At 40.9% G+C, this 72,089-nt stretch overlaps 1 protein-coding gene across 1 annotated transcript; it reads left to right on the top strand.

Moving 5' to 3' along the window:
- Positions 1-35,487: 35,487 nt before the first annotated feature.
- On the top strand, positions 35,488-71,175 carry LOC137503317 (hemolymph lipopolysaccharide-binding protein-like). The gene is made up of 6 exons (XM_068230868.1): positions 35,488-35,640; positions 42,277-42,402; positions 56,373-56,505; positions 61,975-62,154; positions 66,140-66,364; positions 70,982-71,175. Exons 1-6 carry the CDS (start codon positions 35,488-35,490, stop codon positions 71,173-71,175), a joined length of 1,011 nt encoding a protein of 336 aa, XP_068086969.1.
- The last annotated feature ends 914 nt before the right edge of the window (positions 71,176-72,089 follow it).

Raw genomic sequence — 72,089 nt, 5'->3', positions numbered from 1 at the left:
GCTGGCCCAGTTCTAATAAAAAAAATGCGTGAAATCGAACAAGACCAGACTGCCTAGCTACCAAGGCTGTCTACATAGACATGATACCTGATCTCACCACAACATTTCTCTCTGCACTTGATCAACTTAGTTCTCATACAGGTCAACCCCTGAACATTTACAGCAATAATGGAACAAACTTCTATGGAGCAGCTACCGAAATCAAGGCCTTCCTGAAAATCAACCCTCAGAAAACCAACTCTTCGCACAACTGCAGACATGGGACTTACGTGGCATTTCATCCCTCCTGCAACACCACACTTTGGTGGAATCTGAGAAGCAGCTGTCAAGAGTCTGATTTAACGCCCCAGACAAGTGATGGATTCTTATCGCTTCACCAACAAAGAATGTACCATTCTTGAAACACATACATCCTCTCACCAAAGCTAAGGTAAGAAGTGTCAAAAGATTCATCATTTACAAGAAATATAACCTTCGTTTAAATTAATCTTTGATATCGTAGATAGACCCATTCAAGCTGACACCTTCTTACACCTCTCTGGGTTCCACAGACAATCTCAAAACGAAGGAGGCTGTGCTCCCAATTCCTTACAGCCTACTCAAGGAAACATTACACAAAACCTTACAATTTCTGGCATCTCTTAGGCACAACCTACAATTTACAATTCCTTTACACAGGGGTATCTAGTACCCATACTACTGGGCCTTCATGGAAAAGAACAATAGGTTATATTACTGGCCCAGACTCAAAATGTATACAGTCATAAACTTGCACTCCTTGAAAACCAAGTTTTGAAAACCTACTTGGGCTTGGGGCCCGATGATGCAGAGACAAATTCTACACAACTAAGGTGATGCGAAAGAGAAATTAATGAGTGATTTACAGGAGAAAACAGTTACAAAATCGTACTTACCTCAAGATAAACTGAAAGGGAATTTGAGAGGGAAACACACTCTCTATCCCCAATTTACAGTTTAAGTCTGTATGAAATTTAACATTAGCAGAATGAATGTTTACATTTTTGAAAACAGCTGTGAGTTTGTGGAGACAGCTACAGATATAGAATACTGGTGGCCAATACCTGGGCTGACGTTCTGCCTGCCATAGAATTAGGCACCCCACCTCCTGTCTTAACACACATACTCAGATTTTTGACAAGAATAAGACAAGGTAACTAGAAAAGGCCGCGGCTTTTATACCCAAGGGGAGGGTTCAAGAAGGCTCTGAGCTAAATCCAACCACACCCTCCCGTTTTATTTGATACTCAAAAAGTTACAAGAAGCTTACGATTGGCTGAAAAATAAATACAGAATATTTGTGATTGGCCAGACTTCAAAGCTGGCAGGATGAGAAGGAAGTGTTGCAAAAACATTGTAGTATCAAAATAAATGAAAGTCAATTTAATTGAGAAAACTTATAATCCCAAAACTTCATTAAATCATTAATTATTCCACCTTGCACCAGAGTGCATGACCTCAGCTTTTTGCAGGGACGTCTATGGAGAAAAATACAAACTTTTTGATGTGCACCAAAACAAAACAAAGAAATCCAGTGAGTTTAGGAAACTTTAAAATAACATATTACTGAGTTATTCAGTAGTGACATCTTCCGATCAATGTCCCAACTTTATGCATTAGCAGTTTCAAGTTTTGTTCGATAGATAGTGTTCCCTAAGGCGCTTCTTTTAAATGTGCGGGGTTGAGGTGCACCTCCCGGTACAAATATTATAAATCACAATGGACTAGTACATCACAGACCACATTAGGCAGAAAAATTTTTCACTTGCCAACAGATGGCTACAATGTGTGTAGTATACAAGCAAACACACACAGTAAACAAGCATATCACCTGCAACTTGTATCAACAAATTACTGTATTGTTTAGAAAACAAAAATGAATATAATCAATAAGATAACAAAGGTGTTTCATTTGGAAACAACTAGTAAAATATCCTGTAACAGTAACAAAAGAATGTATCTTTCAGCTACTTTGTGTTCAAAACTAATTAACAAATTCAAAAGTATTAGTAGGAATGATACCAGCTAACAAATGACATAGAGTAGAGGTCTTTGGAATAATCCTAACTGCTGCACAATTCATAACGCAAGATTGTGGAACAACTTGAAGGAAAAGTGAAAACTAGGTATGTAAACAACCATCTCATAAAAAGTATATTATCAGGACTATTCATGTGCACTAAAGAGATGGATCAAACCCCAGTATGTGTTGAGCCACTTTCTAACCTTTTCCATTATCAGACGATGGTTTATCAAATTATGTACATTACCTCAAGAGAGTTTTCCTGCGATGACTCTGGCTCGGTTAACTCTGATTTAACTTCTTCTTTCAGAGCTATCACTTCTGATACATGTTCAAAATTTTCCTGTGGAAAATAAGATATATTAGGTATGCTCATAACACACATCTACAAATACAGTCACTAACAAATGAGCATGTTAATTCATTAATTTCCAATGTTACAGTTACTTTCAGAATTTCACTAATGTTTAAGGAAGATTTCTACCAGCAGAGGACTGTTATAACCAAAGGCTGTACTGAGAATGGTGTTACTATTCTTGTTCACTCCTTATGTCAGAGGAAGGATGAGACTGAGAACAAAATATAAAATGCGAAACATTATCTAGCCATACCAGAAGATATAATACCAGAGATGGAATTGGGGCTATCTCACACAGAATTTTCGAAGGAAGCAGACATAGGCATAAACACTAAGTTGTATGAACTGTTTTCATATGTTCAATCATATCAATCAAATCATAAAAGTTGTCTGAACCAATTAGAAGCGTTACATTTCTAAATGATTTTTTGTTCTCAGCATAGAGTTTGTTTATAGACAGATCAAAATTACTTGAAATAATGGAATCACATTATCTACTATGGATTTGCTGAGATCACAGGGGCTACATAAAACATTAATACAGTTCTGTTTCAAACAGATTTCAATGCTTCCAAGCGTAAAATAAAAAACATAAACATGAAAGAAGCTGACATATCACAGACATATAATAGTGAAAGATGTGATGTAGCCCAAAGACAAAGCAGCTAGACGTGAAATATTTTACTACTATAAGCATGTTATGTAGTGTTCTGTGAGGAGCTGAGTAAATGAGCACACCGTCAGTGGAGAATCAGCAGTGCTGGAGTGTATATCTGCAGTTTCAGACGATCTTTTATGATCTACTAAGAGACATTTAAATTTCACTCTTGGATTCATAAAACCTTGTCAGCATTAAAGGGGGGAGGGACTGTGATTAAAATCTTATGTTCTAATGTAAGTTAAGTAACTAATAAAAGTGAATTAATGTTACAAGTTCTAGAATATACCAACTTAACACATTCAATACAGAAGAGAAGAGTAGCTGAACTAAGGAATGGATGAAAAGGATGCACAAAAAAGACAGGGAAATAATGACAAAGAGGAAAGAAAAAATTCTGTTTAATGTGCCTTAAGTCCTTAAAGTGTCAGAGCCCACTAAGAAGGGGCATATAAAAGAAATAATTTTCAGAAATCATACATTCTAGTGCCCTTGGACATGGTTCTCTATATAACATAGAATCTGATCTGTATTTGAGGAATAAAATGAGCTAATCACTATCCTGTCTTTCTAGAAGAATTTAACATCTGAGCAAAATACTTATTTTGAGAGAACGTACATTCAGACTTTGAGCTATTTCATCCCTCGTATGTCATAGGCAAATCTGCTCGTTCCTTAGAACACATAATATCTTCCAGCACATTGTGGATGTGAGGGTAACCCAGAATAATCACACCTGTGTTGATATTTTGTTTAGCAGGTTGGTGCATCCAGGTTCAAAAACCCTAATGAAAGATTTGTGATTTAACTTCTACACTAATTATGGTAGAAGTAGTAATTGTAGACATGTGGTGCTAATGCTGGTGCAGAAGTGTAGGAGGATGTTAGGTTTTTAAAAGTACGATCGGCCAGCCATCCTCTATTATAATCAGAGGGGAAAAATAAAAAAGGTGCAACCCCTAAACCAAAGTAATTTTGATACTGACAGTAAAATGTACAGACTAATCCAACCCCAACCTTAAGTTCCGAAGAGTTGGCAGCTTTGTGTAGTGCATTGTGGTGTGTTCCCAGACAAATAAACAAACCGAGTTATACTATGCATAGATGCTCATTCAGCAATTGGTGACTGCTGGTGTTAATACTGAGGTAGCACACAGAAAATTATGCCCCTGCCAAACTTATTCAGCTATTAAGGGTTAATTTCTGACCTCTATAAAGTTATCTGGAATGAGACTTACAAGTGATGCAGTTGTTTTTCCTTCAAGCCAGGCCGGTTCCTCTTTGATCTTTGCTTCCAGGTCCATTTTGCACTGCAAACTGAAGTAGTTAGAAGGTACTGGGATGGTTGATTACTTCTACTGACCTTGCACTGGAACATAGGCCAGAAAAAGATATAACCTTATTGATGTCATTAATACTTATGGTGTTTGTCAACAGACTGAGCAACAACCTTGTCATTTTATATGACCATCAATATTATGATCATACCAAAAAAATCCTAAATTTTACATGACTGTTGTTATTGTGATCATACCTATAGAACCTCAAAATTTTCTATGACTGATACTTCGATCAAAGCTAAGGACGTGCAGCTTTACATGATTTCTAAAACAGTGATCACTTCCATAGGAAATATAATTCAACTTATCTGTCGATATCAAAATCATAGTAATAGGACCCCTAGTATTACATGACACCTTACATCATATTAATAGCTATCTAACATACAGTTTTATATGGAACTGAAACCGCAACAAGATGACCTTTCTTGAAAATTCAGTGACTGTACGCTTTGCATATCACTCCGATCACCCGGGTCCATATACTGGAATCTTCCTACCACTTTTATCTTTTGTAATCAGCTTCAAAACTAACTGAACAAGTTCACAATTCTTTCAGGTGTGTTCTGTCAAAATTTTCCTTCCCAGGATCAAATTCTCTTAAATCATTCTCCTCTCATTAAGCTTATTCACTATCTCTTTATTTGAGACATGTTCTATCATTTAAAGATAAAAATGTGGTGTCGTGTCTTTGTGCCTATCAGAGTGTGAAACTGACCTCCAATATTCATAAACATTTACATATTTTTACGGCTGATGATGACCTGGACTAAGGTCGAAACCGGTCCCATTTAAATAGGAATGTGATTACTGCATTTCTTTCTTTTAAGTATTGAATAGGTTGAACCTCCGTTTCAATTATTTAATTTTTAACATGTTCTATCAGTCTGATCTTCAAGAACTTCTGATAACATGGCATTTAAAAGGCTTCAACTTTTTTTCTTGGCACCAGTTATTATCTGTTTCACTTCCATACGGTGTCATACTCCTTACTCAGTGTAAACATAATTTTAAAAGTTTTCAATCTGTTGAACCAAAGAATGTGATGGAGAACAGATGCGAATTTAGGCTGGATTCAGTGATGATATTTATCGATATTGAGAAGGCATATGTCAGTGTAGCATGGCAAGTGGTCTCGGATGCATTGATAAAAAAGAAGGCAGGGAGAGGTGAAGAACCAATTATAAAAGCCATGAACGAAAAGTGAGTAAGTAGTACAAATACTACGATAGGACAAACTAACTGGTTCAAAGTAGAAAAAGGACTTCAAAAAGGATCTGTTTTATCCCCTCCAATCTTCATTACAATCATGGATGAAATCCACAAGAGTATACAACAAAAGTGGGAACCAAGGAGGCAAAGGCCTCACTCTTTGCAGATGAGGCAGTAATATGTGGAGAAAATGAAATGGAAGCACAAGAACGAGATAATGCAAGGTATCAGGAGATGGAGGAATATGGAATGAAAATAAGTGAGGAAAAAAGTACGATAGTACTGGTGACGAGAGGTAATAGAGAAGGAAAAGGGAATATTGAAGTAAATGGAAGACCATTAGAAGTTGTGGAAAGCTTCAAGTATTCAGGGAGAATAATTGAAGAAGATGGGAAAATAAATTAAGAAATTGGACAGAGACTTGAACAAGCCAATGAGTTTTACCAATGTGTGAGATGAATAGTCTGTAACTGGGACGTCCAAGAGAATGCAAGAAAATTTTGCACCCAATGTATTACACACCAATTTTGACATATGCATCAGGCACATGGACAACAAAAAAAAACATGATGAACGCAGAATGCAAGAGACCAAGATGAAATTCCTTACAGAAATAATAGGGAGGGCATAAAGGGATAAAGTCAGAAACATAGAAATGAGGGAGTGACTTGGATTCCCTGAAATGAAAGGAATGATAGAGACCCATAAGCTGAAATGGTATGGACACATGATGAGAATGGAAGAGGATAGCGTTCCACAGTAAGTATTTACAGAGAAAGTCATAGGAGAAAGACATCAGGGTATGCCCAGAAAGGGGTGAATGGGTACGGTAACGAGAATACAGAGAAGATTGGAGTAAAAGTAGAAAAAATATTCGAGGAAGGAAAGAAGTGGTGGGGAAAGAAAAACTGAGGAGGTTCTTGATTCACATTTCTACCCAGAAGACTGGAAATGGAAAATTAAGAAAATTCTGTTGAAATGAAGATAAAAACTTATACAAGACTGCTATCGGCTCATTTCTTCAAACAATGCAACCAACCTTTACTTAAGCTCCTTTTCTTTATTTTTCTATGCCTGTCATGTCTAATGACACAACCGAGTGGTATTTACAAGAGTGCCCCTTGTAGGGATTTCCATGTCAAACAAGTGGTTTAAATGTTTAGCAGTTTTTACTGTTCCCACGCGGCACTAAAATTGTCTATGTTGAATACCTCGAGTAGTGCCTCAGAGAATTCATTTCACTCAATAGCAGTGTTCGCTAGTCACTTTGTCATATTTTACTGTAAATGTACACATACTGCACTAACAATGAATACTAAAATTTCTCCTACAGGTTATACAAGCTTCGTTCTTGTGGCTAATAGAGTTGATTCTTATGCATTGCCAGGGAACAGATTTCTATGTAAACACATATCTATTCAGGTAGCTATGATCAACTGTATTTTGTATATTTCACTGGAGGGGACAATACTGAAGAGTGCCGTGTTTATTTGTTCTGGCCATCATAAGTTATTCTAATAATATATTACTGAATTTACTTTCAAGCAACTACCTTTTACAGTTTCCACAGCCAGAATTTATTCCTGAAGATTGTTCTTCCATTCCTGCTAGCAGTTTAATGTTGCGCTAACAACTCCAAGGGAAAGGGATAAGATTACGTATGCAGCAGCATTAATTAAGCTTAATTAATGATAAAATGGGGAAACCACGGAAACGCTTTTCAGGACGGCAGATCCTAGGATTCGACCCCATGCAAACTCACCGTCACTCACCCCTGAAAATCTCTTACATACCAATAAATCAGAGAGGAAGCCAACTGTTACCTAAATCATCACGAATAAATACCGGATATAGCTGTTGTGGCGTAATGATGTGATACACAAGAATCTCCATAACACTGATATAACAAGATACAGATATCCCAAATGGAAACCTCTCAAGATCTTGAACCCTACTACCACATGTTGCGGCATACAGAGTAAAGAACAACTCAACATTCACAGTGTCACTATAAAATTGTACACAAAGGTAAATAACACAGCAAAACAATAATTAAAATTACACCCTACATATCGCAATTTCTTTCTGAAACTACCATCCGCATTTCATCTGGATTGCTCTTCAGAAAAAAATCCTCATTCCACTAAATTTAGATACACGATATACTGCCACTACCAGGGTACGAAATCAGAAAGAAGCAGTGGGGGGGGGGAGAACGAACATAGGGGCTTAACTACTAATTTTTTTTTAGGCAGTACCTGGTGGGGGGGTTATAAAATTCCCCTGTATTTTTTTTACCCTCTCCATCCAGAACAATGTGAATTTGAGATCTTTTTGTTTGAAGTTTGCTGTTATAACAGGAATGATAAACATTAGAACGTTATTCCAATCAGCCGAGAAGTTTATGAGAGACTCGCTGTCTTAAGAAAGGCCAGACGAGGAGCGAGTTTCCATGGTTTATTGCTTTTTCAATGGAACCTTCCTCTACTGGCGCTAAGTGTTGACTGAACAAATTTGTCAGTATGTACCCTGCTCAAGTGAATATTGTCCTATTGATAGCTATAGGAAACACTCCCACTCCAAGAAGTACAGAAGTGTTGTAAACTCGAGCTACTTATAGCAATGAAAAGGGAGGATGGACTAGCCAGCGTGAAACATCAACAGTAGGCTACAGGTGCGGACTTGCCACTGCTGCGTTGTATTATTGCTCAAGGTCTGGCAGACATTTGAATAATTCCTGATGTTTTTATGAATATATGCCCAGCAAAAATCATAAATTTCAGTAATAAATTATGGCTTCTACATTTTCCTGTTTATTTTATAATGAAAGGAACCCCCCCGGTTAATTTTACTGGGGGGGGGGAATCCCCTCCCCCCCCCCGGCGATTTCGCACCCTGGCTCCTACAAACAACTTCCAGGCACTTGCACCGCAAAGGCTGGGAGTTTTCTAAAAAGCAAGCTTGTTATGTGCGTATTCAATTTTTATGCTTAATTAAAAATAATATTTAAGGAAATGAATAACATTAAATATTAAAAATATGTAGATTGCTGAAACTGAGAAAGATTAGTATTAAATTCTAAAACCGGTATTCTCAATTGAAATCTATACATTTAGCAAAATTGAATTATTGAGTTTGAACATTACCGACAATATGTTAGAGGTCGTGGACACAAGGTAAAATGATAGAAATCACAATTCCTCAATCAAGAAAATCCGTAACTCACTTAACGGAATTAGCTGTACAATTGGCTAATACGCGCCTTACAAAAAAAACATACCATCCGCTTCGAAACAAAACCTGGTATTTGAATGTTGTTTAATCACTTAAAACGAACTCTTGAAGAACAAATTTGATAAGTAACAGTGAGTAAAACAGGCTGAATTTAGGAAAGGATGTATTACTAGCGACAACTGCAGAGTATGCGACACTTCTTCTCTTGAAATAGAATGGGCTTGTTATATCACCCAGATCCAATAATTGTAGTAAATCACACTGTAACACTCATGTATACCAAAATACACAACTGTGGGGAGAGTTGTAGTATCCGCAATGTCTACAACTGTAGTGGTGGGACACTTACTGGAGAGAGCACTGGCAGCACTGGGTGCAATGTTATGCTATGTTTGGCTCAAAGAGGATGTATAAGAGAGGAATCTCTCCGGGTGAAAAAAAAAAAAAAACACGAAAGCAAGTCCATAGGTCTTAACGTACCGTGGACAGCCATGGAAGGAGGGATCAACTGACTGAACTTTACGATCCAATTCTTCGTACACTAACGGAAGTAAAATCTTACGGTTTTTATACATATATACATGCATTATCTTTATAATCCGCTATGCCTTTCAGCGTTCAATCTACAAGCCTCTGTGAGTTTACCAAAACGGCACGTCGCGAGAATCCTCTATTTGCAACTAGTGCCGTGGTCACATTTAGTTCTATACCTCATATCTTTAAATCGTTAGAAACTGAGTAAACCCACTGTCATCGTGGTCTCCCTCTACTCCTCGTACCCCCCATAATATAGACTACTATTCTCCTAGGTAACCTATCCTCCTCCATTCGTCGCACATATCCCCACCACCGAAATTGATTTACGCGTACAGCTTCATCCATCGAGTTCATTCCTAACTTAGCCTTCATCTGCTTGTTCCGAGTAGGCTACTCTCCTGCCATTGTTCCCACCTATTTGTAAAATCAATAGCTCTCGCTACTTTCAGGTCTGTTACTTCTGACTCACGAATAAGATATCCTGAGTCCACCTGGCTTCCGCTCTCGTGAAGCGAAGATGGTCTGGAAACACACCGATGTAAAGACAGTTTCGTCCGGGAGCTGACTTCCTTCTTACAGAACACTCTTTATCGCAACTGCCAGCTCACTGCATTAGCTTTAATACACCAAATACAGTGGAGACGATTCGCGACACTCTGCGAGATATCGAGGGACAGCGATTTGAAATCTCTCTAGCGGGGTGACCTGAGAGTTACTGAATATGTCATAAGAGCACGTGTACTTGTTTGTGAAGTTTTTGGAGTTATGTATGCGTTTGCATTAAGTTGACATAAGTAAATAGTAGCGTGTGTCATTCCTTTATATCCCCTCCCAATATGAGTGGAAAGATATCTGCAGTGTTTTGCTGCAATAACTAAGAAGTACAGAAGGATTCGCGGTCTTTCTTCCGCTTCCCTCTTGACAAGAAAATGTAAGTAAATATTGCGTTTGCATATATATTCTTCCAGTCACAAAGAGATTTGTATAGTACTTCCTAAACTTGTGACCAGCGCGACCCACATTTTGAATTGGCTAAAATAATATAATAAGCTTATTTTATTGTATAGCGCAGCAGTTGACCTTCTATACCGATGTGTTGTAGTAGGTGTGATCTGTGGGTTTGATTTAATTCAGGAAAATACATATGTTTGTAGCTAGTTATGTTCCAAGTTACGGTACCCCATTTGGAATGCCGTAATGCGTTGTCAAGCACTGAAGAAAATATGGGTTATTTAGGAAATGTACACATTTTGTTGAAACAATATCATGATGCAAATTTGCTTTACCCTAAAGAACAGGCATTGTGGCAAGTATTGCTTATAGGGAAATTTGAATGTTTTTCAGGCTAAATTTATAGATTTTCTTTCTGTTAGTAGGCTTCAAGTTAAAAGGAAAATTGTCCGGCTCTTAAATGTAAATTAATTCAATCATGTGTGTAAGCAATGTGCCGATATTTTTGTTGACAAGCGTTTTAATGTGATCATACTATGCCTTTAAATGAGAAAAAAGACAAATCTAGCCGTGAACGTTCAGGCAGGAATGCTAAAGCTAAAAAAGTAATGCACAAATGAAAGATCAAGCCCTTTGACAGCAGTCCTTTTCTCATCTTGATTATATGTCTAATTTCAGTCTTTAAATAATAACCTATTAAATAATTCTTCAATTGCTTTAGCAACTTTGAAGTTAATATCTTAGTAACACTTTCTTTCAGGATGTAATTTATTTGTCTATTTCCGTATATATATTTCCATTGATATTTGAATTTAGCTCGAATTTTCAGGTCACGCCACTAGGAGCGCCCACTTGCGACTCGTCTCCCATTTAAACGAGGCTAAATCCGGAAGTGTCGCGTATTGCCTCTGCTGTATTTGACTACATCTTCATTCAATCTCACTTACTATATTACCATCCTGGGGGAATAATAATAACAATAAGTTAATTTATTAATTTGACCACCTAATCAATACAATAAGTATTGTCTTTGATTATTTACATTGACATGTAATCCTGGGAGAGCACATAACAAAAATACTTAAACTTATCTACCTTTTCCAGGTTTGTATCACCAATCTGACGTTCAGTTCTGTTGACTTGCTTACCTACTGACATCAATTTAATCTTGGAGGGGCTAATTGTTATTCCATACTCATTGCACCTATTTTCAAGTTCCAAGACATTAGACTGGAGGCTTTCGGCACAATCTGCCATTAAGACGAAGTCGTCAGCAGAGGCCAGACTGCTTACTACATTTCCACCTAACAGAATCACTCCGTGCCAAATTACGGTATACCTTTCATCAGATGATCCACGTAAACGACGAAGAGCAAAGGTGAAAGATTACAGCCTTGTCTAATCCCTGTAAGTATCCTGAACCAAGAACTCATTCTATCATCAATTCTCACTGCAGCCCAATTGTCATCATGAATGCATTTGATTGATTTAAATAACCTACCCTTAATATCATAACCCCCCCCCCCCCAAGCTTGGTGAACATCATTTCCCTCGGTACCCTTTCATATGCTTTCTCCTAGATCTACGAAACATAAACACAACTATCTATTCATATCGTAACATTTTACATTTACCTGGTGCGTATTGACAGCCCCTCCGTGCTCTGTAACCACACTGGTTTTCATCCAACTCCCTCTCAACCACTGATCGCACCCAAGATGCCAGTGAATACTTTGCTGCTATGCTAATGAATGAGATACGTCGATAGTTGTTGCAACCCTTCCTTTCATCCCTGCATTCCCACTATACTTCACCATTTCGGGTCTAATTTCATCTATTCCTGCTGCTTTATTTCAATGGAGTTTATTCACCATCCTTTCAACTTCCTCAAGCGTAATTTCACCGACATCACTTTCTTCCTACCCATTAGCTTGGTTGTTCGCGACACCACCAGGGAAGATTTCCTTTTAAGACGAGAAGATTTTAAAAATATTCCCTTCACCTCTCCAGTGATTCCCTGGGATCTATTATGAGTTCACCTGAATTACCCAAAACACTGTTTGTTTCCTTTTTCCTTTACTTCCTAAGATTCTTTATTACTGCCCATAAAGGTTTCGCTGGTGCTTGACAAAGCCTTTTCAGGTTATTACCAAAATCTCCCCATGGTTTCTTTTTGGATTCAACAACTATTTGTTTCGCTCAGTTTCATTCATCTACGTGCAATTCCCTGTCTGCATCGGCCCTTGTTTGGAGCCATTTCTGATAAGCCTTCTTTTTACGTTGACAAGCCGCTGCCACTTCATCATTCCACCAAGATGCTCACTTTTCCCCACCTTTACACGTACCGTATTCATTCCTAGGCATTCCCTTGCTGTTTCTACTACAGCATCCCTGTATGCCACCTATTCTCTTTCTATATCCTTAACCTCCTTACTGCCCACTGTTCAAAACTTCTCTCTAATCATATCCATGTACTTCTGTCCAATTTCCACATCCTGGAGACTTTCTACTCTTATTCGTTTGCAGACAGATTTCACTTTCTCTATCCTATGCCTAGAGATTCTTAGTTCACTACAGATCAGATAGTGGTCTGTATCACCGAAAAATCCCTGAAAAACTCTTAATAGACTTCCTGAATTTAATGTCTGTTAAGATATAGTCTATTTAATGGACCTGGTACCCCTAGCCCCCATGTGAATAGCCTTATGCTTGAAGAATGTATTCGTAACCGCTAAACACAAACTAGCACAGAAGTCCCACATACGTTTCCCATTCCCCTTAGCTTCCTTGTATACCCGACATTTACCAATCACCCTTTCGAATACTTCAGTTCTATTTGTAACTCTGCCATTTATATCGCTCATTAGCACCCTCCTCATCCTTGCTGTTGACCCTGACTACGGTGTCACTCGATCTTTCATAAAACTTGTCCACTTCATACTCATCTGCACCTGCACATGGTGAATACACTGAATTCTCGTCCTAATTCTTCCAACTGTCAAATATACCCACACCGTTCGCTTATTTACGTGCCTAAAAGAAACTATGCTGCATACAATAGTTTTTCCACATAAACAGTCCTTCTACGTACTCTGCCCTTGCCTTTTTAACAGCCTTCAAGTACCCTTTATCATCTCCTGTCCCTTCCTCGTTATCTCTTCTTACCCGAATATCACTTAGGGTACACCAGTACATCCGGATGCGTCCTCTTTTCTGAATCAGCCAGTTTTACTTTCTTTCTTCCAGTAGCCCCATTAATACTGAGAGTTCCCCATCGAATTTCATTTCGTTCGACAAGTTGTTTCAAAGGAGTCCCTCACCTGTCAAATGAGACTGGGACTCCATTACTCCCATAGGTCTGAGGTTTGCATATAACGTTTTGAACTCGGTAAATTCATCAAGCAGGATGCTACCCAACTTACACATAGTAAGAGTGAGGATCTCTTCTTTAACGGGCACAAGAAGGGCCATTGCACGGAATATGTCCGAGAACCCATTTCCTTTCCATAGCAACTGGTATCCTGACACTCAGGACCACTTACTAGGCCACTCAGCCGTAGCCTATGGTTCACGAACTAAAACGTGACTACAGTAACCCCCACCGTGAACCATCAATTATTATTATTATTATTATTATTATTATTATTATTATTATTATTATTATTATTATTATTATTATTCCGTAAATATCGTGGATCACAGAGGTACAAGAAGGTGCTGGGCTAAATGGATGGACAAACATTTTACAAGAGCATAATTTAATGCACTAAATTTTGAAATTTTGTTCCTCCCTCCTTGTTTCTCTTATTTAAAATTTGGTAAATAGAAGATCTGAGTAAACAATAAAATATAACAATGATCTCGTCAGCTCCAGCAACAACGTCTTAAAGTCCAAAATCAGGTACAAGAGTTGAGAGAATCTTCAGCAAGATAATATACACGGGATGAGTATTATGGTTCTGAAACGGGATCCTATTTTATAAAAGCAGATTTGCTCCACTAACTGCCATAACCTAAAAGTCTGAGCTTCAAACTGTATTACACTCGGGCTTCTCAGAGGCATTAATTTCTTATAGCGCACGAGGTTATACAATGGCAATCTTCAAATGAGGTATTTAGAGCCACTTCTGTTCAATTAGTTTCATTTTCTTTACCGGGAATATAAAGAGCGACAATGAATGCCCATAATAAATGGTCATAATATAAAAAGGAACAGGTTGATAATGATCGGGGAAAAATGAAATTCAGTGAGGCGAAAAACCTGCACTCCTTCTAGAAAACTCTTAAAACCTTAAGTGGGCTCATGGCCCAAATATATAGAGGCTAAACATATTCTGCGCCAAGGCGACTAAATGATAAATATTAAATACCAAAAACTGTTAATAATTTTGGAGGATGAGAGACTTTAGTCATTCCATACCGAGTTGAACGGTAGTCAACAGAGGGTAATCACTCTTGTCCCCTTACGTTACATATTTCCCAGTAGGGAATAAAACAAGAGTCCTCAGACTGGCGAAAACTTTAAATTTTCAACCACCGGGTTTAGAAATGTACATGAAATAAAAGAGCTTTGAAACCTTCCACTCTGGCGGAGCTATCACATGTTAAGAAAATTTTGCCATTACCATGAGTTGCGGGGCCTCTCAAACGCCGATCTGCGACCTGTGCCACTTTAGTATACGCTGCACACAATAAACTGGAGCCCTTAAAGCGCCCAGGTTTATAGAATCTCGAGAGGAAGTTCCAGAAACCTTTACACATAGGCTGCATGCTTGTACACGCCCCATACTTTACATGGGTAGAGAAAATATTCACAAAATTTATAATTGGTTGATAGATTCAGGAGATTGAGAGGTGGGGCAGAGGTGTTGACAACCTTAACACAAGAACAAAACGATCTTCAAACTAGGGTTAGCCACCTCTGAAAATTATCTTTCCCTTAGGAATTAATTGCCCTTAACCCCGGCAGAGGGGACAATAAGGCCCATGGTAGAGACATCTAATTATTGAACATTCAAGTGTCTTGCATAACATTATTTAAAGTTCAATTACATAAATGGCCTTACAGAAGGCACGCTGTTTATTTACGTTTTTTGTTTTTTGCTTTTCGTCGCACCGAGGTGGCGATGATGGGAGAGGGATACCCTAGGAATTAGAAGGAAGCAGCCATGGCGTTAATTAAGGTACACCCCAGCATTTTCGTGGTGGGAAATTGGGAAACCACCAAAAACCACCTTCAGGGCAGCAGACAGTTTACCACGGAACAGGCCGCCACCCCCAAAGGTTTTAACACGGTATTAACTGTTTTGAAATCTTGAATCTTGCCATACATAATTTTTGAGAAAACATGTAAGTTGGAGTATCACTAGATAGTGAGTCTTTTCTTGTTTAATTCTTGACGTAAAGTAGTTTAGATAGTGTTTGCGAAGTAGTAGAAGTTCGGGCTGTTGCGCTCGAAGTCGATGGCAAGAGAGGTCAGGATGGGGTCGTCCGGACCCCCAAGGTATTCTGAGATATCATCCTCCCGTATATTGTGGGGAGCAAACAAGGCGATGGTCACAAAGTACCAAGTAGAATTGTTCGGACCAAGGATAGAGTGGGCGGTTGGAGTCCCGCATCCAAGCCACTCCCAAGAATGATAGTCCCAAAGGAGTCAGTTTAGACAGAGTCTCGGCCGTAACGAGGCGGGTCCATGCCCCGCTCTGGCATCTCTCTCTGGTTGACACGACGTGGCCTCAGGGGAGAGTAGGCCACTGTAACAATGAGCATTGTGGCAACAGTAACTTACAGACTGTGTTACATGTGCTTTAGGTAAGGAGTAGTGCACGGAGTTTCTAAGACAGGTTTGGAGGCAGGGTTCTTAATGGCAGAATGGTAACGAAATCATTGAAGGAAAGGTTTTCGAAAAAGGATTCAAACAAAAATGAATGAATACTTTAATTGTGTTATTTAATTTCTTAGCTCTCCAGACCAGGAGCGGTATCTTACCGTCAAAGAGCTCCTCAATTGGAACTACGTAGGTTGAGTGGACCTCGAACTAGCCAACAGATCGTATTAAAATCCCTAGGCCTAGCTGGGAATCGAACACGGAGGGGCAGAGATAGGCATGCTACCTCCTACACTGCGGAGGGTGGCATTTTTAAACGACAACTGAATGTTAGATATTATGGAAACACAGATCGAAAACATGACACCGCGTCTACATTCCCCAGAGATTGAAGTTAGTGATTACTACCACATTACTGGAAAAATGTCGTAAAACAGCGTAGCCACTTAGTAGTTGATACAGCAGCAATGTATTCAATATTATTAATTTACAGATTTTGGTTTTAACACAGTGGTATACTGTAGTTTGTTCAGAGAGCAAGCAGACAGCAGCTTTCATGTAGGAAGCAGTATGCCGAAGTGGTTGTACTGGGTTGTACTGACGGCTGCACTTGCGTGTGAAACAGATGGGCCAGATATAATAATAATTTAGTTATTCCTTTCGTGTGTGTGCAGACCCTTAAGCCGAACCTCTATGACTGTGAGTGGGCTGTGTGGATATTGTAAAGTGCAGCTGTAAGCTTGCATCCAAGTTTTGAACCGTACTGTTAGCAGCCTTCGGGATAGTTTTCCGTGGTTTCCTATTTTCACTACACATATATAATGTTAATTAAGAAGCGCGCAGCTGTAACCCTGCATTCGGGGTTTGAACCATACTGTTGCTAGCTCTGAAGATAGTTTTCTGCGGTTTCCTATATTCACTACAGTCATATAATGATAATTAAGGAGTAATTGTACGTCGTAATGGAGATAACCTAGTAAATATTTTCTAGAAATGATGTTAGCAGGAACATCTAACAGTAAAACTGTACAGAAAATGATAATTAAGTGTTGTTAGGCCCAGGACTTTTGATTAACGCCCGTTATTCAGTTACCATGGTAGATTATAAAGCAGCAAGACTCAATACCTGTTAGCGACCTAGTACCACATCTCCTTCATAGTTCTTGTACAACTACAAAAATACGCCATGGAACGTTGTTTCCTTCTAGTATTCGATGTATTATATCTGGCCCATCGGGATGTGGGAAGACAAATACTTTACTCAAACTCATTACCTTTATAAATGGCATACGCTTCGAGAATATTTATGTTTTCGCCAAGTCACTCTATCAGCCGCTATATACAACTCTACAAATTGTAATGCACGATCGGGTTAAAGATGGATTGAAATATTTTGAATTTAATTCACATGAGCAAATATCATCACCGGATGATGAGCTTGTCAACTCTCTTATGATCTTTAGCGATGTCGTAACAGAGCAAAACGTTACTCGTGCATACTTTAGTATGGGGTGACATGAATATGTAAATTGCATCTATTTATGTCAAACCTATTCTCGTGTGGCTAAGTAGTTGATACACGACAACGCAAATATTATTGCGTTTTTCGGCAAGATGAGCGCAACATGCGGCATGTGTACGATGATCATGTTAACACTGATATGACATTCAATGACTTTAAACGTATGTGTGCTACATGTTGGTCATCACAACGTTACGGCTTATTAGTTATTGGTAAAGAAAGTGATGTTCAGTATGGATGATATCGCATAGGTTTTGATCATCTTATATGCATTAACACAGAGTTATAATCACCACTTGATCAAAAAACCACCATCATATCAACATCCAGCAAAGGAAGTACAAAACATGTAATCCGTGCTCGAAACAATATTCGACCGAAATTTAAAGAGCTTGAACGTATTCAAGCAGACACTGATTTATTTTTGAAAACGCAACTAGGTACACCATGGAAATCAATTTTTAATTCCACTTCATTGTCCCAGTCTACTACAATTTTTGTTTCTTTGCAAACATCATATGATAAAGAGAAGCATGAACAAGAAAAGAATAAAGAAGAGATGCAGGATGAGGAAGACGAGAAGCAGGATAGGGGTGAAGAAGAGAATGAGGAAGAAGAACTTAACGATATTTCACCATCTAAGCGTGTTAAGTTTATAACTACAGATGTTATTACTGAAACACCTATTTCATCAACACATTCTTTGTCTGAGGTTATCATCATGCCAGAGTATAGTAATCACTTAAAGACTTTTATTCGAAATACCAATGGATCACTCTTATATGGAAGAACTCTTTACAGGACAAAGTGGCATTCGCTGTGAAGACTCACTGTAAAAGGTGTTACCTGTTGCAACCATACCACCCACACCATTGCCCCATAGAACCACATGACAGCATCATTGTTCCCGCCATATAGCACAATACGCTAAGGCGTTCGATGGTATGGGACCGTTTTAGTCTAGAGTCAAATGCCACCTCATCTAGAAAAGCGAAGAAAAATAAACTTCAAAGTGCTGGGTGAGCAAAGGCTCTTTCGACCGTGCAAGGATAACTGCACTCCTCCGTTCCAAAGAATCAAACCAATGGCCTCCCAGGGCCATGGTGCGTTTGCGACAAAAAATCAAAATATAACACTTGACTAACTTAAAGGCATAAATGAACGGAGGGAAATTTAGGATGCAATGTTTTTCCGGCAAAATGACAGGCAAAGAAAAGTTTTTAAAAACCTATTTATTATTCCTTGATAAAATCACGATTAATTGAAATTAACCCTGAATAATTCTACTATAATGAAAATAAAATATACAATGTCCGATGGACTAAATACACATTTGGAGATTTCCCTCCATTCATAAAATCTTTTTTATAATTCACATTTGTTTTGGAATAGTTCGAGAGATGCCATACGAGTAAGACGCGTGAGTTTAAGCTCGTGGAATTTCAGTGTTTTGGCAGGTGTAAACAATTGCGACAGTGCTGTAATTTGCCACAGTGCATCTATTTGTATCGTGGAATCGAGTACTATTAACAGTTATATCGTTCTTTGTTAGACTGCCGTACAATTAATGTAACAGTGAAATGGCACCAGGAACGAAGAAGAATCAACAGCAGGCCGAGTGCAGGAGTGCCAACCCAACAGAATACACCGTGAGGAAAATAATAGAAGAGACACTTCAGTCTAAGGTATTCGTGGAATTAATTGTGAGTACCATAGTGGACAAAATTACGGAGTGTGTGTTAAAGATACTAGAGGAATCTGTGTAGTTCAATATAAATGCATGTGAGGACCTAACGAATGAGATTGCCAAGAGAGACAAAGAACTCGCAGAACTGAAAGTGGAAGTGAAATCAAATTATGATAATTTGGAACAATATCAGCGTAGAAATAACCTCCGCATGTTTGTCATTCCGGAGGAGTCAAATGAGGACACGGAAAATTTAGTATTAAATGGAGCCGACATAAAATTGACTGATATTGACAGGAGCCACAGAGTCGGGCTTAAAATTGGTAATAAACCCCGGCCTATTATCGTGAAGATGACATGTTATCGCACCAGGAATGAGATATTCGCAAAGAAAAGGCATTTGAAAGGATCTCGTGTCACGATCCGGGAGGACCTTACGTCTGCCAGACTGACGGTTATGAAGGCGGCTATCTCCAAGTTCGGCGTCAGAAATGTCTGGACCAGTGATGGAGTTATCCTGTTTAAGATCCCTGACGGCAGCATGCACCGCGCTACGCAGATGAGTGACATTCCATAAGCTTACTCATATCTAACCTGTGTTTACTTACTAACCCATAAGTTGGTAACACTTTGTACTGAGTTTTGTGTTCTCTTCTAGGACACATCTCCCTCTCGCTATCTCTCTCTCTCACTCTTCCCTTCACTGCTATTTCATTCCACCCTGCCTTTCTGAACGGCTGTCGTGTAGTTTTGTGTTCTCTTCTAGGACACATCTCCCTCTCGCTATATCTCTCTCTCTCTCTATCTCTCTCACTCTTCCCTTCACTGCTATTTCATTCCACCCTGCTTGGCTGAACAGCTGTCGTGTACCTGCTTGACCTTCACTAGCTCGTTAATTACGGTACCCTACTGGACACTGACCTTGTCCCAACCCTCTGTACAAACTCCGTACTTACAGTAACTTCCTTCTTAGTAATAACTAACAGCTGACTATCACCTTTTCCTGTAAATAGTCAGAATAGGTTTATAAGATGATTATGTAACATACCAACCTCTTTCAGAGACGAGAAGGGGCATCAAAGATTGCACGAGTGGATTGCAGAAGCATGCGGAAGGGAAAAGTATATTAGAAATTTTTCATACTAATATTAGAAGCATAAGGAAAAAGAAGAACATTTTAGACGTTGTTTTGAAAGCATATGATCATAGGTTTGATGTCATAATTTTAACAGAAAGTTGGTCACTGAGTAACGTGAAATATAAGTAACCATGCCTTGTATAAATCTTATTACAATGAGGGTTCAGTTAACAAATGTGATGGTGTTGTATTAATTGTAAAAATGGTTTGGAGCACGAAATGGAAATTATTGAGTATGATGACTTTAAATTTCTCAGAGTAGTAATTAACTATGACAACAAGAAATTAGCTATTACAGGAGTATATCGGTCACATGAATATCACAAACAGCGGTTTCTCAGTGCGTTAGATCATTATATCCAAGATAGATGCCATGTTGAAACCGAACTGATAATAGGGGACACAAATATAGACCTTTTAAATGAACACGACTGTGACGAATATCTCAACATGTTACACGAAAGTAATTTTCAGTCCTTAATAAACAACCCTACTAGAGTATCTGGTACAAGTAAATCATGTATTGATCATGCTTCGATTAAAAGTAGGTTGAGAAATGACGACATTCTGTCTATCATCTCTCAAAGTAAAATTTCAGATCATTATCCTATAATAATAAGTCTTAACATTCAAAATGCCTCGGTCCCTAATAATATACCAAATTTTCGACGAACCTGTTTTAAAATAGATCATTTTGAGCTTAAAAATCATTTAAGTAAAATCAATTGGGGAGACATCTTAAACAGCAGTGATTTAGATATCAAGCTCGATAAATTCGTGAATACGATTAAAAGCTGCATGAGCCTGTCCACTGTTAAATTGAAATCAAAGGAAGTTAAAAGAACAGAATGGATTTCTTACGGTTTGGTGAAATCTATTCACACAAGAGACCGACTTTATCAACAATATTTAAAAAATAAGGATAACTTGGTAATTAAAGAACAGTACAGGAAATATAGGAACAAACTAAATGATCTAATTATGAAAACGAAAACTGAGTACTATAGGAATCTGATCAATCGCAATTCAAATAACCGGGGTAAGGTCTGGGGCATAGTCAATGAAATAACACAAAGGTCAGTTAGAAAAGAAGAGATCAAGGAAATCAGATATAAAGGTGAAATCTGTAAAGATGACACAAATATTTCTAATAAATTTAACAATTATTTCATTAACGAAACCACTGAGAAAGCAAAGCATCACAGACAGATTTCTGACTCCACATTAAATATCGCTCGCAACCCTCATACTTGCTTCCTTGCACCGGTAACAGAATACATCTGAAGAGGTGTTTGAGTGAAGTACATGAAAACAAAGCTGTTGGAATAGACAATATTTCGGCTCGAATAATTAAAGAAAATATAGAGTCATTAAAGGAACCGTTGCTGAATATTATCAATGATTCCTTCACCTTAGGTTACTTTCCAAAACTGCTTAAAACAACAATAGTAAAACTTCTTCACAAGTTTGGAAATATTTATGACATTAGAAATTACAGACCCATTTCGATAACTACAACAATATCAGAAATATTCGAGAAATGCTTAAAGAACAATATTTACCAATTTTTAGAAAAAAAAACAAATACTTTCGCCAGACAGTTTGGATTCATTAAAAATCTCGGAACGACTGATGCTATATCCACCTTAACAAAGAGAATATATGAAAATATTAATTCTTCTCGGCTCTCCACAGGGATATTTCTCGACCTTGAAAAGGCATTCGGTAGTGTGTCACACCGCTTGCTCCTCCATAAATTGGAAAAATACGGCTTTAGGGGTAATGTGCTGGATTTGCTTGAGAGTTACTTGACAGATCGAGTACAGTATGTCAAAATTAATCAACATCTAAGCACACCAATGAAGATAATAAACGGTGTCCCACAAGGTACAGTATTAGGTCCACTATTGTTTATTCTATTTATTAATGATCTAGAGAAACAATAGAAAATGCCGAACATACGCACATCGTAACATATGCATATGATACACTCATTTATGTACAGGGTGATAGCTGGAATCTCGTCAGACAGAGAGCAACTCGAGCACTGCTCAAAGTTAAAGCATGGTTGGATAATAATGAATTACTTTTAAACATTAAAAAGACAAAATTTATGAATTTTTCAGTAATAGATACACGGAACGATTTTAATGAATTAACTGTACACAACATCAACTGTAAATTTAATTGTAACTGCTACAAAATTTATAAAGTGACTAATGTAAAGTATTTGGGATTATTAATTGATTCGAACATGAAATGGAAAAGTCACATCACCGATTTAAGAAAGAAAATCAGAAGAACTGTTTATATATTTCACAGTTTAAAATACATATCCAGAATGAAATTGTTTAGAGAGGTTTATTACGCTTTAGTTCAGTCTATTCTTAGCTACGGAATATTAGCATTGGGAGGTGCCTACAAAAATGTAATCAATAAAATACAGGTTGTTCAAAACCTTATATAACGAATAATGTACCAGAAAGGAAGATTATACCGAAGTAGTCAATTATTTGCTGAAGCAAATATATTTAATGTAAAACAGCTCTGTGCCCTTGAAGTATACAAATATTATTAACAAAAAGAAAAATATACTTGAGAATATTAAACATGAATATTCAACACGCAGTAAGATGTGCCACCATTGTACCTTATACAAACCCAAACTTAGCATAACAAAGCGCAATTTCTTGAACTTCATTCTAAAATTCTTTAATGTCCTGTCCGGTTCTTTACAAACTACTTCATTAAGTCAGAAAATAAGTCTGAAGTGTCTTAAACCCTTTGTCAGGGATAATAAAACTGTTATTGAAGAAATAAGTAAATGAGAATATCACGTCACGAAATTCAATTTCTATTCGATGCTCCACCATGAGCTGTTGATCATATCCATCATATGCTCGTACTTCAGGCATCATTTAAAAATATATTTCTCTCTATGTAATTAATATTCTAAATTACCACACACAAGGTTTCACCTTACGTGGTTTTTTACTGATATCTACTCGACTCTGTTGAGGTTGGTGGGACTTCGCTATAATAATACTGATAATAATAATAATAATAATAATAATAATAATAATAATAATAATAATAATAATAATAATAATAATAATAATAATAATAATAATAATTTTACCGGCCGGTACACCTCTACGCCGCAATTTAAATCTTCAGCCAATAAATCCTCCTCTACAGGAGAAACTGTGAACCTTTAGAACTGTATTAATTCATGAGTTTTCTCAGAAGATGTCACCACTATAAATTTTGGGATTACAAAGTTGTCAATACTGTGTGGATTTCAACATGTTTGTTTCCTATGGCTCAAGAAGTGTGGACGTTCCCTCACAGATGTCTCTACAAAAAATATCCTATGGTCATGCACCCTGGTACGAAGTGAATGAAACTTTTGAAGAAATTTCGTATTCAAAAGTTTTTGTCTTTACTAAATTTTGTTCTTTTCATTTTTGGGTTGGCAATATTAAGCTTTCTTTCCGCCAGTTTTGAATTTAACCAATCCTAAATTTCTGTAATTGATTTTCCACCAATGATGTATTTCTTCTCCGACTTGTGTGTAACTTTGATGTTAACCAATAAAATTCAGGAGGTGTGACTTACTTATTCCTGAAAGGTCTCGAATCTTCCACGAGAGCTTAAAAACCGCTGATTTTCTCGGCTTTTCGTCACTCGAATAACATCTAGCTTAGTGTCTCGATATGTAGCAGGGGGCGGGAAGCGCTTCTTTCTTCAGGCAGCAGATCTTCAACAAGGTAATGGCCGTTTAACATCTTTATTTCTTGCTAGTTCAGCAGTTTAACTCGCGGGGAAGGTTCGAAACGTTTAATATGTAACCTATATTTTAAAGTATGTAGGCCTTTTTCATCCTTGTAAAAACTTCATTCACCTCTAACTGTAATTCGGGGATAGAGAGTGATTTACCATCTCGAGCTCCCCTTCATTTTGAATTTGAGGTGACTACGTTTTCGTAACCGTTCTTCTATTCCTTCATAATGTGTTAAATTCTTTTTTATACGAGTCACCTCCATAATTTGGGAATAACCCCTTTATAATAGGCCTAGTTCCCCTTAGGTTTTGTAAGGTTTCATATAGGAGCGCGAACAACGCCTCCATTCATATTGGTATTTTGGGCCATTTGAGTAACCTATTATTTTTCTTTAAGGCCCTCTAGGCTGGGTACGAGATACCCCTGTTTAATTTTGTAAGTTGCGACTCAATGGCAAGTGATTGTAAAGCATTGTGTTGCCTTTAATAGGCTTGAAAGATTGAGAGTGGGTCAGCTCTTTCCGACGTGATAAAGGTGCCTCTAGGAGGCTTACTAGGTGGGGGCAAGTGCTCCATGTAATTAAGGGATTTCTGCCCTTTGGTAATTTGTGGTTGTGAGCTGAGGGCTCAGAAAGTTTAATCTTCGGGCTCGAAACCCAGAACTTGTAAAGGTCCGGAAACTGTAAATTTACCTTTGTACTTGATCTGTTCATTGTTATTTCACCTAGTGAAAATTTCTTATATTGTATCTAAATCGTTGCTTCTCACGGTATTGTACCTGGCTTGTTGACTTGTTGTTATTGATTGAAATTGTATATGTAAATTGTTATGTTTGGCGTTTTAAAAAAATATGACCTTTGTTAAAGTTTTAAATTAACTTTAATTTTGTAGTTGAGACCTATTCCAGCCCGCACCTTCTTTCACCGCTGCTGATCCACCAAACCACGGTAACAAGTGGTAGCAGAGCGCGGTTGAATGGGTCTCATTTAAGCCCCTTTTGACGGCTAAACCTTGCTTTTGTTTTGAACTCTGAATTTTCTCATTCGCTGGAATTTTTCGATTTTTCTAAAATTGTAAAATGTCTGTCATCATGTCCGGCCCTCGCAATGTCCTCCATCCCGGCTATTTGCGCAAGGAGGAATTGATCTATGAATTAACCATCCGAAATATTCAATCTGGAGGCACGGTTGCGGTAGATACCAATAAGCTTAAGGATTCCCTTCATTTGCCTATTACCGTCCTAACTTTGGGAGAGAAAGAGATTGGCGACGCTCTCTCCACGATCACTGACAACACTACTGAGCTAGCAACTGCAGTTAGTTTCTTGAAGTCGGTGATCCCTCTCCCAATCAACTTAAACGTGTACAAGCTAGGTTGTACCATTTTTCCAATAGAGCTTAAGTTGAGTGACATTCAGGGGAAGGAGGCTAGTGCTCTTGTTGAACATCTTTCTAGAATGTCTAGTAAGGTTAATCAATTGTTAACTGGGGCAGCGGCTCCCAAAACTGACCCGCCCACTGTGGTAAACATCGTTAGCGAGGAAGAGTCTTCCAAAGGGGACGAAAGTAGGAAAACCGTTGGAGTCCAACAAACATCCGCCCCATTCGAAACCGAGTCAGGTCGTCGTACATCTATTCCACCATTTGTATTGAATAATGCACCTTCTGAAATTGCTTCTCCGCCCCTTAGGCCGCTACCTACTATGTCACCTGAGTTCAGCAGTTTGCCTCATCCTTTAGCAACGCTGCTTAGAGGTATTTGTAAGTTCTCCGTCAATTCCACCAGTGATGTTATTGCCTTTTTAAGATTTTTAGTGGAGTTGTTTTCTCTCTTTCACCGTGTCAAATCCTTCAAAGTATTTACCCTTATTCCATTGGTGTCCTCTCAGACAAGATAGTTAGAGCAATTGCTGAACAATCATCCATAGAAGACTTTCATGCCCATCTGTTAGCTAACTTCATTCCGGTTCGAGCGAGGTCATCGCTACCGGTAATTAAAAAGTATTATTACCGTGTACAGCGTCTGGATGAAAACCTTGCTGACTTCATCCAAGACATTAAGTTCTACACTGGGATATTTGTTCTTTACTTCCCGGAAGATCAAATTGTCCACGCCATCGTGGAAGGCCTTACAGGTCATATTTGTGTTTTGTGTCACGCCTGCAATCTTTTGTTGAATTAGAGGCCATGGCTGCCTCAGCCGAAGGAGTTCGATATGCTGACACATTACGCGTCCTCTAGTAATTTTCGGCCTCCACCTCGCCGAACCGTCACACCCCGCGAATGTTATGCTTGTGGGTCGGATGATCATCTTCTGAATAAGTGCCCTTTGATCAAACCCAATGGGACCCGGATCGGAGCAGGTTCATCCCAGGGCTGTTTTAAATGCGGCGCGTTTTCCCATATTGCCAAGAATTGCCCTAATAATAATAGCACCCCCTCCTGCTCAACTTCTGGTGCACCTTCCAACATAACCAATAATCAAAAGTGACTAGTGGCATCGGCTGAGTCAGCAAATTCATCTTTTCGAGGCTCAGCCCCTGTTGAATCCGACCAAATCCCAGGGAAAACCCAGCCTTCTAACTTATCATTTCAAGGCCCCAAAGAGTGTCTTAGGATTGCGGCGGATACCCCCACACCGGTACCATTTCTCAAAATTGAATTGAATAATGAGCCTGTAAGTGTCTCTTTTAGACTCCGGCAGTGTTTGTTCCACTATTTCGGCTGAATGGTACTCCAAATTAAAATTTGTGTGTAAACTTTCTGATTTTTGTTCGTCTTCGGTTCAATATGTTTCGGCTAACTCATCTCCATTAGAAATTTTAGGTTCTCTGTATGCCAAAATTCGCATTTTGAAATTCACTTGGAAAGTAAAACTGTTGGTGGCTAAGCACTTGTCTTGCCCCATTATACTGGGAGCGGACTTTATGTCTCATACCGGTCTAGTGCTCGACATTCAGAGCAAGTCGTGCACTTTCAAATTTGCTTGTAATTATTCTATCCCTTTGTTAAAATGTACCTAGTTCTGTATCATGTTCATCTGTTTCGCCTACCCAGGATGAGATGTTGTTAGACCTTAGACATCTACCTGAGGAGCAGGCTGAGAGTATTCGTAAGTTGTGTCAATCGTTTCCGGATGTTTTCTCCGATACTCTTGGTGTTACTGACCTTATCGAATACAAGATCGAGGTGACGGATTCGATTCCAGTCCGATTCCCACCGTATAGGTTGTCTCCACCTAAAATGAAGGCTTTGAAAGAGATCATTGATCAAATGTTAAAAGATGATGTTATTCGACCCTCTAAGTCAGCGTATTCATCGCCTATTTTCCTAGTTCCGAAACCACAAGGTGGCTTCGGGCCTGTGATTGACTATAGGGCTTTAAATCGGAAGGTGGTGTTACAATCTGTCTCCCTTCCCGACCTCCACTCTTGTTTTACATGGTTTCGAGAAGCTGAGTTCTTCACCATCTTAGACCTCAAACAGGCGTATAACCAGAATCCTTTGGCTGAAGAATCGAAACATCTTACAGCTCTTGCCACAGATTGAAACTTGTATGAGTACAACCTCGTGCCTTTCGTGCTCCCCACGGGAGCAGCTGTGCTTACAAGACTGCTAGATAGGGTCTTCTCCGACATCAAGTTTGAGTAATTATACCATTATCTTGATGATGTCGTCGTATTTTCGGAGACCTTTGAAGAACATGTAGTTCATCTAAAAGAGGTTCTTAATCGCCTTCGTAAGGCAGGGTTAACCGTGAAATTGTCCAAGGTTGCTTTCGCTAAGCTTTCTATGTCATTTCTAGGGCACATCGTGTCACCCGATGGTGTCGCTGTAGATTATTCTAGAACACAGGCCATCCGTGATTTCAAACCTCCTAAGGACATCAAAGGTATTGCCCGATTCATTGGGATGGTGAATTTCTTCAGGAAATATATTCCTAACTTTGCTAATAGAGCGGCGCCCTTGCACTTACTCCGCAGGAATGGCGTCAAATTCGAGTGGGGGCATTCTCAACAAGCCGCTTACGAAGACCTCAAATTAGCTCTCTGTAACGCCCCTGTTCTTGCCATGCCTGATTTCTCGAAGAAATTTATCGTCCAAACCGACGCGTCGTCGTCGGCGGTGGCTGCAGTCCTTCTTCAAGAGACTGAACTAGGGAGGCGACCCATCGCCTATGCATCTAGGACTCTATCGGCTCAAGGAGCCAAGTATTCCATCTACGAACTTGAAGGTTTGGCAGTCTTATTTGCCCTCTAAAAGTTCCGCCTCTATCTGGAACACGTCAAGTTCGACTTGGAAACGGATAACCAAGCCTTAAGCTGGGTCTTACAGTAGTTAGGCCAAGTCGTACTGGTCGTATAGCCCGTTGGGCCATCAGAATTTCTGCCTTCCAGTTTGATGTTAGGCACATTAGAGGAACTAAAAATGTTGTGGCGGACGGACTAAGCCGAATATTTGCCAATGATGTAGAGACCCCTGAACAGGTTGACAGTTCTTCATTTCCCGAGTCCATACTACCTGAGGTTAATGCCATTCTAACTGATGCTCCCATGCTGTTTAGGGATATTGAAAAATATCAACGTGAAGATCCGACGCTGGCCCCTATCATGGAAACTCTTTCTTCTGGGGAACATGTCGTCCCTTATGTATTGAGGAATGGTGTTTTATGTTGCCCGTCGGGGCATGATAAGATGATGAAAGTGGTGGTTCCAGCTGTTCTTGTGCCTATGATCTTCAAGTACTATCATGAGACCCCATTAGGGGGGGGCATTTAGGCATCTTCAAAACCCGAGAAATGATCCGTAAAATGTTCATTTGGAAAGGTATGGACGGTGAAATTCGTGAGTTGGTAAAGGCTTGTAAATCTTGTTGGCTTAGTAAACCCGCCACGACCACTAAGCTAGGCTTATTGTCTTCTCACCAGGCGCCCCATGGAACGTCTGTACATCGACTATGTAGGACCCTTCTCCCAATCAAAGGGGAACGCCAATAAATTCATTTTGGTGTGCGTAGATGGTTTCACAAGATTTTCCTGGTTATTTCCGACTAAGCTGGCTACCACTCAGTCTACTATTTCTTGTTTAAATTCAATCTTTGCTTCTTTTGGTCCGTGTCAATATATTGTGTCTGATAATGCTAAAGCTGTTTCGATCTGTCCATCTCACATGTAACAACTTCTGCATACTATCCTCAACCATCTCTGGCTGAACGGGTCAATCGTAATCTGAGGTCGGCTTTAATTTCCTATCATCATGACGATCACTCCAGGTGGGATACCTCCCTGCATTGCTTGGCCTTTGCTTTGAATTCGGCGGTTCATGAATCTCATAAATGCACTCCAGCTTCATTAATGTTCAAGTTTGTACCTAACACGCCGCTCTCTAACCTTTGGTCTCTTAGTGATATTTAACCTGAGACCATAGACCCAGATAATATTAGAGATCTTTGGAAAAAGGCTAAGGCCAATCTTAAAGTCTCTCATAAAAGGTTAGGGAAAGATATGATCGTCGATGGAGGCCCACCAATTAAAAAGTAGGAGACCAAGTAATGGTCAAAATCTTTGTTCCCGCGGGCAAGCTTGCCCCCAGATTTCAAGGGCCGTGCACGGTTTTGGATTTCCTAACTCCAGTAACATTACTAGTGAGCAATCCAGCCACCGAGAGGATCTTTAGGGTACATCTGTCTCAGGTGAAACCTGTGTAATATCATTGTTAACTTAGCCATCTATGTTTTGCAATGGTGTAAAGGTTATTTTTGGTCTTTTTCCTGAGGTCTTCTGCCCCAACTTAATTTTATGGTTATTGACTTAAGCATTTCATGTACAACCTTCCCCATAGTTACTCTGCTGTCCTGTCCCTACGGCCATTACCACGCTCCCGTCTCCTGCCAAACAATACCAATGGCTTTATAAAAAGTTCCACGCTGCTGACCCCTCAGCCTCACCTACTGCATAGTACCCTTAAGCGCAAATCACCAACAAACATTCTGCCGTCGATATCTTACTGTTTCAGCGTCCCCGCAGCCGTGCGGCGCCGTACCGCCACCAAGGTGGGGTACGGGCCCGCTCCACTTCAGTGATGTCAACCGGGGTACGGCGCGCCGGAGTCCTTCTCCCGGCAAAGCCTGATGTGCGGCGCACCAACCGCCAGCTTATCCAGGGACTGTAAACAACTTCGCACCTGCGGCGTGTTTCACCACGACTACCCCTCTCATAGTGCGGGAGAGAGGTATCTCAGGGTACTTATGGGGTCCGAGCGACCTCGACTGGACATTGGGAGCGGCGGCTGGTCTTGCCGTTAAAAGTAGTAACATGTACCTGATATTCCACGGCAAACAAGCTAAAGCTGAAATCTAACTAGTGATCAACAAAAGACTTTGAAACTTTTTCTATTCAACGAGAAAGACTCTTTCATCTATTAATGTTCCGTCAATATTTTCTCACACATCTAATCACAAGGATGCTGGAATCCAATTAATTTTCAAATTCACAATCACCAAATGTGGAATTTTTTTCATAACATTGTTAAAGAACTTCTTCTGTGTCACCCCTTGGAAGGACATTTGGGGAGGGGGAGGTCTGTACCGGGCGGTACACCTCTACGCCGCAATTTAAATCTTCCGCCAATAAATCCTCCTCTACAGGAGAAACTGTGAACCTTTAGAACTGTATTAATTCATGAGTTTTCTCAGAAGATGTCACCACTATAAATTTTGGGATTACAAAGTTGTCAATACTGTGTGGATTTCAACATGTTTGTTTTCTATGGCTCAAGAAGTGTGGACATTCCCTCACAGATGTTTCTACAAAAAAAATCCTATGGTCATGCACCCTGGTGCGAAGTGAATGAAACTTTTGAAGAAATTTTGTATTCAAAAGTTTTTGTCTTTACTAAATTTTGTTCTTTTCATTTTTGGGTTGGCAATATTAAGCTTTCTTTCCGCCAGTTTTGAATTTAACCAATCCTAAATTTCTGTAATTAATTTTCCACCAATAATGTATTTCTTCTCCGACTTGCGTGTAACTTTGATGTTAACCAATAAAATTCAGGGGGTGTGACTTACTTATTCCTGAAAGGTCTCGAATCTTCCACGAGAGCTTAAAAACCGCTGATTTTCTCGGCTTTTCGTCACTCGAATAACATCTAGCTTAGTGTCTCGATATGTAGCAGGGGGCGGGAAGCGCTTCTTTCTTCAGGCAGCAGATCTTCAACAAGGTAATGGCCGTTTAACATCTTTATTTCTTGCTCGTTCAGCAGTTTAACTCGCGGGGAAGGTTCGAAACGTTTAATATGTAACCTATATTTTAAAGTATGTAGGCCTTTTTCATCCTTGTAAAAACTTCATTCACCTCTAACTGTAATTCGGGGATAGAGAGTGATTTACCATCTCGAGCTCCCCTTCATTTTGAATTTGAGGTGACTACGTTTTCGTAACCGTTCTTCTATTCCTTCATAATGTGTTAAATTCCTTTTTATACGAGTCACCCCCATAGTTTGGGAATAGCCCCTGTATAATAGGCCTAGTGCCCCTTAGGTTTTATAAGGTTTCATGTAGGAGCGCGAGCAACGCCTCCATTCATATTGGTATTTTGGTCCATTTGAGTAACCTATTATTTTTCTTTAAGGCCCTCTAGGCTGCGTACGAGATACCCCTGTTTAATTTTGTAAGTTACACCTCAATGGCAAGTGATTGTAAAGCATTGTGTTGCCTTTAATAGGCTTGAAAGATTGAGAGCGGGTCAGCTCTTTCCGATGTGATAAAGGTGCCTCTAGGAGGCTTACTAGGTGGGGGCAAGTGCTCCATGTAATTAAGGGATTTCTGCCCTTTGGTAATTTGTGGTTGTGAGCTGAGGGCTCAGAAAGTTTAATCTTCGGGCTCGAAACCCAGAACTTGTAAAGGTCCCGAAATTGTAAATTTACCTTTGTACCTGATTTGTTCATTGTTATTTCACCTAGTGAAAATTTCTTATATTGTATCTAAATCGTTGCTTCTCCCGGCATTGTACCTGGCTTGTTGACTTGTTGTTATTGATTGAAATTGTATATGTAAATTGTTATGTTTGGCATTTTGAAAAAATATAACCTTTGTTAAAGTTTTAAATTAATTTTGTAGTTGAGACCTATTCCAGCCCGCACCTTCTTTCACCTCTGCTGATCCACCAAACCAAGGTAATAATAATAATAATAATAATAATAATAATAATAATAATAATAATAATAATAATAATAATAATAATAATTTATTTAATGTGTGCAACAGATAGTTACAAGTTCAATTTATTTTAAGTATTAATATGTTAACAATAATCCTACTATTTCTGTAATATATGTGGTTTAGTTACAAGATTAATTTTTCTCAAGTAACAATGTTATTAGAAGAGTTATGTATATAAGACACAGAGTTCTGTAAATATGTAAACAACATAAGGAGTGAATAAATACTACTACTACACAGTTCTGTCGCCGAGATCTTACTGTTTCAGTGTCGCCGTATTGCAACTGAAGTGGGGTACGGGCCCTCTCCACTCCCGTGAAGGCTCCTTGTGAACGGCGTGCCAGAGTCCATCTCCCGGCAAAGGCTGAAGTGCGATGACACTACCGCCAACTCATCTGGGGACTGCACATATACTTCTAACATCACCACGATTACCCCTCTCATAGTAGCGGGAGAGGTGTATCTGAGGGTGCTTGAGGGGTCCGGGCGACCTCAACTGGGTATCGGCAGCGGCGGCAGGTTTAGCCTCAAAACTGTCAACATGTTGTTAATATTCTACAACAACAAGGACACTCTAAAACTGAAGTTAAACAAGTTTCCAACTATCTACTTAAAAAACAAAAAGACTTAGAAATTTTCTTCAATTGGAAATAATTTTTTCACAATTCTTCTGGGTCACCCCAAGGAAGGACACTTGGAGGGGGTGGAAGACTGTACCGCGAGGTACACCTCAACGGCGAGTATTCAAAACTAGCGCCTAAATGAACTCCTCTATTGGAAAACAGTGAAACTGAAACTACACCAACTTAGAACTTTACTCAGAAGATGTCACCACTAAAATATGACGTAAATTTGTTATTGTGCAGTTTCCTTACTTGTGTGAATTTCTACTTGTTTTGCTTGCCATTCATCAAGAAGTTTGCACATTCTCCCATAGATGACACTACCCAAAAAACTCTGATAATCACTAATTTCTGTAATTAATTTTCTACCAATCACAGTCTTCTTCTTCTTCTTCTTCTTCTTCTTCTTCTTCTTCTTCTTCTTCTTCGATTTTGAGTGTAACTTTTAATTGACCAATAAATTGAGAGGGTGTGGCAGGGTTCATTCGTGAAAGATCTGGAACCTTCCCTGAGGGTTTATAAACTGTGGCTTTGCACGTCTCTTGGCCAAATGATTGTCATCTTACTAAGAGTGTGCGTCAAAGCAGGAGGCGGGAGGCGTCTTTCATCAGGCAGCAGTTCGTCTACAAGGTAATGGCCACATAACATCTTTCTTTCGTGCTAGCTCCGCAGTTTAACCCGAGGGAAAGTTACGGATCAGTAACTATGTAACCTTCTTTTCTAAAATGTAACTTTCTGCCGGCTAACGTAAAAACTTCATAAAATCTTCGACTGTAAATCGGGGATAGAGAGTGATGTACCGTCTCGAGCTCCACTTCATCCCGGTTTGAGGTGACTACGTTTTGTAACTGTTTTTCTTCCTTTACGTAAGACATTAATTTATCCTTATACGAGTCACCTCAGTAGTTTGGGAGTAGCCCCTGTTTCATCGGCCTAGTGCCCTTTAGGTTTTAAGAGTTCATATCTAGGAGTGCAAGTACATGCCTCCATTCATTTTGTGTTTCGGGCCATTTACTTAACCTGTTCTTTTCCACAAAGGCCCAATAGGTTGGGTACAAGACGAACCCTGTTTCAAATTTGTAAGTTGTACCTTGATGGCGAGTGATTGTAATTTTCGGATATTGCCTTGAATAGGCTAGAAGAAACTGAGAGCCTGTTAGCTCTTGTTCAATTTTGTGATTGTAACGAGTGCCTCTGGAAGGCTAGACATTGTATTTTGGGAGCAAGTGCTCCATGAATTTTGGGGGATTTCTGCCCTTGAGTAAAATTGTGCTCTTGTAAATTTGAGCTCGTAGCTCAGGAAATGTAAAGTCTGCACCGCGAGGTACACTTCAACGGCGCGTATTCAAAACTAGCGCCCAAGTTGTCAAGGTTCTGAATCTTGGATTTTTTCACAATCTTGTTTTATGTTTGCTACTTGTACCTAAAAAAATGTTAAATTTTGAGTTCTGAAAATATAACCTTCAGTTTAAGTTCTAAATTCAATTCTTGACATTGTAGCTAGATCCATTCACCCCAGCACCTTCTTTAACCTCTTTCTGCTCCACGGGTATCCCCAATAATAATAATAATAATAAACAGAACCCTCCCCTGTTGCTGTGGTTGTTGTCATTTAAACGCGGCAGTCGTATCTCAAAAAGCTTGCCGAGAATCTCGGAAATGACATCGTCGGGCACATGGGTGATTTTTTGTGTGAACAAAATGAATTTAAACCGCAACACGAGTACAACGGTCTAACTGAAACATATGAAAATGCTGTCAAGATTTACACACGTACAGAAAGCTTAACAAAGTATTCACGTCTGTCGTAGCAACTGATATCATTATTACAGCCGTAGGTCTTCCCGTTTTATGCGACTGAAGACTGTCATCACGGGCCCTTCCGTTTAACGTGTAATATTCGCTATTAAATTCCACTAATGCCTCTTCCAGTCTATGTTCCATAAACAGGAAATCAAGTCTCCAACTTCTCGTGGTCGACAACCTTACAAACAATGACACTTGGTCGCCCTCGTACCGAAAACTTATTTCACAGACAAAGACGCCGTTGGTTTAGGGTACAAATGTTGTTTTGAGCCGCACTATAAAACTCATTAACAAGGCCACAAAACTGTAAATTTGGGAAAGAATGTCGGCATTGAATAATTTTCTATCTCCTCTTCAGCTCGCTGGAGGCCTACGCAGTTATAGAACCAAACATAAAGTTAAACTAATTGTTACCTTATTATTGAATAAATGTAACATTTCTGGTCACAAAATACAAGAGATTTGTTAAAATCTGGTCTTTATCCATAGTTTTTTGTTACAGGCTCGCACAGATAGTATTTTTGCGCGATAAATCTCAGCTCGGTTATCGGAATATGACGTCGAAGGTTGGAGAGGTCATCCAGTCGGCAAGCGAGCTGGCTGGATTCAGCATGCGGGACTTTCTTAACACTCAAGTCAATGAAATAAATAGCAAGCCAGAGCTAAAGATATCACTGTCAGAACTCGTAAGGATGTCGCTTCTCTTGGTGAGTGTTTGTTTATTTCTCTGTAGCTGATAACAAGGGGTCAAGGGAGAGTTGATGTCAGGCTTGGAGTGGAAATTTACAATAATAATAATAATAATAATAATAGACCGCCTCGTAGCCATGATCGTTAGGGCGTTGAAGTCTAAACGCTCTGACAACGTGGTTACCCGGTTCGAGTCCCGTTAGTGGAAAAAAAAGTTCACAATCAGAATATTGGCCGGCAGGGTAGGGGAATTGCTGGTATCCTATTTCTAAGCACTGGATAAGCCTTGATTAAATTCTAAACGTCTCTGCAGTGCTCATACGGAGTGAGGGCATATGACGCTGCTGCTGGTGATTCAACCGTCGGATGGAGACGTTAAGCCATGAGCAGTCCCCTTGCTGCTATTCGACAGGAGTAGGCGTAGGCTATGTGCCGGCACTGGGTCTCACCCTCTCCTCTCTTACCATCATATTTCATCTCATTAACTTTTCTGATAAGAAAGGACATTCGGTCATAAAAACGCCACGACAGATTCATCTCACCTCATACACGACCCCGTAGAGAAAACGGTACATGGGTTGGACAAATAATAATAATAATAATAATAATAATAATAATAATAATAATAATAATAATAATAATGGCGAATATCCTCCGAGCAGGCCTAGTGCAGGTCTTATAGGTGACCTGAATGTCTCCGGGATGCGGCTCCTACTTAAGAAGACATCACAAACACACGGCCCCCGATTAACCAATTTAGGTTAAAATCTCGACACGGCAGCTAATCTGACCAGGTACCTATTGTACAAAACCATTTCGCCATGGAGCTGGGCAATTTAAGGACGAAATATCTCTATAGAGTAGTGGAATTTTCACAGAATTTGAGTGGGATATTTTGTGATTGATGAATGTTCAAACAAGGAAACGTGATGTAACACAAGGTTGAGCTGTCAGTGGTGGAGATAAGTCGAAGGAGAGCAAGTTAAGTGCGGTCTCTCCACACGAGCAATAGAGGAGAGCAAAGAGAGACTTTCAGGAGCTCATTTGCAGCAGGCACCAAGCTATACAGTTAAGTGCGGTCTCTCCACACGAGCAATAGAGGAGAGCAAAGAGAGACTTTCAGGAGCTCATTTGCAGCAGGCACCAAGCTATACAGTTAAGTGCGGTCTCTCCACACGAGCAATAGAGGAGAGCAAAAAGAGACTTTCAGGAGCTCATTTGCAGCAGGCACCAAGCTATACAGTTAAGTACGGTCTCTCCACACGAGCAATAGAGGAGAGCAAAGAGAGACTTTCAGGAGCTCATTTGCAGCAGGCACTAAGCTATACAGTTAAGTACGGTCTCTCCACACGAGCAATAGAGGAGAGCAAAGAGAGACTTTCAGGAGCTCATTTGCAGCAGGCACCAAGCTATACAGTTAAGTGCGGTCTCTCCACACGAGCAATAGAGGAGAGCAAAGAGAGACTTTCAGGAGCTCATTTGGAGCAGGCACCGAGCTATACAGTTAAGTGCGGTCAGTAGGCACCAAGCTATACAGTTAAGTGCGGTCAGTAGACACCAAGCTATTCAGTTAAGTGCGGTCTCTCCACACGAGCAATAGAGGAGAGCAAAGAGAGACTTTCAGGAGCTCATTTGCAGCAGGCACCAAGCTATACAGTTAAGTACGGTCTCTCCACACGAGCAATAGAGGAGAGCAAAGAGAGGCTTACAGGAGCTCATTTGCAGCAGGCACCAAGCTATACAGTTAAGTGCGGTCTCTCCACACGAGCAATAGAGGAGAGCAAAGAGAGACTTTCAGGAGCTCATTTGGAGCAGGCACCGAGCTATACAGTTAAGTGCGGTCTCTCCACACGAGCAATAGAGGAGAGCAAAGAGAGACTTTCAGGAGCTCATTTGCAGCAGGCACCAAGCTATACAGTTAAGTGCGGTCTCTCCACACGAGCAATAGAGGAGAGCAAAGAGAGACTTTCAGGAGCTCATTTGGAGCAGGCACCAAGCTATACAGTTAAGTGCGGTCAGTAGGCACCAAGCTATACAGTTAAGTGCGGTCTCTCCACACGAGCAATAGAGGAGAGCAAAGAGAGGCTTTCAGGAGCTCATTTGCAGCAGGCACCAAGCTATACAGTTAAGTGCGGTCTCTCCACACGAGCAATAGAGGAGAGCAAAGAGAGGCTTTCAGGAGCTCATTTGGAGCAGGCACCAAGCTATACAGTTAAGTGCGGTCTCTCCACACGAGCAATAGAGGAGAGCAAAGAGAGGCTTTCAGGAGCTCATTTGCAGCAGGCACCAAGCTATACAGTTAAGTGCGGTCTCTCCACACGAGCAATAGAGGAGAGCAAAGAGAGACTTTCAGGAGCTCATTTGGAGCAGGCACCGAGCTATACAGTTAAGTGCGGTCTCTCCACACGAGCAATAGAGGAGAGCAAAGAGAGACTTTCAGGAGCTCATTTGCAGCAGGCACCAAGCTATACAGTTAAGTGCGGTCTCTCCACACGAGCAATAGAGGAGAGCAAAGAGAGACTTTCAGGAGCTCATTTGGAGCAGGCACCAAGCTATACAGTTAAGTGCGGTCAGTAGGCACCAAGCTATACAGTTAAGTGCGGTCTCTCCACACGAGCAATAGAGGAGAGCAAAGAGAGGCTTTCAGAAGCTCATTTGCAGCAGGCACCAAGCTATACAGTTAAGTGCGGTCTCTCCACACGAGCAATAGAGAAGAGCAAAGAGAGACTTTCAGGAGCTCATTTGCAGCAGGCACCAAGCTATACAGTTAAGTGCGGTCTCTCCACACGAGCAATAGAGGAGAGCAAAGAGAGACTTTCAGGAGCTCATTTGGAGCAGGCACCAAGCTATACAGTTAAGTGCGGTCTCTCCACACGAGCAATAGAGGAGAGCAAAGAGAGGCTTTCAGGAGCTCATTTGGAGCAGGCACCAAGCTATACAGTTAAGTGCGGTCTCTCCACACGAGCAATAGAGGAGAGCAAAGAGAGGCTTTCAGGAGCTCATTTGCAGCAGGCACCAAGCTATACAGTTAAGTGCGGTCTCTCCACACGAGCAATAGAGGAGAGCAAAGAGAGACTTTCAGGAGCTCATTTGGAGCAGGCACCGAGCTATACAGTTAAGTGCGGTCTCTCCACACGAGCAATAGAGGAGAGCAAAGAGAGACTTTCAGGAGCTCATTTGCAGCAGGCACCAAGCTATACAGTTAAGTGCGGTCTCTCCACACGAGCAATAGAGGAGAGCAAAGAGAGACTTTCAGGAGCTCATTTGGAGCAGGCACCAAGCTATACAGTTAAGTGCGGTCAGTAGGCACCAAGCTATACAGTTAAGTGCGGTCTCTCCACACGAGCAATAGAGGAGAGCAAAGAGAGGCTTTCAGAAGCTCATTTGCAGCAGGCACCAAGCTATACAGTTAAGTGCGGTCTCTCCACACGAGCAATAGAGAAGAGCAAAGAGAGACTTTCAGGAGCTCATTTGCAGCAGGCACCAAGCTATACAGTTAAGTGCGGTCTCTCCACACGAGCAATAGAGGAGAGCAAAGAGAGACTTTCAGGAGCTCATTTGCAGCAGGCACCAAGCTATACAGTTAAGTGCGGTCTCTCCACACGAGCTATAGAGAGGCTTTCAGGAGCTCATTTGCAGCAGGCACCAAGCTATACAGTTAAGTGCGGTCTCTCCACATGAGCTATAGAGGGACAATCTTTATTAATAGTACATTACTCAATGCATGTAGTAATGATCAGTTCCACGTTTATCCTCCCGTCTCTTTGGACGCTCTGTCTGCCGGAATTATTAGTACCACACTGGATAGCATCCGTCATTGGACTTTGGATCTTAGTTCTGCTGTTGGCTGAACTACAGTCGAAGATTCCTCAGCCAACACGTGCGGGATCTCGCAGGACCCCTCTTTTCTTGATCTTCCCTAATGATACGACCAGGGTAGGGGAGCTGCACATTTCTATTCATCCTGGTCAATAGAGTAGACCCGCATTTCAAATGCTCCTAATCTTCTGACGATGGCTTTCCTCACACCACCTTCGACAAGATCTGCTGCATGTGTCAGTCTATTCCTTCCTCAAAGAATGTGCGTGTAAAGTGTGCTAAGAGGCCACAGAACCAGGACTATGATGGCGCTATCCCTATCCCTGACAATGTCCATGTATAGAGTTATGTGTGTGTAATATGAGTGTCCGTGAGTTGACGTATTACAGCTCAGCTGTTTGTTCCCTTACTCCCAAGTCTTCCCAGCTCGAAGTTTCCAATATTTTCATTACACTACTCTTTGTCGGAAGCCACCCAGAGCAAATCGCGCTGCTCTCCTGTGGATCTTTTCATGTTGTTCTTGAGTCAAGTAATCCTGGTGAGTCTCTCACACGCTGAACGGGTCTTACGAACAACTCATATGCCTCTGGTTTACATCCTTACTGCGACCCCTAAATACACCCATAACTATATGAAGAGATGTGTAAAGCGCAGCTAGGTACTTGATCTATTTTCATAGCATCGACACAGTAATTAACATACAAGAAAACACCGCCGTTCAGTAAAACTGCCTTGCGGGATCCGCTCTTCATCATAATATGACCAGATAATGCTCCACCTGCTCTATTGCACTGGTTTTGCTTTCTTGAAATGTAGGCAACAATTGTAGTCCAACAGCCCTCTCTTACTTGTACAGCCCTGTTATTACGCCTGCGAAGGTAATAGCGATGCAGTCCATCCGGCCTCCTGAATATAAAATATCTGCCGTATCTTGCTTGAGCCCTGCTAGTTGATCCTCACGGAAATAAATTTTCCTGAACACAAATTTTCTTCTATCAGAACAGTTTGAAACTTTGAAGATGTGTCCAATATAGCTATAAAGAATATTTTCTTCAGCTTCCGCGCACCACATGTCAAGCTGGGGATACTATAGAGACTCTGAATTAATTTGGTATAGCTCCTTCATGCAAGCAGCCTAGTAACTGGGGAAGTGCAACATGGGCACATTTAGAGAAGATGTATGGTAGTATAATAGAGAAGAAGTTGTAGTTATTACTGGCATTTATGTTCACTGTATCGATATTGTGGCCTCGTAAAGTTGTATATGCTGTCACCTGTGTGAAATACCTTGAACCGTCAGATATTCAAGTAGTTTGCCTTTCTGAGACAAGAGTCCCTATCATCGATTTTGTTCTGCTCGTTGTTGTTGAAAGCACATTAACAACCCGAATGGAAGTTGGTATTTGGAACTTGGGTAAGCTATCGCCAGTCAGTTTTTCTTTCAATCATTCAGAAGTTATCAAATCTGTCAACAATTTCATCAGCCTATCAAATTATGTGATATCAAATAGATTATCTAATCGAAATGTATAAAAATGTATCCTTCCAGAAACAGCGGCTGTTACTCTATTTAAAGAGTGAATTTTTGAGCTAAGGTTTCTTGTAGTGATTGACTTATGTGTGGCGAGGCAGTAGCCTGAACATGAGCTAATTAACAAGGTATGGCAGAGCATAAATATGTGAATCTCGGGAGGATTTCGATGTTTATAGCAAGCATGCGACTATTAGGGTGTCCGCATTTCTGTAAAATACATGTAGGGCTTATTCTCTGGTGTTCGGTTTCCTTAATATTGAGAGGGTAACCAGGTAATACTAACCCCATGGGTAAAATACCCCTTCTGCGTTAAGGGTCTGTGATGTCAGACAATTGTGAATAATGTATTACACTGCCCCGAAAACCAGCGTATTGCAAAATCATTGTGAACTAGAATCGAGGGTTCGAGCCCAGTCTAATGTAAAACTAGAAGCTACGGCTCCTTTCGATTCTGTGTATCGTTTGCAAAACAATTTATGGATTGGATACCAGGGTTCGATCCCTGACCTATGACATGTGCTCGTGTAGCTATGGCTTCTTTACGCGAAGTATGAGTTTTCCATTTGTAAAGACTAACTTAATAATACCCCGAAACTTACTGGTCATCAGACTCTGACAGACGTGAGTCCTCTCCCCCAGATATGTTGTTAAATATCAGAACATTCGAGCTCCTTATTGTAAATTTCTCGAGCGTTGAAATTCCATTTCTTGGTTCCCGTTCAAAGAGTTAGAAAGGAAAGAAAATCCAATTCCGAATATATTGTATTGGTAAATATCATCTCTGCACCTTACGTTCTCTGCCACGTGCAAGTAATTGCAATCAGTGTTCAGTGAGAAATTACCACAGGACGAGTTCTCCGCACAATAGTTACTTGGACTAGATGGGGCTGTAGTCTTACTCCGTTATAGAAATGTAGGCCACGACAGGGAGGAAATATAGCAAGGGACGTGGAATGGTCAGATAATTTAACAATTACCTAGAACAAAGTTCATGAAGCTCTCATGATGATAATTAAAAAGTAGTTAGGATCAAGTTCATGAATCCTGTCAGAATACATATAACTGCACCGGGAAACAGACGATTACATTACACAGGTAAATATTGCGCGCTGTTTTGTTAAATGATCATCAAAGTTTTCAAACAGGGTTGAAGATCTAAAGTTATGTGTTTGTTTGACTGAGGATGGATAGATGAAACCGAAATCAGTGTTCTGCCTTGAAGTACCAAATTTTCTGTCACGACCTCCTTTAGAATGTCATTTTAGTAATAGTTAACTGTTGAACTCTGTAACTGTTCCAGGTTCTCTTGCTCCTGATGCTAGCAGTTTCACTGGCGAGCGCAGATCACTGTGCATCGTCTGTGGGCTCGAAGTTGGACGTGTCTGTGCAAGGCCGCAAGAACGCCAGTGGACATTGGATGATAACGGTACCGTATATTCTCAACTGCAGAGTTGTGCTCCTGTGTTGGATGGATAATATTTTATGTTATAAATACATGTTTCTTAGGGCTTTTTTATCAAAATGTTTGCATGCGCCATTCGAATTTAATCCAGCTTTCAAGTCACAGTAATACAGTTCGTGGAATTAATCTAACAGGTACTTGATATCATAGTGCATCAAACCACTGCCTTCGCGATATACAGTCCGTTCTGTAGCTCCGATGATGTCACGCAAAGAGGTGAACTGTTTTCTCCGTCCGACCAGTGCAATGCAAGGACATAATATGTATGTACTTTTTAATCATGAAATATTCACATATGTTGTATTTATATAACAGGTGAGATCATTACCAACTGTAATCGCATCACAACTCGTAAGTTAGGTCTATGTAATTTTATCTAAGTAGGTTTGAAGTGTGATTTACACGGTCGAAGCTCGAGGGATTTTCTCTTCGGTTTACCCAACAAATAATTATTATGTATTAATAGGAATATTGAGACAATAAACGTACAATAATAATAATAATAATAATAATAATAATAATAATAATAATAATAATAATAATAATAATAATAATAATAATAATAATAATAATAATAATAATATTAATAATAATAATAATAATAATAATAATAATAATAATAATAATAATAATAATAATAATAATAATAATAATAATATAGTTTTAATAGTAGAGCAAGACGGATTCAAAAACAATGACATCGGCGTCAGCATTTTCAGAAGAGGTCAGAGGAGCCTAGTTTTAAGGCTAGCTGCCCTTCTCGACATGCCCCCCCTCCCTATCGAAGTATCGCTAACTTCACAGCTGTTATCTCGACGGAACTTAGCCACGTGTTCGGAATTTTCAAAATGGCAACGAGCCCTAACCTCACTGCTATCACCTTGATGGGTCTTAGCCATGTGAATAAGTTCCCGACTCCACTTTTGCCAAGACCTCTCCTCACAGTGCATAGTTTTAAAGCTAAATCCTAATTTTGTTTTTCACCCCGTTTTTGCTACAGATATACTTACGTTATTGTTATAATGTCAATCTGGTGAGCATGGAGTAGAGAGAGCATGATGAATAAGGACGGGTCGGGTAAGGAGAAATGTAAAAAATCTAGAGAATATATTTTTTATAATTTTACATCGTGATTATAGAAATTGAAAATGTAATTTTAAAATGAATGATGATGTAATAATCTTTCTAGATAATTTTCCCCTTTTTACACATAATTATTGTATTTAGAACAATGAAAGATTCATGAATACTATATACATAAAAATATCAAGGCATAACAACACCTATACGTCTTTGTACCCCTATGGTACATTCATAAGGGAATCACTATTCCACTGACATTTATCTTCATATGGAATTAATGAACATTTGTTCTGTTCAGTAGAAAAAACATGATGTATGTGTGATGGTATTCTCATCTGTCCACAAGAAACTGCATTTGTAGATGCTAGTATATTACGATAGTGTGGAAATTGTAAATGGCTGCCTGGGATTGAACGTACACCTTTCGCCTTTATTGGAGATTGAGAATTTTCTGACACATATGCATACATTTTTGGTGCCAAACCAATAAACTCTGTCATAACATTAATACCACATTCACCTTTCATAAGATAAAAAGTTAAAAATAAAACAATGTAGCATTTTTATTTTTTTGTATTCGTCATCATCATCATCATCATCATCAACGTCATTTATTTGTATATTTTTTATTTCTGAAAATGTTCTTACATATTCATTACTTTATCGGGAAAACCATAATGTCACATATTCAATATATGAAAGAAATTAGAAATTAAAATATATTTAGGAAACACTATTAGTGTTTTTATATTGCAATCATATGTAGAAATGATAAAAAACAAAATTTCAACTATTAAATAATATAGATAAATGATGATGAGTGTGTCAGTAGGCCGGAATTTGGACACGGGGGCTAGATAATGGCCACCAGGACATGGCAAACAGGCACATATTTAATAGAGGGGAAGGTTTACAAGATAATTCCGTCATGGTCGTGGCAGAAGGCCTCCATATTACAATATAAAGTTACCTATTTTAAAATTCCAAACTGTTTTGAAAGAAAAATAACCTTCTCTTACTGACAAGATTTAGTTGCCTGTGTGGAGTTTATACTGGTTGCACTTGAGAAAGGTCAACCCTAAATATCCTCTCAGTGGCTGGGTTGCTGACCAATAGGGAGACAGGGGTTAGGAAATCAAAAATAATACATGGCCCATGAAATCTGGGGGCAAGCTTGCCCGCAGCTACAATTTATTTTTACCATAACCTTATCTCCGACTTTTAAATTGGTGGGTCTCCCTCCACGATCATACCTTCCCATAACCTTTTCGCGAGAAGCTTTAAGGTAACTTTTGGCCTTTATCCTTAGATCTCTAATAATATCGGGATCTATTTCCTTAAGTGACCAAAGATTAGAGAGAGGTGTGGGCAGGAACAAACTTGAGACAGGCAGGGGTAAAATGAAATGGCGTATGGCTTTTAGTGCTAGGAGTGTCCGAGGACTTGATCGCCTCGCCAGGTGCAGGTCTTTTGATGTGACACCTCTGGGCGACCTCCGTGTCGTGATGAGGATTAAATGATGATGAAGACGACACATAAACCCAGCCCCTGTGCCAGAGAAATTAACCAATTATGGTTAAATTTTCCGACCCTGCCGGGAATCGCACCCGGGTCCCTTGTGACCAAAGGACAGCACGCTAACCATTTAGCCGTGGAGCCGGACGAGGCAGGGGTGAACTTGTGTGACTCATGAACAGCTGAATTTAAAGCAAAAGGTAACCAATCCAACGAAGTATCCCACCTGGAATGATCTTCATGGTGAAAAGCAATCAATGCCGATCGAAGATTACGATTAACCCGCTCAGCCAGAGATGGTTCAGGGTAGTAAGAAGAAATTGTGAAATAGACAGGTCAAAACAGACTTTTCGGAAGAGGTTGGATGTGAAAGCCTTAGCATTATCGGAAACTATATATTGGCAAGGACCAAAAGAAGCAAAGATAGTATTAAGGCACGAAATAGTAGACTGAGCGGTGGCCGGAAACAACCATGAAATGCTACACGCACCAGAATGAATGAGTAGTGGAGCAGTGGGGATCCCAAACACTTGGCGTCAGCACCCGAGGTCATTGACCCCGGCAAAAGGTCATTGACCCCGTGACGTCATGACAACGTGACCGTGACGTCACGACCACATGATCTAGTTTGTAAACAAAGCCATGCGGTTTTTTGACTGCTGTCAAGCTGACAACTGCCATATTTAAATAAGCACGCTTCGCTAACCTCAGTGCTGCCTTATTTACCGCACTAAACTTCATAGCTACCACCTTAGGAACGTGGTGGTGGGCAATTTGAAATTCCACGTGCTCTTTTGTCAGCTTTCAGCGGCCATCTTTAAACAAGAGAGCATAGCTAATACCTTAGACACGTAGTGGCGGGCAATTTGAAATTCCATGCGCTTTTTGACAGCTGTCAGAGGCCATCCTTAAACAAAAGAGCATCTTGACTGGGCTAAATCCTCATGGGTGCTACCTCAGTCACGTGAGTGCGCGAAATTTGAAATTCCACGTGCTTTTATTTGCCACCTTAGGCGCTTGGGTGTGTGAAATTTGAAATTCTACGTGCTCTTGTTTGTAACCAAAGCTACGAGCAATTTGAAACAATTCGATATTTCATGTTACATGTTTATGCGATAATTGTTTGAATGCTAGGGGCTTAAATGTAAGTTATGCATTTCTTATTTCACTTTACGCATGACCTACAGGCTTATATTGCATGCCAACAGATTCAAATAGTATATTTCCGAACCGAAATATCAAGTTACATTTTAATCCGATAATTTGTTCGACTGCCAGGGGTTTAAATGTAAGCAATGTATTTCTTATGGCTCCAGGCGTTCTGTTTGTTTTCGCTCCTCCATGAGATACAAGCTTGTAACCTATACCAACACAGTGAAGTAATATGTTTCCGAACCGATATTTAATGTTACATGTTTTTACGATAATTTGTTCGACAGCTAGGGGCTTAAATATATCCAATATATTTGTTATGGCACTAGGCGTCCGGGTTGATGTCACTCCTGCATAAGCTGCAAGCTTATAGCCTATGCTAAATGATTGAAATTATATGTTTCCGAACCGATATTTCAAATACATTTTTATGCGATAATTTTTTCCACTGCTAGGGGCTTAAATGTAAGCAATGTATTTCTTATAGCGCTACCCGAACTGTTTATTTCACTTTCCGCAAGAGCTACATGCTTATAACTCATGCCAACACATTCAGATAGTATATTTTGGAACCCAAATTTCAAGTTACATGTTTATCAGATAATTTGTTCGACTGCTAGGAAATAAAATGTAACTAATTTATTTCTTATGGCACTAGACATTCTTATCAGAGCCCACGTATAGCTGGGCCTATGTATAATCGTCATCTTGCGCAATCGCCCATAGCCGTCATCTTTATCCACAAGAGGCCATGTACAGCCGCCTGCTTGTGCAATCGCCCATAGCCGTCATCTTTCTCCAAAGAAGTCCGTGTATAGCCGCCATCTTGTGCAATCACCCATAGCCGACATCTTTCTCCAAAGAAGCCAGTGTATAGCCGCCATCTTGTGCAATCACCCATAGCCGTCATCTTTCTCCAAAGAAGTCCGTGTATAGCCGCCATCTTGTGCAATCGCCCATAGCCGTTATCTTTCTCCAAAGAAGTCCGTGTATAGCCGCCATCTTGTGCAATCACCCATAGCCGTCATCTTTCTCCAAAGAAGCCAGTGTATAGCCGCCATCTTGTGCAATCGACCATGACCGCCATCTTTCTCCATAAGAGCCTGTGTATAGCCGCCATCTTGTGCAATCACCCATAGCCGTCATCTTTCTCCAAAGAAGTCCGTGTATAGCCGCCATCTTGTGCAATCACCCATAGCCGTCATCTTTCTCCAAAGAAGTCCGTGTATAGCCGCCATCTTGTGCAATCACCCATAGCCGTCATCTTTCTCCAAAGAAGCCAGTGTATAGCCGCCATCTTGTGCAATCGACCATGACCGCCATCTTTCTCCATAAGAGCCTGTGTATAGCCGCCATCTTGTGCAATCGCCCATAGCCGTTATCTTTCTCCAAAGAAGTCCGGGTATAGCCGTCATCTTGTGCAATCACCCATAGCCGTCATCTTTCTCCAAAGAAGCCAGTGTATAGCCGCCATCTTGTGCAATCGACCATGACCGCCATCTTTCTCCATAAGAGCCTGTGTATAGCCGCCATCTTGTGCAATCACCCATAGCTGTCATCTTTCTCCAAAGAAGTCCGTGTATAGCCGCCATCTTGTGCAATCACCCATAGCCGTCATCTTTCTCCAAAGAAGCCAGTGTATAGCCGCCATCTTGTGCAATCGACCATGACCACCATCTTTCTCCATAAGAGCCTGTGTATAGCCGCCATCTTGTGCAATCGCCCATAGCCGTTATCTTTCTCCAAAGAAGTCCGTGTATAGCCGTCATCTTGTGCAATCACCCATAGCCGTCATCTTTCTCCAAAGAAGTCCGTGTATAGCCGCCATCTTGTGCAATCACCCATAGCCGTCATCTTTCTCCAAAGAAGTCCGTGTATAGCCGTCATCTTGTGCAATCACCCATAGCCGTCATCTTTCTCCAAAGAAGTCCGTGTATAGCCGCCATCTTGTGCAATCACCCATAGCCGTCATCTTTCTCCAAAGAAGCCCGTGTATAGCCGCCATTTTGTGCAATCACCCATAGCCGTCATATTTCTCCAAAGAAGTCCGTGTATAGCCGCCATCTTGTGCAATCGCCCATAGCCGTTATCTTTCTCCAAAGAAGTCCGTGTATAGCCGCCATCTTGTGCAATCACTCATAGCCGTCATCTTTCTCCAAAGAAGTCCGTGTATAGCCGCCATCTTGTGCAATCCCCCATAGCCGTCATCTTTCTCCAAAGAAGTCCGTGTATAGCCGCCATCTTGTGCAATCACCCTTAGCCGTCATCTTTCTCCAAAGAAGCCAGTGTATAGCCGCCATCTTGTGCAATCGACCATGACCGCCATCTTTCTCCATAAGAGCCTGTGTATAGCCGCCATTTTGCGCAATCGGCCATAGGCCTTAAGAGCCTTTGTACAGCCGCCATCTTGCGCAGTAGGTCGCTCAGCTAGCTTTCTCTAAAAGAGCTTGTGTATAGCCGCCATCTTCCACAAGCGCCCCTAAGACGTCTATATAGAGCCGCCATCTTGCGCAAGCGTCCCTAAGCCTTCTCATAAGAGCAGCCGCCATCTAGCGCAAACGCCCATAGGCCGTCTCATAAGAGGCTATGTATAACCGCCATCCTGCGCAAGCGCCTGTAAGCCGTCTCAAAAGAGCAGCCGCCATCTTGCGCAAGCGCTTCTAGGCCGTCACATAAGTGCAGCCACCATCTTGGGCAAGCGCCACTACGTCGTCTCATAAGAGCTGCCGCCATCCTGCGCAAGCGCTCCTATGGCGTCCCACAAGAAGCTGTCTTGCGCAGTAGGTCCCTCAGCTAGCTTACTCTAAAAGAGCTTGTGTATAGCCGCCATCTGATGCAAATGGCTTAAAACTAAGGATAGTCCCTTATCAAATTGGCGGTTGTGAGGGTAGGCTCGCTCTCTTAGGCGTCGGGAAGGGCAACTAGGCTTTAGAGTAAGGTTAGGCCCTTCAAGATAGCGAATGTAGGGTTAGAGTCGCTCTCTTATGCAAAATCCGCAAATCGACATTGCTCACCTACTATAACTAATGACCTTGCATTGGAACCTGCATTGCTACACTACTAGACCTGGGTTGCTGACTCAGCAAGAAAGTGCTGACTCATTTCCGGGAGTTGAACTGTCTTTGCTCCTCTACTGTCTTATTATCTACGTAAATTCTTATGTGATTAGTTTGAAGAAGAAACATCCAATATACAGTACTTAAATTAATGTAAAGTTATGTCTTTCAACAGTCACAGTTATCCACAGAATCCTCCCAATCCTTATGAATTACAATCGCAAATGCAACTTGTAACATTCACTTAGCTCGCCTCAATTGATCAGCTGATGGGTTTGGCGCGCTTTCTACAGTACGTCCCGTGTATTACGAAGGCACTGATCAAACCCAAACCTGCTTTACATGTGCTAACCACTAACGACTTTAGGAACGCACAATGAATAGCAGTGAGGTATCTCATAGCAGAAGCAATTACTTACATTTCTAGTGTTATCGCTGGGACTTAGGCAAGCAATTTAAATTATATCTGCCTTCTTCCTATTCGGCTTGCCCCAAGACAAGCAGTCTGCTTGTTCGCGACATGGTCACCGGATGCGCTAGGACTTGGTAGTTAGCAGAATTAATACTCACAGACTCTACTGTAAGGAGGCTGTGGATTTGACCATTCATTTCAGCCAAGCAATCTCTGAATGGAAATCAACCAAATTGTGCTTCTTTGGGTTCGCAGACTGTTTACGAAGTTTGTTCGTGTGTTTTACGTATATGATTGTGTTGTCCTCCGTGGTTGAGGTTTTATGCAATGTTTCCACTAAATTCTTAAGTTTAGATGTCAACAAGACGACAGCCATCTTGTTGTAGTTTCTTGTTTGTCGTTGATTGTAAAATTTCTCCTTGAAATGTATACTGTGTTTTAGGTGTCCTTTAAACCAACTAAGGAACGGTAGCCATGTTTTGTTAGTATTCAAGCATCGTATATTTCCAGTATGATTTTCAATGTTTAAGTTATTGTTCTTTGTTATTGTGTGTGTCAGAAGATAACGAACAATTGTCTGTCGTCTATGTAGGAAGTCAGGTGACGCTAGATCCAGTGTATAACTTTTCTGTGAGATACGTCATTCGAGGATTCACGGATTTTGTGGTGGCATCTCTGATGTGGAAGTTCAGGATCTTACTAGCACTGCTGACTCGTGGAAGTGCCCATCGTGCGAATTACTAAGAAATTCGCAATCTTCTTCCGTAGTTGGCGCTTAGTTAATAAACCTGTCCCCTCTGCGATAAATTTGTTAAAAGTTACCAGAGGTCTTCGTATTCATTGGTCCCCAAATCATCCCGAAAAGCCTATTAAAGGAGATGGTACGATAACGACATCACGGGATTCTTTTATGAGAAACTGACTTCTTGTAAGAAAAATATACATATGTTGCGCCGTATTCCCAAAGGTGCTGAGTACTTTGTTTAATTCACGTAATACAGCGTTGCATTTCAGAGAATACTGAGGACTGCTGGAGGGGTCTACTGCTTTTCGCTTATATTGATCTTCGGGTCCCTGGTAAATTCCCAAATATAAAGCCATCTCTTGTAACCAGTATTAAGCATAACTTATAGGAATTTCAATTATCATCTCATAAAGTGATACTACTAAACAAAAATACATATTGTGGAAAATTTTATTGATCGTGTCTACTCTAGTGCATTTTTGTAAGGTGTGGGCTGTGGGTTAGAATTCACCCACGGTAACCTCTGTCTGTCGTAAAAGGCGACTAAAAGGGGACTGAGTGGCCGCCGATATAAGTGGCCCCTTTAATGTCGTCAACAGCCTCCTCTGCGGATGGATGAACGAATTGAGGTCACGGCACTCTCTTGTCCTTGGGGTGAGAAATTCCCCTAAAGGCGGATGAAACTATACATATTGGTCAACGGCATATAATGTAGAAGGCAACGGGAAACCACTCCATTAAGGATCCTAAGGATATCCCAAGTAGAATCCAAACCATGGGAGCTGACATTAATGAGGAAACGTTAATTACTGATGATGGATTTCGGAACCCAATATCTGGTAGGAGACGTAAGAGGGCTTCTCAGGTCATTAGCAAGCGAAATCCCCCTAAAACCGCCACAAAGGTGGGAACATGGAATGTACGAACGCTATTGAAAGCTGGAAAATTGGATAAATTGAAAGAAGAGATGAAGAACAACGAGGTAGATATATTAGGTATACGTCAGGCAAGATGGGAAGGAAATGGAGACTTCTACTGTGATGAGATTACAGTAATTTAAGTGGCGGAGAGAAAAGAGGAAAAACATGGAGTGGCACTTATAATAAGAGGAAAATGGTCAAATAATATTAATGATGGTGAAAATTAATAATGCACCTGAGGACTTGGTAATAGTTCACACATATTTCCCAACATCGGCTCATGATTTGGAGGAAGTGGAGACTATGTATGAGGATACTGAAGAACCATTAAAACTAAGAAAAAGATAATGTCGCTATAATGGTCAATTTTAATGAAATAGTGAAATCCCGTACAGGCAACAAGGCAGTAGGAAATTTTGGTCTGGGGGAAAGAAATGCAAGAGGTGAAACTTCGGTAGATTCCTGCAGTCAAAATGATATGGTAATTACAAACACATTATTTGAAGTTCCTCTTAGAAGAAGGTACACGTGGGAGTCGCCGGATGAAAGACGATTTCAGTTAAAGGATTAAAGTCAGATTAGAGAAAATTGCGGAGGAGAAAGAGAAATGGACCAAAAGCTTTGCTGAAGAGATAGAAGAAAGTAAGAAAAAGGGAAAACAGGATCAATTTGATAAGAACGTCAGTGCCCAACACTACAAAAATAGAACCAGATATGCAGTAGTAAAAAATGGAATATTACTGGTAGACAACGATAAGATATGTGCTCGCTGGAAACAATACATGGAAGAACTGTACGGTGATCAGGACTTCAGGAATGAAAACAATCTAATTGAAGATATCAATGAGTGTGGAAGAGGAATGCAATGTCCTCCAACCATGAGATATGAATTTTAACATGCCATTCGGGGTTTGAATGTAGGAAAACAATCGGTGTTGATGATATCCCAGCAGAATTAGGGAAACATTTAGGTATCAACATAAAGACCAATTATTCAGAGTAATAAATGAATGCTACGAAAGATGAATCGTGGCAGAAGATTTCACACAACGCAGAACCATTACCATACAGAAAATAGGAAGGACAGGTGGCCGCACCAATTAGAGAACACTTTCTATATTAACACATGGCTCAAAGATACACATTGACATTGTCAAGAACAAAACAGGAGATAAGTATGTTGGAGAAGACTAATTTGGATTTAGAGAAGGCAGAGGAACAAGAGAATCAATTCTGGCCTTAGGCATGTTAGTGGAGAGAAGGATGGAAATGAATAGAACAACTTATCTTACCTTCATTGACTTAGAAAATGCTTTAGACAATGTGAACTGGGAACTACTGTTTAGAACCATGAGGAAAATAGGACTGGACTGAAAGGATAGAAGAATGTTTAATCAACAGTATCTGAACCAAAGCAAAAAAATAATCATCAAACAGGAAGAAGAAAAGGCCAGTATTAGAAAAGGAGTTAGACAAGGTTGTCCCCTATCAACGTATTTATTTAATACTAGCTGATGTACCTGTGCTTCGCAACGAAATTCTACATTGTATACATCATTCTTGGTTAAGTAGTGTACACGTTGTAAGCAAGATTGTATTAAACTGCATAGCTCTTAACGTTACCATAGAAACGCGACGGGGAGGTCACCAAACGTCTTCTCATACGAAGACTGGGTTAGGGAATTTTCATTGTAATGTTAGGCCCGCTTACCTACCGTCAGTCACTGTCAGGTTGGGAGTTTTCATTGTAATGGCAGACACTCACTCTCCACCAGCTTTTTATATCCTCAGAAATATCGCCTTTATGGTTTATCCCAACTGAAATTAACATACATCATTACAATAGTTTCGGTAGGAATGGCGCAATTTAAAGCAATGCTATTATATGAAAGACTCGATACATTTTTTCACTTTTAACGAACAGTACTACGCTACTAATCTAACAGTCCAAAGTTCCAGAGCTGGAATGGCCAAGCCGCAGACAACCGTTTTCCGTGAACTCTCTTCGTTTTTCGGCGGGGGGGGGGGGGATCGAATAGTGGACATGCCCAGGGCGAAAATTATTCCCTTTAATAATCTGTTTCCTAGGATTATTCTATGAGTCGGGAAATCTCAATTCACTACACTGGCCGCGGAAAAATCTGTATGACTTGGATGAAAATTTCTCCTCCAAGCCAGAGGAGGAAGCCTTTTCACTGCTAATTTGGAATAAAATGAATGTAGAATCTAATAAATGTGAAAAGGGAGAAGAATTTCTTAAGGAACGGCTCTTTTCAGGGTTGAAGTTTGAGTTATTTAGTGAATTGTGGTGCTATAATTTGGAATAGGCCTAATTATCATTTTAAGTCCAGGTCATACTGCTACTACTACTACTACTAATAATAATAAGTAAGCCTCTGCCTTAGGCCTAAGTGTGCAACTGCTCAATCAAAACAGCGCGTCATAGTAGAAATCGAACAGGTGGAATACTATGATGAACCAGTGTGTTACGTATCAGCAGTATCAGGAAATGTATGAACCAGAGGAATGGAATGCTAAAGGAAAAAGATTTCTAACTCCCCAGCTATTTCCCGCCAATATTCAGTCAGTCTTTTATACGCTGTACACAGTAGTAATCCCATCTATCGGATATGAGTGGCAGCATAAGAGACAAAGCAAACAATAGTCAATGTAATGATATTGCTGATCAATGTTATGCGCTTTCGACATTTTAGGCCTTCACATTTAGTTTTCTTCCGACTCTGAAATACCACTCTTATCACAGTCGGTACGGTAAAACTGAATGAAACATAAAATGATCGGAAATTGTATTCTCTATAACATTTATTACGTAGTACTTTTCGATAGGACCAATAACATAGGTATTTAAAAATTAAATTTTGGGCACCTCCCCGTAGAGACAAAGCAAACAATAGTCAATGTAATGATATTGCTGATCAATGTTATGCGCTTTCGACATTTTAGGCCTTCACATTTAGTTTTCTTGCGACTCTGAAATACCACTCTTATCACAGTCGGTACGGTAAAACTGAATGAAACATAAAATGATCGGAAATTGTATTCTCTATAACATTTATTACGTAGTACTTTTCGATAGGACCAATAACATAGGTATTTAAAAATTAAATTTTGGGCACCTCCCCGTAAAACACATTTTCATCCAGCTTAGCCTGTAGTTTTTATTCCCAACTCTATATACCGATTTTCATTAAATTTGGTTAACCCAATTTCTCGTGGCTCGGCGTTGATATGGACTCAGTAACAAAAATACAAATTCATGAATATTTCTGTTATCACAGCTGGTACACTAAAAATGGTCGGAAATGTAACTCTATAAAACTTCAGTTATGTAGTATTTATCGATAGGACCAATAATAATATAAATATTTGAGAATTAAATTTTAGCCAACCCCTAAACTATCATTTCACTCAGCGTGAATAAAATTATTTATAGCTTAGATTTTAGTGGCTTATCCACGGACTTTACATACCGATTTTCATTAAATTCTGTTCAGCCGTTTTCTCGTGATGAGTGTACACACATACATACATATATACATACATGCATTCCTATCTTCACGAACGTCAACAATGTGTGAAAGCTAATATGTAATATTTCCCTCGTGGCGTCACGTGAATAGAGGAGTCCCTCAAAGCTCTGTACTCGGACCTTTTCTTATCGCACTTTTTGTGAATGGCGTATCATCGAATTTAAGACATTGCAAATACTGCAGTACGCTGACGACCTTCAACTCTACACAGACTCTACAGCACAAGACCTTCAGGAAAGTATAGACTTAATAAACATTGACTTACTGACTGTTAGTGAATGGTCTGCTGCCAACGGCCTTCAAGGGAGCCCTATAAAGTCACAAGCAATCCTTCTTGGCCATCAAAATCAAATTGCGAGTATTAATAAACGTCCATTGCCGAGAGTAATCCTTCAGAATGTTGCAATTCCTTTTGTACCACAAGTGAAAAACCTCAGCGTTATCAAGGAAGAACGCATGATTTGATCTGGACATATCTTACATATCTGCCAAGAGGTTTTATCTGATCTTCATTCTTTATATAAATATAAATATATATTTCCACTAAAACTGCCTGGGTCCATAAAAAGTAGTCCAGCCAAGTCTTATCTATTGGTACACAACCTGGAGCCGTACCGATATCAAGTAGTCCATCCAGACGTTATCTACTGCTACACTGCCTGGAGCCTGAAGAAGTAGTCCAGCCTGGTCATATCTACTGCTACACTGGCTGGAGCTGTCAGAAGTAGTCCAGCCTGATCATATCTACTGCTACACTGCCTGGAGCCGTCAGAAGTAGTCCAGCCTGATCATATCTACTGCTAAACTGCCTGGAATCATAACAAGTACTCCCTCCCTGTTATCTGTGATTGGCTGTTGATTTCCTCCAATCCAAACTTCTAACATTGTTTTTACCAGTGGTAAGCAGATGTCGAAGGCTTGGAGCACGTCGTCAATCTTCTTGGTGAGCTTAAATTTTTCACAGCTATGCAGAGCAACCGAACACAAAATGCTATTTAATATTTAAAAGTTAATTCTCGACATAGTTACGAGTTACCCAGCAAAATTGGTTATTGAAGCTGGACATGAGACATCAGAAGCGTCGTTTAATAAACAAATGGCTTGTTGTACATGTTGTCCAATTTCACAGCAGGAGAATGATGTCCAAAAAACCGAAAATCCGGTTTTTATAAAATCAGATTTAAACACACGAACAATATCCTGAATAAAATGGAACTGCGATTTTCAGTCATATCTAAGAATAAGGAACAAACAGCATATCTGAGAGTACAATGTTGGTTATCCATAAGTTGCGGCTCCAATTTCCACTATATGCTACGGCGATGTGATGTGATAGTTGTGCTTCGGCCTCCGTAGTGACGTGCAAGAAAATAATCACGAGTATGATGAGGCAGGATTGTTTCAAATGCGTGCTCCATATTCACCTTGGAATTACAGTGGATTGTCAACTAAATGTAGGCTATAATTTTCCATGTCTAAGGTTTGCGATCTTCGTTGCAGGTTGACACGCGACGACTGACATCGACGGAGGAGCAATGGGAATTAGCCGTGAATGTCCACCAAGAAAGATCATGTGATAGCAGTGAAATTGAGCAGCTTGTTTCGGTGACTACTGTACATCGACCAGTACACGGTAATGAAACTCTCATACACACTCGGTATCCCTTAACTCAAAGCAGTAGGACCCCAGTGTTTGTGGGCGGTTGTCAGCTAGGGAGCGTGCTTGTGTCAGTCTCCTACCTGTTCGATATAGGAGACTGGACAACGCGTTCTGATATTCCGCAGAGGATTGGAATTAATTACAGGGAACGAAGAACAATAGAAACTGTAGTGGTCAGAATAATGGAAGCAACAATCCACCAGCGAGCGGGTAGGTGTGTAGTCTGCCTCTCCTACAGTTTAATGTGTACATCGAAAAGGCAATGTGGGATATAGAAAAGTAGTCATTGTTCTGGAGGAAATGAAAGAAATCTTAAACATGAGCAGTGGAATGTAGAACATAAAGCAGGTGATATTGGACTAGGAATTGTACTGATGAAGGTGGTAGAGGAATTTCGGAAACTAGGAAGTAGCATAACCAATGACAGGAGAAACTAGCAGGACATATATCGAAGGATAGGATTTGCTAAGGGAAGCCTTCTTGCAAACGAAACCTTCTTGACTCAGGTGTAGAATATATTGGAAGTGGAAAGTGTTTGTAGTAGGTTTTATTTTTAAACATTTTTAAGTTGTACTTACTGTATGATCTGGTGTGTTGTGATAGAATATTTTATTTCTATTCCATGTAACTACCTAACCTGTACAGTGTAATTATTTTTCAATTTGTAACCGGCACTTCAGCGGCTACACCGAACACAGTTAAAGGGAGGAAATAAGTGCAGTTACAGGGTACCTAAAACACTACACACACAATAAAACATATGATGAACTACGCGGAACTGCGCCGATAACAACACTGGGGAAACTTGTTGATAATAAACCAGGAAACTGGGAAACCTTACCGAGGGCCATGGAGGTGCGAAAGTTGCAGTTTTCCGAAAAGCCAACAGTGATCTCTTGTTTTCAAAATATTATTTACGAAATCGGCAATACACATTAACTTTCGAAACAAATTCGCCAGTACACCAAATCTAGACGCACGATATACAAGTTCTTTGACAAATATAGTTTTAGATGTTCCTTGCCTGAAGTTCAAAGAGTTAAGCAAATACATCTAAGTACAAAACAAATTCCACAAATACAATATCAATATCATCTATTAATCCATAACTTGGCTAAGAACTAGGCTTTGAACGCTGTCTTGCAAGGAAGCGAGAACCATGGGCAGAATGAATGAGTGTACATCCTTTGGTGGACAGAGTAGAACAGTCAAAGCATTTGTAAAAGGATCAAAAAGCATTTTGAAGTGTAGTGTGATTATCCATGTGGACATTCATGTGGTATTTATTGAATAGGTGGATCAAAGATCACCTTCATTATTTTTGAAATTTATAGGTAAACTGTGAACTCTGGGCTACTGAAAGGACCTTTGGTGTAGTGACAGTTTGTTTTGTCTGTTGTTGGAAAGTCAACTTAAAAAAATCATGGTTGTTTGTGAAGTGACTGTCAGGTATCGTTAGTGAGAACGTTTCCAGAAGTGATCGCCTTTTCCCCGAGTAATATTATGTTAAGGTCGAGCGTGGCTGGGGTGAGGAAGATATTGGAAGTGGAAAGTGTTTGTAGTGGGTTTTATCTGTAAACCTTTCTGGTGTGTTATTTGTATTCCATGTAACTACGTAACCTGTACAGTGTAAGCATACTGTATTTGTAACTAGTAGATTACATTTCTATATTTACAGGAACAGTCCAGAAAGTCTGTGACACACAGTTTTGAACAGGGTTTGTTGGCGTTTGTTAGTTACGCATTCGAGAAATATGATCTTACTATTCTGGAAATTGAAGGATCGCGATCGTTTGTGTTCGAGATAATGGTTCAAAGATCGCGACCGCTGAAAGAGTTGTTATTGGTCAATCCGTGGTAGCTCCAGTGTTCTGATTGGCTACTGCAAGGCCAGAGTCTTAAGTCTCTGAGCCGTCTTGGTCTTGACCTGCCGAGCCTGCCGAAGTTTTTGACGTCGTGAACGTCTCGTCGGAACCAGCCTGGGCAGTTTTGGGGTAAGCCCTGTTGCTTTCTGTCCAGTTTTAAGTTCCACTTAGTTTTCCTTGGTGTATCACAGGAGTTTGCCCTAATCGCCACTCTGTTGATCAGCAAGTTCTGATATCACTCTACAATGTAATAGTATTTTGTGCTTCCTCTTACCTTCAATATTGTATTTGTGGAATTTCTTTTGTACTGAGATGTATTTGCTTAACTGTTTGAACTTGTCTAGGAACATCTAAAACTATATTTGTCAAAGAACTTGTATATCGTGCGTCTAGATTTGGTGTACTGGCGAATTTGTTTCGGAAGTTATTGTGCATTGCCGATTTTGTAAATAATATTTTGAAAACAAGAGATCACTGTTGGCTTTTCCGAAAACTGCAACCTTGGCACCTCCATGGCCCTCGGTAAGGTTTCCCACTTTCCTGGTTTATTATCATCAAGTTTCCCCAGTGTTGTTATCGGTGGATGTTTTATTGTGTGTGTAGTGTTTTAGGTACCCCGTAACTGCTGAAGTACTGGTTACACTTCTACTCACCATTCAGGCGTCGTTAGTGGAAGTGTTTGTCTGAACCGAGAAACATGGTAAGCAAAGAAGGAGAGTAGAGACCTTTGAAATGTGGTGTTAGAGAAGAATGCTTAAGGTAAGTAATTGGAACTCGTGTCCTTGTCTCGAGGTTGTGCAGTTCTTTCCAGCAGCACTCCTAATGGAGGTGAACATGTTCAACTAGATATCTGCAGTCCTGCCAAAATTAAGTTTCTCAAAGTAGTGGGAAAAAAGCATGGGCACACTTGAATTGCAAGTAATTGCGTTAACTATTACACTACGGAGCTCAAGGTGAGATTGGACGATCAAAGCAAAAACGAAGAGCAGGTGACAGGAGGGCATTATGGGACAAGAACGAAAAACAGTTTAGGCTTTTGACGGAGAACAGGAACAATGTACAGGGAGCGGTGGGAGGGAAAATTCCGAAAGACAGGTACGCTAACATTTTAGGGGGAAGGTAACTGAGGGAAAAGGGATTAAGTCAAGGGGAGTTTTCACTAGGGTATACATGAGGCACCGCTGGTAAAACATAGAGGGAAATAGGGGGAAATGAAAGTGTTACAGGAAATAGGGAGATCAGAGGAAAGGGAAACGTAGAGTAGAGGGCGTGAAAGAGGATCACGAGAAGGAGAAAATGGAGGATGAAGTAGGATCGGCGTTCATCAAAGAAGATTAGCGAGACTGGTAGGGGAGGGGATCTAATAAGGTGGAAGGGGTCGAGGCTCTGGTCATTGAGGAATCTATAGTTAGGCTCGGGAGAAATGCGTGGGGGAAAGGGAACCAAGGTAGAGGAAGTCAGATATTGACGAAAGAGGAGGGTAAGGATTGTGTGGTAGTTTCAATGTTGGTACGAACAACGTACGACAAGCAGGAATAACTAATGACATAGAGTGCGATTTGTTATGAAGCTGAAGGGAGACTATTAGTGGGATACATTTGTAGGAGGGATGTTGAGTGAAGGGGTACTTTAAATGAAAGTGAGGTGTAGGTATGTGTGAGACTGAGAGTGAGGTGTGTGTGTGTAAGTAGGGGTTTGTTTAGATGAGATATAGGGAGGACGCGAGTGTACAGGGACATGGCAGTTGTAAGGAGAAGCACGCAGTAGATATTTATTTACCACATGTTATATAAAGAGTTGGATCGTGTCTAAGAAGTGACGTAATGATGCGGAAATTTCTTCCGGAACTGGAGTGTTTATTGTACAGATAGGATGTATTGGATATCAGGGGGAGTTTTATACGGGTGAAAGAAGAATTTGTTAAAAAGTTAAAGTTGAAAAACCTGTTCAAGAAGTGATATTTTCGGGGTGAATGAAATGACGTATGTCTTTTAGTGCTGGGAGTGTCCGAGGACATGTTCGGCTCACCAGGTGCAGGTCTTTTGATTTGACGTCCGTAGGCGACCTGCGCGTCGTGGTGAGGATGAAATGATGATAAAGACGACACAGACACCCAGTCCCCGCGCCGGCGAAATTAACCAGTGAAGGTTAAAATTCCCTACCCGCCACCCCTGTGACCAGCACGCTTTCAATTTTCGGGGTGTACGGATAGCTTGATGCAGACGAGGAAATATTTGATCAGATTATCAGCGATGTGGGTAACGACAGAGAGAATAATGTGACTGTAGCGAAAAGTTAGTATGTAGATTAATTGCAATTGACAGAGAGAGGTGGACCTCCATTGGTCTCCTGGTCTAGCGAGTCCTGCAGTTTCCTGTCCATTGTGGCTCTTGCCTTTCTTTTGGCGACAGTTTCGATCTTATATTTTCCCCTTTGTGGTTAGAGATGAGTCAGGAAGGAACAAACTGGCCCTTCGTCCCTGAACTTCTCTACCAGAAGTTTGAAACGAGCAGAGACCTTATTCTCATCTCCTGTAAGACCACTCTACCGGAATTAAACCTGTTGAGTAAGATTTATCATTTCCTTTCACTTTAAGCTGCCCCTGACTTTCAAACAACGAGGAAGGTTTTAATATGGTACTCGTGCTGTATCACAAATTTTAAATTACCTTGAACGATGAAAATCTAAGAATGTTTGCCGTTTTTAGCATTGTGAGTATCCGTTAGCAACACTAAGTTGTGGGAGAGCCTTACATCTCACTGCTCGGTGAATGCTGAGATGGTACCGTTTTTTGTCAGACTTCCCTCTCCAAGTGACAGTTCATACGGTGTTCGTCTCACTACTGCAGGACAGGAGGAGCTGTTAGCTGAGTTCCAAACGGAGTTGTTCACACGTGACCATGAAGACTTCCAATACACGCCACCACCAGCGAACCATATCCTATAGTTACAGACATTTCCTCAGCTCAGAACTCGATAATATACGTTCCCATTTTATTTCAGGTCAGACCGAATATAAAGTTTTCGATGTTATACTTATAAATTATTTAGTGAGACGATTTAGATCTTGCTGTAAAACCAAGGTTACTCTCGGTAAAACTGACAGCTGGAATGAACGCTCTGAGTGAAGGGGAACTAAGATACAATATGCCCGTTGCTGTATTGCCCAGCTTTGAAAATACAGCAATATGTAGTGATATAAACTGAAATTACATTCATTTGTCATCAAAATAAACCTTATAGGTTTTACGCTTGTCATTCTGTGTAGAAGGATCTAAGTTAAAATGTAACCTTCTTTCACCTTCAAGAATGATAAAACAAACCAAATACACCGATCTGGAGCAGCATTATCATAAAGAGTAATGTTCCACACGATAACAACAAACCTTTACACCACGAGAGAAGCACATACTTTTACCAAAACTTGGTACAGACCTATTTTTATACATAACTGTATTTTGAAGAAGATATTGCTGTGACCGTGAAATCTGTCCCGATTTTATTTACACAGATTCTGATAGATTTTCAGGATTATTGTTTACCAGAAATGAATTATTTCCTGCAATTTTTTGTTCCAGGTAACTCCACGACTCAAATTATGGAGCCAGTCACAACTTCCACTACTACAGCAGCTATAGATACTACATCCGAACCTATTACTACTACATCAACTACAAGTACTACTACTACTACACCAACTACAAGTGCTACTACTACTACTACTACTACTATTAAACCAGAGTCATGCCCTCATTCAGGTGAGTTAAGCACATTATACGACAATGGTGTAAGAGAGACCAATGCACATGCGTCTCTTGGAGATTTGCATCAAACAGAATATTCATTTATGGCTCTCATATTCGAACAGAAACCACTCATTCTCTCAAAAGATGATCTAATTCGTACAGATGAATACATTTTCTTCGAAGGGAAGTAAAAGCGAAGGGAAGTGTAATCGCAGACAAATCTAAAAAACAAATCTCTTCGACAATTTCCCACGCACGATTTATCGAGTGATCAAAAATAACTAGGAAATAAACGTAGAGAGTGTCAATTCGCCATTCATTCACATCATATGTATGTAAATATTATTTATGCTCACCGGGCTAGAACTTACACTCCACGACCTACGAACTTTCCACATCACAAGCGTCCCACAGGTAAAGTGCTCACCTTGTAGTTACTGTTTAGGGGCTTGATTGGTGCAGCAGAACGAGTGCACGAGTAAAGAGAATGTGATAAACTTGTTGTAGGAAGAGAAACAAGAGTGTCCAAAGTGAAGGCGAGACCCGGTGAGTGTTCCTTTGCTGAGCGACGTTTCGTAGCCCCACACGCGAACCGGTGATACTATCACGTGGAAACAGCTGTAGGCTTGTCGTGGGTTCGACATCCCTCAAGGTAATTCCGTGGCTCCTGAGTTTTGCACGAGACAAATATCTGGGTGTGTACATTTAGTACCTTTTACACGTTTATGGCACTTTCCTACGGTGACGTTATCTGAGTTTGTGTCATGTTGTATGGGAGGAATGCAAACAAGAAACTAGTCCATTGGAGCCACCAGGGATCCATACTTCCTTAATTCTAGTTTCCAAGTTAAATGCAATACGTCCACAACCTAGCAAACAGCCCCCATGATGTGCTGAACTCTGGATGTAGGCTCGTCTCCCTCCTCAGCTTCTAGATGATGTACTCCACGTATTTATTTACTAGCACTCGAACAGCAGATTGCAATGGAATACTCCAAGACTCAGTTCACATAACGGTGCTGAAAGGGGTAAGTAATGGGAACTCGTGTCCTTGCTGTTCTTTCCAGCAGCACTCCCAATGGAGGTGAGCATATTTAACTAGATATCGGCAGTCCTCAAAGCATGGACACACTTGAACCGCTACAGTACGGAGCTTAACCCGGACAGAATGTGAACTACGGTACAGTAAAACACCGTGACCCAAAAATCACGAAACGCGTTGTTAATGATGTCTCCCTTTTGATGCGCTATTAAAAAAGTAAAATGACTGCTTTGTTCCTTCTGTAACGTCTCCGCGATGTGATAAGGACACAGCATCTCACAGGACTGCAACTAACAATCAACTTCGCTTTTATCCGTTCTAAGATGAATTTGTATGTGAACAAATCGATCGAAACTTGTAATTCCTACAAGTTCTCTTTCATCACATTTTCATTGAACATAACTTTAACGCAGATAACTGTTTATATCTCCCGAAATGTGAAGACATGCACCCTATCACAGAGCCCTGAATGGTTACACACCAGTGACGTATGTCCCACCATCTTCCAATCTGAAGGACACAAACATAAAGATGATCAATATTAAGTATGAAAAGAATAATTATCAAGACATTTTTCTGAAATATTAAATCAACACACACGTGAATCTTGTGAAGTTTTTTATATAGAAAACTTCCTGAAATTTGAATTACAGGTCATCCCTCTGTCAGTCATTCCATTCTTCCCTCGCGGTTCCTTGGGCACGTGGAGAACATGTGGAAGCCCTTTATAGACCTTGAGGTAGACAGTGGTCAAGCAGAAGTTCTCCATTTATCTCTTGCGCTCGGTAACTCTTATTACTTTACTTGGTACAACTGCGGATGCCTTCCCGATGAGTGGCACAATATGTGCGGGTTCAGGACGTTCTAGGACGAAATGACCTGGCCTTTTTTTTCACAATATTATTGTAATTCGGTCTGAGAACGACGGTTCTTCCAAAGTGTGGATGCCGTTGATCAGTGCTGATGTTCTCAGTTTTACTGACTGTCATATGTGCTCCTGTTTTATGTAAGTGCTCGTTTATTCTACACTAATGTATAACATGGGTCTCGCAGGCCAATACAAAACAGCTACATTTTGTGACTAATCAAGGCGTAATGAGGTAGAAATACTCATAATTGCAGTGCTGCCAACCTTTTAAACCTTTTAAAATATTGCAAAATAATGTCTCGTGTAATTTAACCAAAAGTTGTACAAATGATGAAGTTAGTAATATGTCGTTCACTTTTTAAGAAATCCAATGTGGACCACATTCTAGTGGTGCTATTGCTCGCAACTATTGGAAGTACTGTACATAGTAGAAATTTTGCAGTTGGATAAAAGCCCCCTCTAATGAGTGATTAATGTATATTTAGGCGGCTCCAGAGTCATTAATAGTGAGCAAATGGAGGTGGCAACTAAACAGGGGAAATGCAACTAAATTCAAGAGGAAGTTATTAATACATAGTGCGTCTTGCGTTATGTCTTACTGCGCTTGACGACAGTGCCGCATGTTTCGTACATATAACCGATCATCTTCAGGTAGCCATTTAGAGCAGTGGGAGAAGGCTGTCCGAGGAAAGGACACAAATCCGACTCATAATTTGTTTTCAGGTGTGATATCAATTTTTAGCATTACTTCTTGATAAAAGTAAAGTAATTTACGGAGATCGATGAAATTTCTCCCGAGGACAGTTAGGAAACGAAACTCTCCAGAGAAGGGGCAATCCACGCGGACTGATGTCACTATAAAATCCCGAATCTGAACATAAATCAACAAGAAGAGGAAATAATTATATTCTATACAATGTTAAAGAAACATTAACTGAAAGTTAAGAATGGAATGCATTGCCCTGGATTCTCTTCTTTTAAACAAGATCACCCAGTGGTTTTCGGCACCGCTTAATCATCACGTCTTACCGCCACTTTGCTACTGCTACTGAGTGGAAGAAGGAGCATGGACGTTGATATTACACGAGTTAAAGGTAACAGAAGGAAATATGTTTAACTCTGAATCATTACAAGTGAAGGTTTTCTTATTAGGAAGCATTTACCTCAGAAAAAATGAAGATCAGTTGGCATATCATGGTCTGGTTTCATGTTTGTTCCCTGTGTGTACAGCTGGATCCAGCCCAAAGCAATGCATGCTATACTGAACGTCACCCCTGGTTATATAAGTGCAAACATTCTAATTCATGTCATCATACAATTAGAGCAGGCGTGTGTAGGGATCATTTGTTTCAAGTCACATGGTAGCCAGTAGAATAAAACGTTACGGAAATCGTTTGGAATATCCGGCAACATCTAATATGCCCAATTTCCAATCGAAGTTACTCAGCAGAAAACTGGGCATTTTCAGACGCGCCACACATATTTAATTATCCATGACCAAGTACAGGAAATACGACGGTGATCTTGTTGATTATTCATTTTTCACATCTCCAAGACAGCTAAATCATCTCGAAAATACTCCGAACGATCCAGCTCCTGAAATAAGCTGCACAAATCAGTTTATCACGTAGATAGAAGCACTGGTCCACCTGCTGGGCAAGATGCTTAAGGCGTCCCCTTGGTCGAAACAATTTTCACCATCACAATGTTGGCCAGCCGGGTGGGAGAGGTGCTGGTAGATTGCGTACAAAAGCTTGGATTCATTACAAACCTCTCCACAGTGCTCATTTAGAGTGAGGGCATATGACGGACGGCGAAGTTGAGCCATGAGCAAATCGCTTGCTGTTTTATGACCGAAGTAGGCTGCATGTCGGCACCGCGTTTCACCCTCTCCTTTCCGCTATCGTACCTCACGTCCTTCACTTCATCTCATTAACTCCTCTTCTGTACGCTAAGGTGTCTCCTGATCATGTCATGCATCAAAGAGTACGACAAGTAATGAAGGATCGTCATTTTCTCCCGAAGGATGGTCTAAAATATAAACGTGTGAACTAACTATTTAAATGTGATGTTCTATCTGCCCACAGGTTACCGACTGTTTGAAGGTTTCAACTGTTATAAGACGTACAGTGAAGGAAAGAGTTGGAGTGACGCCAGGGAGCAGTGCAAGAGAGACGGAGGTGATCTCATGGTACTGGAAAGTGAACGGGAGAGAAGCGAGGTGTTCCCTACAATGTTCGAGAGTGTGATCTGGAACCCCTGGATGGGAGTTTACAAGCCCGAAGGTGAAGATCGTTGGGTGTCTGTGAAAGGTGAGTTCTCTCTAGCTCTCTTCTCCTCATGAATTACCGAATGTCGGACGGAAGACATTTGTCATATTAAACAACAGAAGCCGACATTTAGCTGTAGTTAGCGATGTCACTGGCTGACGACCACACCGTATTGCCTATAATCAGGGGAAGAATGAATAAGTCTTACCCATAGAATCTCAGGCGGTAGAGCGCTGGCCTTCTGAGACCACATTGGCAGGTTCGATTCTCGCTCAGTCCGGTGGTACGACAGTCTCGTGTCGGTAGATTTACTGGCACATAAAATAAATCCTGGTGGACAAAATTCCGGCACGTTGGCGTCTCCCAAACCATACGAATGTAGGTACTGGAACATAAAGTGAATAATATTTGTTATGTCTAAATGAAGGGAAAGGCCCGTAAAGTGAGGGTATGAGGACATTCATCTGTAGGAGGGAGACGTTAATCCTTGAGCAGACCTCTCGGTGTTCTTTGACAGGAGTAGGCTATGTGCCGCACCAAGACCAGGTTTATCAAGGACACCAACTAGAGATTAGGACATACTGGGGTCGTGGTAGGGACATCATCATTATAGAATGTTGTGCCCTCGTTTAGTTCCACACCTCTTGTCTTTAAATCATTAGAAACTGAGTCCTGATCTCCTCTACTGTTCTTACCCTCGATGGCTGACTCCGTTATTCTCGCAGGTAACCCATCATCCTCCATTCATCTCACGCAACCCCAACACCGGAATACCCCTTCATCCATGGAAATTATGCCTAACTTAGCATTTGTCTTCTCATTCTGGGTACGTTCCTGTCATAGTTCCCACCCGGTGTTTCCAGACATCATTCTCATTATTTCAACGTATATAACAACTAACGTATGGACGAGATATCCCGAGTCCTCCGAGCTTGCTCTCCCACACAGCGAAGTTTTCCTGAAAATAGGCCGTTTCATCCCAGAGTTGACTGCATTACCTTTGATGCACCTTGCTTCCTGGGAGAAGTTCCAGTTTTGTATCTCCGACCTGACATTCAGTTCTCGGAACTTTCTTCCCCACTGACATGACTTTACTCTTGGTAAAAAAAAAGCAAAGACATCTGTGTACAGGCCATGAAGGCCCTGGAAGTGGTGGAAGGTAAAGTCTTCTACTATTCGTAACCTCGGCACTTGATGGGGTAGAGTGGTTAGCTCTACGCCCGGCCGCCTTTGCCCCCAAGAATTAACCTGGTACTCATTTTTGGTGTAGGATGAGAGAACCACAGGGCCATATGAAACTCCAGACTTTCTGACGGGGATCTGAACCCACGTCATTCCGGGCGAACCGATTGCACCTTTACCGCCTCGGCCAGGGAGCCCCTTTATTCTTGGTAATGCCAATATTAATGTCGTACTCACTGCACCTATATTAAGTTCCAAGAAATTAGACTGCAGGCTTTCAGCTCTGTCTGCCATTAACACCAAAATGCTTACGACATTTCAGCATCCCTGGCGCTTTATACCTTCCAGTAGATGTAAACTATGAACAACAACATTGAAGATTGCAGCCATATCCCACCCCTGTAAGTACCTTGAATCAAGAACTCGTTCTACCATCAACTTTCAATGTCAACATAAGTGAGTTTTATTGCTTCCAATAATCTGGGCTTAACCCCATATTATCACAGTGTGGCTGACATCCTTCGCTGAAGTACTCAGTCATATGCCTTCTCTAGATCTACGAAACATAAACACAAATTTATATTCATATCAGAGCACTTTTTACTTATCTAACGAATACTGAAGATTTGACCATGAAAATCCCTCTGAGGTCTGAAACCACATTGGTCTCACCAACACAGTATAAGACATTTATTGGTTTCTCCCTCCAAAAATACTAGTGAATACCTTGCCCGGTGCTCGAAAGAATCACCATCATCAGTGTCGTTGAAATACCTTGATAGTTCTAGCAGTCCTTCCCTATCTTACAGATAGGTGCAATTACTGCTTTCGTCAAATCAGAAGGATCTTTACTAACTTTCCAGGCTCACCTTATTACTCTGTGAGCTCGGTTGTTCACGACGTCAAGAAAAATATTTCCTCTTACATTCCTTCCACCTGTACCGTGATTTGCTCGAAAGTACTATGAGTTCACCAGATTAACTCAGAACATTATTTATTTCCGTTTTCCCTCCGTACCGCACACACTGCTCATCCCTTATCAACACTTGTTAAAACATTTGATTTTCTCCTATCCCTTCCTCATAATCTCCGCTTACCGAAATATCATTATTTCCTAACTCTTCCTAACTCGCCCATTTCTACTTTACTTGTTATTTTTCCCCATTACTGTGGGTCGATAGACTAATATCGAATACCTTTCCCTTCACCTCTTTGCTTCCAAAGAATCCTGCACTGTCAAAACGAATTGGAAAACCTTTAATCCCGGAGGCGTGCTTAAAATATTCTCAGCTAGGTAAATTATGAGAAGCAGGCTGCTAATCTACTTACACATAGTCCAAGTGAAAGTCTCTCCTCTGACAGGTTAGCGACCTACGGTTGATTGTATAGTCCTCGCCTCTTGAGCACAAGGAGGGCATGACTCAGAATATGTCCGAGGTGCCCTATACTACTCCCGAATCAAGCAGGTCCATGACTCACAATATGTCCGAGGTGCTCAATACTACTCCCGACTCAAGGAGGACCATGACTCAGATCATGGCCGAGGTGCCCAATACTACTCCTCCCTCAAGGAGGGCCATGACTCAGATTATGTCCGAAGTGCCCAATACTACTCCCGACTCAAGGAGGACCATGAATCCGAATATGTCCGAGATGCTCAATACTACTCCCGACTCAAGGAGGTCCATGACTCAGAATATGTCCGAGATGCTCAATACTACTCCCGACTCAAGGAGGACCATGACTCAGAATATGTCCGAGATGCTCAATACTACTCCACTCTCAAGGAGGGCCATGACTCAGAATAAGTCCGAACTGCCCAATACTACTCCCGACTCAAGGAGGGCCATGACTCAGAATATGTCCGAGATGCTCAATACTACTCCCGACTCAAGGAGGACCATGACTCAGAATATGTCCGAGATGCTCAATACCACTCCTCTCTCAATGAGGGCCATGACTCAGAATAAGTCCGAACTGCCCAATACTACTCCCGACTCAAGGAGGGCCATGACTCAGAATATGTCCGAGATGCTCAATACTACTCCCGACTCAAGGAGGGCCATGACTCAGAATATGTCCGAGATGCTCAATACTACTCCCGACTCAAGGAGGACCATGACTCAGAATATGTCCGAGATGCTCAATACTACTCCACTCTCAAGGAGGGCCATGACTCAGAATAAGTCCGAACTGCCCAATACTACTCCCGACTCAAGGAGGGCCATGACTCAGATCATGGCCGAGGTGCCCAGTACTACTCCCAACTCAAGGAGGGCTATGAATCAGATTATGTCCGAGGTGCCCAATACAACTCCCGACTCAAGGAGGGCCATGACTCAGAATATGTCCGAGGTGCCCAGTACTACTCCCGACTCAAGGAGGGCTATGAATCAGAATATGTCCGAGGTGCCCAATACTAGTCCCGACTCAAGGAGGGCCATGACTCAGAATATGTCCGAGGTGCCCAATACTACACCCGACTAAAGGAGGACCATGACTCAGAATAAGTCCGAACTGCTCAATACTACTCCCAACTCAAGGAGGGCTATGAATCAGATTATGTCCGAGGTGCCCAATACAACTCCCGACTCAAGGAGGGCCATGACTCAGAATATGTCCGAGGTGCCCAGTACTACTCCCGACTCAAGGAGGGCTATGAATCAGATTATGTCCGAGGTGCCCAATACTAGTCCCGACTCAAGGAGGGCCATGACTCAGAATAAGTCCGAACTGCTCAATACTACTCCCAACTCAAGGAGGGCTATGAATCAGAATATGTCCGAGGTGCCCAATACTACTCTTGACTCAAGGAGGACCTTGACTCAGAATATGTCCGAGGTGCCCAATACTACTCCTGACTCAAGGAGGGCCATGACTCAGAATATGTCCGAGATGCTCAATACTACTCCTGACTCAAGGAGGACCATGACTCAGAATATGTCCGAGATGCTCAATACTACTCCCGAATCAAGGAGGGCCATGACTCAGATCATGGCCGAGGTGCCCAATACTACTCCTCCCTCAAGGAGGGCCATGACTCAGAATATGTCCGAAGTGCCCAATACTACTCCCGACTCAAGGAGGACCATGACTCCGAATATGTCCGAGATGCTCAATACTACTCCCGACTCAAGGAGGACCATGACTCAGAATATGTCCGAGATGCTCAATACTACTCCTCTCTCAATGAGGGCCATGACTCAGAATATGTCCGAGATGCTCAATACTACTCCCGACTCAAGGAGGACCATGACTCAGAATATGTCCGAGATGCTCAATACTACTCCTCTCTCAAGGAGGGCCATGACTCAAAATATGTCCGAACTGCCCAATACTACTCCCGACTCAAGGAAGACCAGGACTCAGAATATGTCCGAGGTGCCCAATACTACTCCCGACTCAAGGAGGGCCATGACTCACAATATGTCCGAGATGCTCAATACTACTCCCGAATCAAGGAGGGCCATGACTCAGATCATGGCCGAGGTGCCCAGTACTACTCCCAACTCAAAGAGGGCTATGAATCAGATTATGTCCGAGGTGCCCAATACAACTCCCGACTCAAGGAGGGCCATGACTCAGAATATGCCCGAGGTGCCCAGTACTACTCCCGACTCAAGGAGGGCTATGAATCAGAATATGTCCGAGGTGCCCAATACTACTCCTGACTCAAGGAGGGCCATGACTCAGAATATGTCCGAGATGCTCAATACTACTCCTGACTCAAGGAGGACCATGACTCAGAATATGTCCGAGATGCTCATTACTACTCCCGAATCAAGGAGGGCCATGACTCAGATCATGGCCGAGGTGCCCAATAATACTCCTCCCTCAAGGAGGGCCAGGACTCAGAATATGTCCGAAGTGCCCAATACTACTCCCGACTCAAGGAGGACCATGACTCCGAATATGTCCGAGATGCTCAATACTACTCCCGACTCAAGGAGGACCATGACTCAGAATATGTCCGAGATGCTCAATGCTACTCCTCTCTCAAGGAGGGCCATGACTCAGAATATGTCCGAACTGCCCAATACTACTCCCGACTCAAGGAAGACCAGGACTCAGAATATGTCCGAGATGCTCAATACCACTCCTCTCTCAATGAGGGCCATGACTCAGAATATGTCCGAAGTGCCCAATACTACTCCCGACTCAAGGAGGGCCATGACTCAGCATATACCCGAGATGCTCAATACTACTCCCGACTCAAGGAGGGCCATGACTCAGAATATGTCCCAGATGCTCAATACTACTCCCGACTAAAGGAGGGCCATGACTCAGAATATGTCCGATGTGCCCAATAATACTCCCGACTCAAGGAGGGCCATGACTCAGAATATGTCCGAAGTGCCCAATACTACTCCCGACTCAAGGAGGGCCATGACTCAGAATATGTCCGAGATGCCCAATACTAGTCCCGACTCAACGAGGGCCATGACTCAGAATATGTCCGAGGTGCCCAGTACTACTCCCGACTCAAGGAGGGCTATGAATCAGAATATGGCCGAGGTGCTCAATACTACTCTTGACTCAAGGAGGGCCATGACTCAGAATATGTCCGAGGTGCCCAATACTACTC

The sequence above is a fragment of the Anabrus simplex genome, chromosome X, assembly GCF_040414725.1.
Source record: "Anabrus simplex isolate iqAnaSimp1 chromosome X, ASM4041472v1, whole genome shotgun sequence".
Taxonomy (NCBI): Eukaryota; Metazoa; Arthropoda; class Insecta; order Orthoptera; family Tettigoniidae; genus Anabrus; species Anabrus simplex.
The sequence above is the reverse complement of the archived record's forward strand: the minus strand, read 5'-3'. Positions and strand labels throughout refer to the sequence as shown.

Coding starts and splice junctions, on each gene's coding strand:
- LOC137503317 (XM_068230868.1), top strand. CDS start 35,488: ATGACGTCGAAGGTTGGAGAGGTCATCCAGTCGGCAAGCGAGCTGGCT. Junction 35,641..42,276: donor TAAGGATGTCGCTTCTCTTG/GTGAGTGTTTGT, acceptor TAACTGTTCCAG/GTTCTCTTGCTCCTGATGCT. Junction 56,506..61,974: donor TGTACATCGACCAGTACACG/GTAATGAAACTC, acceptor TTTTTGTTCCAG/GTAACTCCACGACTCAAATT.